General features: G+C 43.1%; 3 protein-coding genes, 2 long non-coding RNA genes and 1 other non-coding gene across 8 annotated transcripts in view; 3 read left to right on the forward strand and 3 right to left on the reverse strand.

The window, feature by feature from the left end:
• Window positions 1–3552, forward strand: part of catip (ciliogenesis associated TTC17 interacting protein) — a 5179-nt gene extending 1627 nt beyond the window's left edge. Inside the window, exons 3-10 of one of the 2 annotated variants that reach the window (XM_021613844.3) lie at window positions 27–212; window positions 359–414; window positions 668–754; window positions 895–1062; window positions 1249–1373; window positions 1679–1755; window positions 2130–2218; window positions 2540–3552. In XM_021613844.3, coding sequence (XP_021469519.2) covers window positions 27–212; window positions 359–414; window positions 668–754; window positions 895–1062; window positions 1249–1373; window positions 1679–1755; window positions 2130–2218; window positions 2540–2728 — 977 coding nt within the window. In that variant the 3' untranslated portion in view covers window positions 2729–3552. The remainder of the gene's footprint in view (window positions 1–26; window positions 213–358; window positions 415–667; window positions 755–894; window positions 1063–1248; window positions 1374–1678; window positions 1756–2129; window positions 2219–2539) is intronic. The other variant, XM_021613845.3, reaches the window with a different exon arrangement.
• Window positions 3553–15694: 12142 nt separating this feature from the next.
• On the reverse strand, window positions 15695–19735 carry LOC110530633 (uncharacterized). The gene is made up of 2 exons (XR_016482640.1): window positions 19574–19735; window positions 15695–16526 (listed from the first exon to the last, which is right to left on the reverse strand). It is a non-coding gene; the product is annotated as an uncharacterized LOC110530633 (long non-coding RNA).
• On the forward strand, window positions 19724–19795 carry trnae-cuc (transfer RNA glutamic acid (anticodon CUC)). Its single transcript has one exon. It is a non-coding gene; the product is annotated as a tRNA-Glu (tRNA).
• Window positions 19796–24444: 4649 nt separating this feature from the next.
• Window positions 24445–31068, forward strand: LOC110530632 (uncharacterized). The gene is made up of 10 exons (XM_021613846.3): window positions 24445–24701; window positions 26799–26878; window positions 26963–27132; window positions 27287–27368; window positions 27440–27545; window positions 27749–28118; window positions 28219–28357; window positions 28568–28679; window positions 29889–29964; window positions 30076–31068. The coding sequence occupies exons 2-10, from the start codon at window positions 26806–26808 to the stop codon at window positions 30163–30165; spliced, it is 1218 nt and encodes a 405-aa protein (XP_021469521.1). The 5' UTR covers window positions 24445–24701; window positions 26799–26805; the 3' UTR covers window positions 30166–31068.
• Window positions 27197–40924, reverse strand: LOC149982133 (uncharacterized). Its single transcript, XR_016482641.1, has 2 exons — window positions 40576–40924; window positions 27197–28124 (listed from the first exon to the last, which is right to left on the reverse strand). It is a non-coding gene; the product is annotated as an uncharacterized LOC149982133 (long non-coding RNA).
• A 5387-nt stretch (window positions 40925–46311) lies between these two features.
• LOC110530635 (SH2 domain-containing protein 1A) lies at window positions 46312–49874 on the reverse strand. Of its 2 annotated transcripts, XM_021613847.3 has the most exons (4): window positions 49522–49874; window positions 48683–48743; window positions 47072–47216; window positions 46312–46992 (listed from the first exon to the last, which is right to left on the reverse strand). In XM_021613847.3, exons 1-4 carry the CDS (start codon window positions 49725–49727, stop codon window positions 46970–46972), a joined length of 435 nt encoding a protein of 144 aa, XP_021469522.1. In that variant the 5' UTR covers window positions 49728–49874; the 3' UTR covers window positions 46312–46969. The 2 variants fall into 2 exon arrangements, with proteins under 2 accessions (XP_021469522.1, XP_090038795.1); XM_090182669.1 differs by lacking the exon at window positions 46312–46992 and having other exon boundaries at window positions 46999–47216; window positions 49522–49795.
• Between the last annotated feature and the right edge of the window lie 21444 nt (window positions 49875–71318).

Raw genomic sequence — 71318 nt, forward strand, 5'->3', positions numbered from 1 at the left:
GTGTGTGTGTGAATGTGTGTGTTTAGGGGCTGCGGAGATGCAGCGGTGTCTGTTTGAAGACTCTCTGGTGACAGTGTCCGAGGGGGGCAGAGAGCTGGGAGAGTTTAAGGTGACTGTGGAGAGGACCATTTGCAGGGAGCAGCCTTGCCTGCTGCTGCATGCACACAGCCATGGAGCTATTGACAACACTCCCTGTGGTACAGCCATCACTGGTAAGACAGGGGGGAGGAAGAGAGGAGGGAGGAGATAGGGAAAGGGAGGCAGGACACAGAGGGGTGGGAAAGTGTGAGATGGGGATGGTGTGAGTGTTGGTCTTTCTCAGTCTGTGATTACTATCTCTGTCTCTATTTCCAATCAGCCTACCTTTCTTTGAACCTGGAGACCCTGGAGCAAAACCACCACGAGTATGTCAAGGTAAAACTGCCTGAAACCGGTCTACACAGGCTAGACCCATCAAGACCATTTTACAAAACCTTATGAGACTAAAATATAAAACTCTACAATATAACATTCCCACCAATTCTCTGCTAACCTAACGTGGCAGGCGTAGGAATCAGCCTGAGCAGAGTTCACACTTCAGTTTTTAATGGAAAACAATACAGTATCCCTGAAAACCAGACGTTAGCATTTTCTGGCGACTCCACATAGGCTAATTCTCTGCTCTCAGCTTCAGGACCACCGATTGGACAGGAAGTGTCACATGGTCCAGCATGATGGACAGCTGGTGGTGAACAAAATCACCACTGTGGGAGAGGTGAGAGAGAAAAGGGGGAGGAGGTGAATGTATGTGTGAGGTAGGAGGGCAGAGTGTGTGTTTTCCATTGTGCTCTTTGAGAAGGATTTCTATCTGATATTTCTAACCTGTTGTGTGTGTGTGTGGGTGGGTGTGTATAGGAGATTAGGAGGCAGACCTTGTCGTACCCTCTGTCCTCTGTGAAGGGGTTAGTGTCCGAGGGCTCTAACCTGCTGCTGCTGAGGGTATTCGCTCTGAGGAAGAACGTCCCGGAAAACATGACCTTCCTCTCCTTCGACCAGGACACACACATATCCACCTCCACATATGTGAGTGTGTCCGTGAATGTGTGTGTGTGAGCCTACTTATACAGTAGAAATGAGTGTCTTCTTTTTGGAAAGTGTGCATGAGTTTGTTTACAGTACTATAACTTTTTTTTTGTGTTCTCATTTTTTTTTGATTCGACCTCGTAATGACCACAGTTTTTGGTTAATGAGTGGTCTATTTGTGGTCAGAAGGAGCTGGGGTGCAGGCAGCAGACGGCGGGAGAGGAGGTGGTGGAGGTGTTTGGGGTGGAGAGGACGGTCAACTCGGTGGAGGACATCCCAGCCATGTGGCACTGCTACTTCCTGTCTGACGGGTAAGATGACATCACTTCCACCAGACCAACGAGATACAGGGCACCACCCCAAAGATGGTGGATAAATGAAAATAGTTCACTCAGGCCATTTACTATTGAAAATAATTGTCAATTCCTGTCTACTTAGGGGAGTGGCTCTCCCATAGACTCCAATGTGATAGCAGCTGGGTCTGGTCTACTTAGTTCATTGACTTCCATTGAAACACAAAAAAAGAGGGAGTGGGTTGTGTCGCTTCCTCTTCCGTCTCTGACCGCCTCTCTCATCACTTTCTACTTGTGTGATGTCATATCCTGCACCTGTTTAGGCATCTGGCTAGCCGAGTGCAGGTGGGCTCTCCTGTGACCATGAGGCTCTTGCTACTCCCGCTCCAAACACACACAGGTACATAAACACCAAAACACACATATGCACACATACCAACACAGTATTAGGAGTGTTCCCCTATTTAAATATAATTATTTTTATATTTAAATTGCAACTTTTTTTTATTTATTGCAACAATAATAACAACAGTACACATCAATACAGGGATATTCCTGTGAATACAATGAAAAATAATAATAATATAAAACCAAGGCGATTAAAAAAATATAAAAAATTCAGGACATCATTTATATGTGACAAGGCAATGAGACATTAACAGACATTCAGATACATGACTTTTAATAATTGCATTTTGTCAAAATTGAATCTTTTGTGCAAGAAATCATTGTTCCCCTATTTACATGTGTTTGTGTATCTGTGTTGTGTCTCAGAGGTGAGGGATGATAAGCCTGTGTTTGAGAAGAGGTCTCTGGTCTGGGAGGAGGACATGCAGATGCATTCCATGTTCCTGGACAGAAAGGTGACATATTAGTATTTTCCTACCCTCTATCCCTCACCCCTACTCTCACCCTAGCCCAGCGTTTCCCAGACTCGGTCCTGGGGACCCCAAGGGGTGCACATTTAGTTTTTTCCCGTAACACTACACAGCTGATTCAAATAATTAACTCAGCACCAGGCTTTGATTATTTGAATCAGCTGTGTAGTGCTAGGGCAAAAACCAAAATATGCACCCCTTGGGGTCACCAGGACTGAGCTAGGGATACACTGCCCAAGCCCCTTATTCTTAAACCACTGACCCCTAAGTTTCCAACATGACCTGACGTGTGTGTGTGTGTTACAGGAGGAGTTGAAGGCGGAGCATGCCTCGTACCTGCGGCAGCACCCGGAGCTCCGCACTATGATGGCTGACTTCCTGCAGTTTTTGTTACTAAGGAAACCGAGCGACGTATTTGTGTTTGCCCGCGAATACTTCTCCCCATTCGCCTCCCTCCAACCCCCGGGGAGCACCTTCAACACCTCCTCACCCTGAGGATGCGTCTCAACAGTATAAATAGCTTCCTCTCCACTGATCTGAGACACATATGGGATAGGTGAAAGCACTGTGATGTAGGCTTGCCGTGCCTACTAGAGATTGGAATTAACTTGTCCAATTATTTTATGTCAGTTCAGATGGAGGAAAGGGAATGAAGAGAAGAAGCCTCTTTTGAGATTCCCTTCTCAGATTCCCAGTTCTCTTTAATAGGTTCTGTCTTTCATCTTTTTTTCATTTTTTTGCCCCTTTTTCTCCCCAATTGGTAGTTACAGTCTTGTCCCATCACTGCAACACCTGTACAGACTCGGGAGAGGCGAATGTCGAGAGCCATGTGTCCTCCGAAACACAACCCCGCAAAGCCGTACTGCTTCTTGACACAATGCCCGCTTAACCTGGAAGCCAGCCGCACCAATGTGTTGGAGGAAACCACGTACACCTGGCGACCGTGTCAACATACATGCGCCCGACCCGCCACAGGAGTCACTAAAGCGTGATGGTGACGCGATTGTGCACATCTTCACGGGTCTCCCGGTCGCAGCCAGGAATCGAACCAGGATCTGTAGTGACACAGCTAGCACTGCAATGCAAAGCCTTAGACCGCTGGGAGGCCCTCCGTCTTTCATCTCTTGAGGGACAACTGAACTATTTATTGGTGGTTTTTGCAATAAGGCAGAGCAGTGGTTATGAAGGAAATAAGATGAGGAAAGAGAGCACTTGTAAATTATTGGGACATAGATAAGGAATTCCAGGAGCTCATTTTCAGCTGTGTGTGTGTTGTCATTTTAAATTTCAATAAAGCGTAATGTTTTATTTAAGCAAAATGTGCGTTGGGTTAATTACATTTACTATAAAAAGGCCCTATATTCTCTGTACCCGGAAGAGAGATGACTTGACAATTTGAGAGTAGTTTTTTCAATGCGTCATGTTACTGTAGAACTAATGAGCGCGCATTATAATGACATACTGATACTCCAATCTTCAAACCGAAAGAAAACAGGACAGCCCGTCCAAGGAGTGCGGTGGCAGCGATATTTCGCCCCCAAAAATATATAGCCTACATACGGTATATTGCGGCAGTTGTGTGAATAGGCTCCGCGGTTTTCTTATTCTTATTAAGTATGTTCTGTCAGTGTCTCATCTACTGACTACGTGGTGGTTAGTACATTTGTAGAAATCGAACCAAGGAGAGTTTTGTCCGCTCTTTTAAAACGTTATTTTATGTCGCTTCTCATGACAACAGTCAACGGCTGTATTACTGTTGAATGACACGTATATTTGATTAAACATGCTGTAAACATTCTTTGCGAATTACGATGTTTGTCACTAAAAGTACAGACAGAGAGGAAGAGGCGAAGCGAGAGGTTTCACTCGACAAGATATGTTCAAAATAATCCCAATGCGTTTTTAGAGGTTTATTTTGGGCCTAAATTTGCCGCCTGCCTTACCGCCTTTGGGACAACGACTCACATTTTTAGTGCGGCAACGAGTATTTCGTCATTATATAAATATCTCACAGACACCGTACTTTCCAAGTCTGCGCTTTCCCGGTGCGGTGTCTGTTGCTTATGTCAACATGAAATGTTGCTGCTTTGTTTCTCTGACAAAGTGGCGGTTGGTGCAGTTTAAGATGAAGGAGGACGATATTTTTTTTTAATGAGCATGGCCTTATTTATATTGCAGCATATTGGATGACAGTCAGTCAAGGATAGGTTTGGGCTACTACATAATACTCAAATGTTCTCCATACCCATCATGAAGTTGCTACAACCTAGCCTATGAATGAAAGTTTACAACCTAGGTCGAAAGAAATGTAAGTAATCAAGGTGACAGACATTGACACATTCAATACCGCTTTGCACAATCTTGCCTGCATCTAGCTGAACTATGGTGTAATCATTAGTCCAACAGCTGCAAACAAGTTTCTGTTGGACAAATTCAGGTATGTTTTCCCCATTTTGTTCCGTTTGCTTCCGTTTAAGAAAAGTTTTTCAACAGAATCGGCGGACTGAATACACCCCTGATCATACACAAACACAGTTCACTTTCATAACAGCCACATATAAACATCATGATCCCTTTGATTGTTGGATAATTCACATTGTAACCGCTACATACATGACATTGTTGTCACCATATAAGCTAAGCTAACTTCAAGTCAACATAGCTACTACAACTAACGCGTTAGTACATCCGCTACAATCATGCAGTACAGTGTACAGTTAATAAGAAGTTTAGCAGTCACACCGGCGGGCCCAGGTGGCAATAAATTAATAAAACCAAAAGCTTACCTTGACTTGGAAGAGTTGCAGTGTTGGATAGCCATAGCTAGCTAGGTAGCATAGCATCCCTCTCTGTTTGAGCCGGGTGTTTGAGTAGACTAAACTAGATATCTGCCTTTACTAACTAAAAGAAAGTAAAAGTAAAAAATATATATAATCTGTGGACTGTGCAGGTTTATCGTCCTGTCATGCAGAAGAGGGTACCCACTTGTCATAGTCCTACAGCCAGTGCTTAATTTGAGACGGAACCTGCCGGAACAGGATCTGGCACCTCTGTTTTGGACTGTTTCGTTCCGGAACCCATTTGCCAGGATCCAGTACCTTTCTTGGCATGACCTTTTTTCTCTCACAGTTTTCTTTTATTAGAATTCTTTACATTGCAATCAGAGTTAATTCAAATAGCCTCCTCTGTAATTATCCAGCCCTCTAAAAGGTTAATGGGAAAACATGCCTGATATTCTACATTAAGAATTGATTAGAGTTGGGCCAGCCCGGGTTTATGGTTTGCGCAACATTGTAGCGCCTATAGACCAATGCATGGCCATTGCTGTGGTGAGAGAGAGAAGTGTGCCTGTATCTCTCACAGAACTAGAATGACATTCACTTTCTATGATCTCGCTCCCTCTCTCTGCTCTGACAGACATGAGTTAATTGAGTCAATTGGAGGTGTACCTGTGGATTTATTTCAAGGCCAACCTTCAAACTCAGTGCCTCTTTAATATCATGGGAAAATAAATAGAAATCAGCCAAGACCTCAGAAAGAAAATTGTAGACCTCGATATGTCTGGTTCATCCTTGGGAGCAATTTCCAAATGCCTGAAGGTACCACGTCCATCTGTACAAACAATAGTACACAAGTGTAAACACCATGGGACCACGCAGCCGTCATACCGCTCAGGAAGGAGACCTGTTCTGTCTCCTAGAGATGAACGTACTTTGGTGCGAAAAGTGCAAATCAATCCCAGAACAACAGCAAAGGACCCTGTGAGGATACTGGAGGAAACAGGTACAAAAGTATCTATATCCACAGTAAAAACGAGTCCCATATCAACATAACCTGAAAGGCCACTCAGCAAGGAAGAAGCCACTGCCATAAAAAAGCCAGACTATGGTTTGCAACTGCACATGGGGACAAAGATCGTACTTTTTGGAGAAATGTCCTCTGGTCTGATGAAATGCTTGGACCTTTAAATTAGGGCTATTTCCTGGGAATTGTCTCGGTATTATGTGCCTGATTTTATGACCATAGACAATTATAAATTGGGTTATTTGTGAGGAGTCTCCATCATTTCAATAGCTTTGGTGGTCCAGTGGTATAATTCTCACCTACCACATGGGAGACCTGTGTTTGTTTCCCAGCCTATACACCAATTTACTCAAATCTGTGTTTCTGATTGTAATTCAACTATTGGTATGTTTTGCCTGGAAAGATACGGTTGTTAGTGTTTGGTTAAGATATAAACAGAATGTTTTAATAGCTTGTTTAGGTTCAATTGAAAGACTAATTCATTCTAAATAATAGCGAGGCGATTTCAATGCAAGACTGTGTCTGTTGCATGAATGATCTGCGGAAAATACATATTGAGAATGGAGTCGTATTTAAATTACTGAATCATAGAAGAAACAGTTACCTAAATCTAATGAATTCTAAATAATAGCGGAGAGGTAATTGCGATAGAGTTGTGCCCACTGAAATGTGTTTTGTTATTCTTATGAATTGACTGATGTATTTTATAAATTTGGTGATTTATATGTTACTTTTAAAGTCTTGGACATTTCATAAGTGTGAAGTTGAAAGAGAAGAGAAAGTTGAGAAGTTTGGTTTTACTATTACGATAGAGGTAAGGCAGAACGTTGTTTGAGTAGGGGTTATATTTTCACCTACTGGAAAGAATAGGTGAGTTAGTCGTGCTCGCTGGGCTATATTTGGCTGTAAGGGATTCAGGTCTGAATAGTTAAAACTTTTACGATTCGTGATAGTTTCTGATTATTGTTTTTTTTTGTTTTATTGTTTAGGTAACACCAGTGAATTTGAGCAGGAAGTTAATGTATTCTAACATTATAATCTGTTTACATTACATAGAACAAAAGCAGATTGACTGAAGGTGCTTTTCCTTAAGGGAACTATACAGTCATCTCTCATAGCAGACCTTGTGGATCTGCTGCCATAAGGTTTGGGTTTTCTGTTTAACAAAAGTACTGAGCATCAGTGTATTGCATACGATTTTTCCAATTCAGGAGCTCAAACTGTTTGAGAATGTAACAGTGAAGATGGCTATGGGGCTTCCTATCAAGCACTTTGTGAGATTGTTTGCAGACAGACTGAATGGGTTTTAATGTTGTAAAGCAGGCTTGGGCAAAATCAGTCAAGTAATATGTTAATTAGGGGAATTTCATAGATTTGAAGTACAGTATTTTATCCAAGGGTAGCGCATGTTCAATTAAGTACATATAACCATTGAGGAAGTTTAAAACTAATGATTGGAGGGAGTACAATAGAATTATCATTATTATTAGGTTTTGTTTGTAGTCAACGTTTGTGTTTCTGAATCGGTGTAGTATAATGAAATGCTGACCAAGTGGTTGTGGGTTTTTTCTGGGAAAAGGAGTGCTTCATTGTCTCTCTTTGGAGTGAGATAGAGGCATATTTCTACCAAATTGAAAAGGCCGGGAAATGTTTTTTTTTTTTTTTTAACCTAGGGGTTGCCCTTGGGTTTGAGGAGATTTCCCTTTTTCCTAGAGCCACGATATCTTAAAGGGGTACACACACACGTGGAATTTTAGAAGTTTTATTTTCTGAGTTTTAATTAAGCACGTGAATTCTTTTGATCAGGGAGTGTTCTGGGAACCTGGGATACAACATGTTGAAAATGTTAGACTTTAAATTTTTTTTTTGTCTAATATAGTAAGAAACACTTCTTTGAAGGGGTGGCATGACTTTTGACCTCTATCATGGCTTTCCTTTTTTTATTTTTTTATTTTACCAGGCAAGTCAGTTAAGAACAAATTCTTATTTTCAATGACGGCCTGGGAACAGTGGGTTAACTGCCTGTTCAGGGGCAGAACGACAGATTTGTACCTTGTCAGCTCGGGGGTTTGAACTCGCAACCTTCCAGTTACTAGTCCAACGCTCTAACCACTAGGCTACCCTGCCGCCCTTTGTGGTCTGATCAGCCTTATGGGAGGGCCATTTGGATAATGAATTTAAGGTCATTTGTGATACTGATTTTAAGGTAATTTGTGTAAGTGATCATTATGATGGAGTTTATAGTTCTTTGACATATTTGTAATTTGAACCAATAAGAAAAGGGCATAGCCTTTGAATAAGGGTAGACTTCCTTAAGTCTCTCTTCCTATGGCCACAAGGGTACAATAATCTTTCTTTGTGGAGGGTTTTAGAGTAGTGATTTCGATCTGATTATGTTGTTTGAAACTTTGTTTTATCTTTTGATCCTTCCTAATCTGATCCTTCCTACTAGGAGGAAGACAACCGTTACAGGGGAAGAGAATTTGGTTTGCTTAGCTTTAGGATATTAATTCATGGAGAGACTGTTAGCTCCATCGGTTTTAAAAATGTGAAAAGTTAGGAGGGGAGGCAGGTATTTTGGTTTTTATTTTAAGTGGATGGTTAGTAAATTCACTAGGAAGAGATATGATGATTGTGTTGAAAGTAGTTACCCTAACTAAAAGGGGAATGAAAGCTTAGTTGGTTTCAGGAACTAAGGTGTTAGACACTGAACCATTGCCCAGAAATGATTCTGCACAACAGGCCGAAAAAGTAGCATTGACTAGAGCCTGCGAAATAAGAAAGGAGAGAAAGGTTACTATTTACATAGACACCACACATGCATTTAAAACCATACAAAGCAGCACAGATAAATCTTAAAGAAGATAAGACACTTGACAGAGAATTGTTACAGGATAGCCAAGAACGAACGCCCCAGGAAGAATTGGACATGTGGAAAATGAAAGGGGCGATCCTACAAGATAATGTCAGACATAAGAATAATTTACTAATCTTAACTAAGTCATTGTTTAGATATGCAGAAATATTGACACATGGGCAAAGCCATGTGCCAACAGGGAGGAAGGATGGTAGAGCAGGTTAGGAAACACTAAGGATGGTAGAGCAGGTTAGGAAACACTTAATGGCCTAGAGAATAACTACTTTTTTAAAAAAATGGTAGAATATCAACTCCATCATTTGGAAAAGGACTTCATTGAACTATTCGGAAGTGAGGGAAAGAAGGTGTGTTTAACAATAATAGATAAGTATATTAAATGGGTAGAAGCGTTCCCAACTTACTTGGCGGACACGATTATGGTAGCTAAAATATTAGGTCAAGATATTATCCCTAGAGTTGGTTTACTAGGATCTATTTCTGTAAATAATGGATGACATTTTAGATAATCAGGTAGAACAAATAGAATGCCAGAGTTAGGGATAAGAACAGGTAGACATAGAAGTTGAAGATATACTAGCAGAACACATGAGAAGACTGTTTGTTAACCAAACCCGTATGTCCAAGATGTTGTGTCCAACAGGTGAATTACAGGAGAAGGTGATTTACTCAGGCTTAGTCATCAGAGGCCAGTTATAGGAGGCTATGAAGTAGGCACAGGAGGAGTTTTGACCAGGATGGGAGTAGCTTTGTCTAGATGGATGCTATTGGCATCCCCAGGGAAGTTCCAGATGAATACAAAGCTATGAATCAAATAGGTGAAGGCTTTACTACTACATTATTTTGGTGGTTGACAATAAATAAAAATGTGGATTGGATTAATGACATCTATTATAATCAACAGAGATTTGTGAATAATACTGGGGATGCAGTAAAGTGGTTCTCTGACCAATTATCCGCCACCTCCCTCATGACCTGGTAAAATAGACTGACTCTCGATATGTTAATTGGCAGAAAAGGGCGGGGTATGTAGAATGATTGGGGTTCATTGCTGTACGTTTATATACGTTTTAATAAAACAGCTCCAGGCGGATCAGTGACCAAGGCCCTGGCAGGTTTGACCACATTAGCTCATGAGTTAGCAGAGAACTCTGGGGTGGATACTTCCCTGACAGGGTGGTTCGATAGCATGTTTGGGAAATGGAAAAATATTGTAAGTACTGTATTTTGGGCTGCTTTCACATGTATGAGTGTGTTGGTGTTGTGTGGATGCTGTTTGGTCCCATGTGTGAGAGGTTTGATCACCAGAACTCTAGAGAGATCGATGACCAACAGATGGTGAGATATAGACCGATTCCGAGCTCCAACCAGTGGGATGACAAATACAGGCCTCCAGGCCTAGGAGATGGCTCCGTTTCTTTTAACCACAAGGAGCCAATGTTAGATGAGACTATCTTCAATGTTTCGACAGACTGTTCCTTTAATGAAGATTGTAATAAAAATCCTAAAAAGAAGGGTTATACTTGGATATAGGCCTAGAGCAGTCGATGATAAGTATCTGATGTAAATACATGTATTGGTTTTGTTTGATTTTATGTAACATTTTTGATTCCATATGACGGTGGATGTATCGGTGTGTATTATTTAGTCATTAAGGGTGGATTGATAAGGGAATTATATGCTTAATGGTAATGACTAAAATATTTCACCCTGAAACCATATAATTGTTTGAAATGTATTAGAATCATAAAACTATAATCTGATGATGTGTGTAGTTTTAGTCAGAATTAGAACAAGGACCTTTTGTTCCTTTTTAATATGGAAGCAGGGTGCAAGTGGGAAACAAATGATAAGAGGAGCTATCGACAGACAAGTTGTACTACTGTGTTCCTTACAGGACATTCTGTCTCCACCCGTGGAGAGGAGAAACAGTTAGGCTTGCAGAAACATTATGAAACATGTTGCAGATTAAGGAAACAATGTATCTGTGTAGTGGAAAAACACTGACTGTCTGAGCAAGGCGTAGCTTAAGATTTGAACTTGTTTGTGTGTGTTATAAAGACTGCATTTTTTAACGTTCTCGTGAATTAACTGTGATAACCTTTTGCATAAGCTGAGTCTTTGCCTAATTATTATTAAACCCATGGTTTTACAAACATCGGGATTGGTCAAAGCTATTGATTGTTAGTTATTATCATTGTGATTGAAAATTCTCATGACAATTACTCTCTCTTTACAGTGGTTCAAGTCTGCTCTGCACATGTCTGAAAGTGACAGAGCCAACAGCCAAGAGAGTATTTCACAGTATGTCACAAAAAAGTTTTACACTTATGAATGTATGTAAAATGCTAATATGTATTTGATCCAGTACAATGGAATAACTAGGACCTGAATTTGAATGCAGCGTGTTCCGATTCCTCCTTCTCTTTCTGTCCAGCAGGGTCAACCAAAAACACTTGGCCTGATGGTTCATGTAGATACTGGGGAAGCAATATAGAAATGTATTGATGCCTTAGATTATTTTACTATTAAATGACCCATATCACAACCCTCATACCTATTCACAAAAATGTACATAAATCAATTTTGGAAAAAGTATTTTACTCACAAAAGACGTAGGAATTTATTTTCCCAGTTAGAAATATCAAATCAAATCAAATGTATTTATATAGCCCTTCGTACATCAGCTGATATCTCAAAGTGCTGTACAGAAACCCAGCCTAAAACCCCAAACAGCAAGCAATGCAGATGTAGAAGCACGATGGCTAGGAAAAACTCCCTAGAAAAGGCAAAACCTAGGAAGAAACCTAGAGAGGAACCAGGCTATGAGGGGTGGCCTCTTCTGGCTGTGCCGTGTGGAGATTATAACAGAACATGGCCAAGATGTTCAAATGTTCATAAATGACCAGCATGGTCAAATAATAATAATCACAGTAGTTGTCGAGGGTGCAGCAAGTCAGCACCTCAGGAGTAAATGTCAGTTGGCTTTTCATAGCCGATCAGTAAGAGTATCTCTACCACTCCTGCTGTCTCTAGAGATTTGAAAACAGCAGGTCTGGGACAGGTAGCACGTCCGGTGAACAGGTCAGGGTTCCATAGCCGCAGGCAGAACAGTTGAAACTGGAGCAGCAGCACGGCCAGTTGGACTGGGAACAGCAAGGAGTCATCATGCCAGGTAGTCCTGAGGCATGGTCCTAGGGCTCAGGTCCTCCAAGAGAGAGAAAGAAAGAGAGAATTAGAGAGAGCATACTTAAATTCACACAGGACACCGGGTAAGACAGGAGAAGTACTCCAGATATAACAAACTGACCCTAGCCCCCCGAGACATAAACTACTGCAGCATAAATACTGGAGGCTGAGATAGGAGGGGTCAGGAGACACTGTGGCCCCATCCGATGATATCCCCGTACAGGGCCAAACAGGAAGGATATAACCCCACCCACTTTACCAAAGCACAGCCCCCACACCACTAGAGGGATATCTTCAACCACCAACTTACCATCCTGAGACAAGGCCGAGTATAGCCCACGAAGATCTCCGCCACGGCACAACCCAAGGGGGGGCGCCAACCCAGACAGGAAGATCACATTAGTGACTCAACCCACTCAAGTGACGCACCCCTCCTAGGGACGGCATGAAAGAGCACCAGTAAGCCAGTGACTCAGCCCCTGTAATAGGGTTAGAGGCAGAGAATCCCAGTGGAAAGAGGGGAACCGGCCAGGCAGAGACAGCAAGGGCGGTTCGTTGCTCCAGAGCCTTTCCGTTCACCTTCACACTCCTGGGCCAGACTACACTCAATCATATGACCCACTGAAGAGATGAGTCTTCAGTAAAGACTTAAAGGTTGAGACCGAGTCTGCGTCTCTCACATGGGTAGGCAGACCATTCCATAAAAATTGAGCTCTATAGGAGAAAACCCTGCCTCCAGCTGTTTGCTTAGAAATTCTAGGGACAATTAGGAGGCCTGCTTCTTGTGACCGTAGCGTACGTGTAGGTATGTACGGCAGGACCAAATCAGAGAGATACGTAGGCAAGCCCATGTTATGCTTTGTAGCTTAGAAGTAAAACCTTGAAATCAGCCCTTGCCTTAACAGGAAGCCAGTGTAGGGAGGCTAGCGCTGGAGTAATATGATCAAATGTTTTGGTTCTAGTCAGGATTCTAGCAGCTGTATTTAGCACTAACTGAAGTTTATTTAGTGCTTTATCCGGGTAGCCAGAAAGTAGACCATTACAGTAGTCTAACCTGGAAGTAACAAAAGCATGGATTAATTTATCTGCATCATTTTTGGACAGAAAGTTTCAGATTTTTGCAATGTTACGTAGATGGAAAAAAGTTGTCCTTGAAACAGTCTTGATATGTTCGTCAAAAGAGAGATCAGGGTCCAGAGTAACGCCGAGGTCATTCACAGTTTTATTTGAGACGACTGTACAACCATCAAGATTAATTGTCAGATTCAACAGAAGATATCTTTGTTTCTTGGGACAAGCATCTCTGTTTTGTCCGAGTTTAAAAGTAGAAAGTTTGCAGCCATCCACTTCCTTATGCCTGAAACACAGGCTTCTAGCGAGGGCAATTTTGGGGCTTCACCATATTTCATTGAAATGTACAGAAATGTACAGTGTGTCATCCGCATAGCAGTGAAAGTTAACATTATGTTTTTGAATGACATCCCCAAGAGGTAAAATATATATTGAAAACAATAGTGGTCCTAAAACGGAACCTTGAGGAACACCGAAATTTACAGTTGATTTGCATTTCGTATACATTGTTTGTCTTCAGGAAGGCAGTGAGTTGCTGCGCAACAGCTTTTTTTTTTTTAATTGAGAGGAATGGAAGATTTGATATAGGCCGATAGGTTTTTATATTTTCTGGGTCAACGTTTGGCTTTTTCAAGGGAGGCTTTATTACTGCCACTTTTAGTGAGTTTGGTACACATCCGGTGGATAGAGAGCCGTTTATTATGTTCAACATAGGAGGGCCAAGCACAGGAAGCAGCTCTTTCAGTAGTTTAGTTGGAATAGGGTCCAGTATGCAGCTTGAAGGTTTAGAGGCCATGATTATTTTCATAATTGTGTCAAGAGATATAGTACTAAAACACTTGAGTGTCTCTCTTGATCCTAGGTCCTGGCAGTGTTGTGTAGACTCAGGACAACTGACCTTTGAAGGAATACGCAGATTTAAAGAGGAGTCCGTAATTTGCTTTCTAATGATCATGATCTTTTCCTCAAAGAAGTTCATGAATTTATTACTGCTAAAGTGAAAGCCATCCTCACTTGGGGAATGTTGCTTTTTACTTAGCTTTGCGACATTATCAAAAATAAATTTCTGATTGTTCTTATTTTCCTCAATTAAGTTGGAAAAATAGGATGATCGAGCAGCAGTGAGGGCTCTTCGATACTGCACGGTACTGTCTTTCCAAGCTAGTCGGAACACTTCCAGTTTGGTGTGGCGCCATTTCCGTTCCAATTTTCTGGAAGCTTGCTTCAAAGCTCGGGTATTTTCTGTATACCAGGGAGCTAGTTTCTTATGAGAAATAGTAGGCCATGCATCAAATAACTATTTTCATCAGAAAAACGAATCCTCGAATGTAATATTGCATTTTGTAAGTTGTCTGCAGGTGGCTTGTTGTGAATGCACTCAAATATCAAGACATTATCAGGTTATGTAAACTGCGTTCTAATACTCAACGTAGAAGGATTTGTCTTAATGTACAGTATATGAAAGTGATGCTATGAAAAGGATTATTTCACGTTATCAAGCTCACTGTGACTGACAAATCACTGCCTATTACTGTGATTAAAAAGAGCATATGAAACATTGTTTTTCATGAGGCCTACCTGTGTGCCTTCCTTTAAGCACCTCTGTTCAAACACCTCTCCTGTCCTTGATCCATCCCACATTTTCAGTGTCCATGTGAAAGATAGTTATTGCGAGGATGGAACATTTGTTGACTTAACATTTTTTTTATTGACAGCCATGTAAAATGAAGGCCTGCAAAGCTTACAGATTTAAATCTAATAGCATGAAATGAAAGTAGACAAACAACAGAGTGTGCGATATGAAGGTATAGACAGTGGACATTCTGAACTTGTTTGAGGTCAGTAGGTCACACTATTGAAAATCTACATTTTGAAAAAATTATGTAAAACCATGTGAGATGAAAATGGACAAACTAAAGGGTGTGCAATATAGAAGGGTAGTCAGTGGACATACTGAACCTTGTTTGGAGTCAGGTCACATGACCAAGGAGCTATTGAAATTCTACATTTTGAAAAATGAATGTAAAATCATGTGGGATGAAAATTGACTTAACTAAAGGGTGTGCAATGTGTGTCTATGCCATCGGGTTAGCTACAACCAGTTTTGAAAGTGTTAGGAGTAATGGTTAAAGAGCTATTGAAATGTGATTTGTCACTATGTTGACGGTTCCTAACTGCTGTTGGTGGACGTAAGGAAAACTACAGGCAAATATCCAACCTGAAACTGTCTTTACCTCGGTGAAAGTATTTTAGAAATTGCAGTAACCGCCAGCGAGCCCACAGAAGATATTAGTCAAATTATGTTCAAAGCAAATCCTATATGCAGTATTTTTATTCCTCTCTCTGTAGACTGTGTCATATCCATTAATTACGAAAAACACAATTTGTTTTACTTTGTCTACATCAATACTATTCCAAACCGAGGAGGTCAGTAAAATATGTGTATATCTTTTCCATTTATATGTTTCACATTTTTTTCAACTTAAACAGGAATATGATATAAAATGCTTCTGCAATCCAACTGTTGGTAAAATATAAACCTTTATTTCTAAATGTATAAAATATTTAAATGTGACAGGAAAGGCAGGTAACATTATGGTAAAACATTCTGTTATAAGTAGATGGGATAACATAAAATCATGGAATAAAGTAAGCTTGAAACTATGGGTTGAGATACCAATAAAATGTTATTCTTGCTATGAAACTCCACTTAATTACATAACATGATGATTCAGTGTTCTATCTTCACATTTCAAATACATTGCTATTTTGGTGAAAGTAAATATAGCCTAGTTGTGTTGATTAAGCTGCAGCAATGTCACTGCACTTTTGGTATATCCCTGGTGATATTCTGTGTCAATAAAGAAAATGGCACATCTTCCCAGCTGCCTTATATACGTTACATGAAACTAAACTATATCAAATATCACATACATGTAAATATAGCAAACTGGTAAATAAAGACACCAACAGTAATGGTGGTTCCTGTCTCATCATTTTAAAAGTGATAAAATTAGACTATCACCATTGGAATGTAGCTAGCGTCATATGATTAGGCCTATTCACAGCCTGTGTGGAAGCTATCATATCACAACCTTCATCTGAAAGTAGAATTAGCATATGGATGGTTGACAGATGAAGGGTTTCATTAACAAATCAAAAGTTCATTATGAAGTATAAGTGGTCTTAGCAGGAAAGATGAGCGTCTTGGTCAGGGTGTTTCTGGAATCTGGTGATTTCTTAACCTTCTCATAGCCAATACGTTTCCCATCGTTATCCTTAACAGGAAGTTTGCCGTCCATCTTTCTCACTTCAGCATTGACCAGGGTGATGATCGCATGGATGTCTTTCCCTCTGAGGAGAACAGAGGACAAACACACACAACATAATATAAGTCAACACAACCATTCCACAGACATTTTTAAGATGGCCCCATTTTCAAAGAGCGCCCCTTGTCATATTACCAAAGACACGCGCGCTCCTACAAACTATTAAAACCTGTAAGCACAACCCCACCTGTGGACGTCGGGCCCTCATACCACCCTCATGGAGTCTGTTTCTGACCGTTTGAGCAGACACATGCACATTTGTGGCCTGCTGGAGGTCATTTTGCAGGGCTCTGGCAGTGCTCCTCCTTGCACAAAGGCGGAGGTAGCGGTCCTGCTGCTGGGTTGTTGCCTTCCTACGGCCTCCTCTACGTCTCCTGATGTACTGGCCTGTCTCCTGGTAGCGCCTCCATGCTCTGGACACTACGCTGACAGACACAGCAAACCTTCTTGCCACATCTCGCATTGATGTGCCATCCTGGATGAGATGCACTACCTGAGCCAGTTGTGTGGGTTGTAGACTCTGTCTCATGCTACCACTAGAGTGAAAGCACCGCCAGCATTCAAAAGTGACCAAAACATCAGCCAGAAAGCATAGGAACTGAGAAGTGGTCTGTGTTCCCCACCTGCAGAACCACTCCTTTATTGGGGGTGTCTTGCTAAATGCCTATAATTTCCACCTGTTGTCTATTCCATTTGCACAACAGCATGTGAAATTTATTGTCAATCAGTGTTGCTTCCTAAGTGGACAGTTTGATTTCACAGAAGTGTGATTGACTTCGTACAACCACGTACAGTAAAAATTGGCTACATCGTAAAAAATCACGAAAACAAAAATGTGCTTTTTGGTCTTCATTTAAAGTTAAGGTTAGGCATAATGTTAGCAGTGTGGTTAGGTTTAAAATCACATTTTAAGAATATACTATTTAGAAATAGGCAGGGTTTAGGACTTTGTGGCTGTGGTAAATAGTGACGACCAGGCACAACTCCGAAATAAAGTTTTTTTTTCTTTCTGTTGCAGTGATGTCACGTGTCCTACTTATATCAGAACACTCTTAACAACCTAATCATTACGAAACATATATTCAGTCAAATAAGCCACACGTAGCAAATAAGCCATACATTTTTTTTGTTAACCAAATTAGACACTCATCGACCTCCATACAAAAGTCCTCGCTTGGTGAGTGAAAAAATAAAAAAAAGCCACCTGCTGGAGAAGACAAGATTTTGGGCCCAGTTATCCTTCTCGCTTTGTCTCTTCCTCTGTCTGCTTCCAACTGGAGTCTATGCAGCCGGCTATACGCTCGTGTCATACCGGTTCGTACATACACTGAACAAAAATATAAACGCAACATGTAAAGTGTTGGTCCCACGTTTCATGAGCTGAATTAAACAATCTCAGAAATGTTCCATATGCACAAAATCTTATTTCTCTCAAATGTTGTGCACACATTTGTTTACGTCCCTGTTTGTGAGCATCTTAGCCTTTGTCAAGATAATCAATCCACTTGACAGGTTTTGCATATCAAATCAAATCAAATTTTATTTGTCACATACACATGGTTAGCAGATGTTAATGTGAGTGTAGCGAAATGCTTGTGCTTCTAGTTCCGACAATGCAGTAATAACCAACGAGTAATTTAACCTAACAATTCCAAAACAACTACCTTATATACACAAGTGTAAAGGGATAAAGAATATGTACATAAAGATATACAGAACGGCATAGGCAAGAAGCTGATTAAACAGCATGATCATTACACAGGTGCCCCTTGTGCTGGGGACAATAAAAGGCCACTCTAGAATGTGCAGATTTGTCATACAATACAATGTCACAGATGTCTCAAGTTTTGAGGTAGAGTGCAATTGTCATGATGACTGCAGGAATATCCACCAGAGCTGTTGCCAGAAAATAAAATGTTAATTTCTCTACCATAAGCCACCTCCAACATCGTTTTAGAGAATTTGGCAGTACGTCCAACAGGGCCTCACAACCGCAGACCACGTGTAACCACGCCACCCCAGGACCTCCACATCCGGCTTCTTCACCTCGTCTGAGGGAAGGGGGGGATGGGGTGCTGAGGAGTATTTCTGTCTGCAATAAAGCCTCTTGTGGGGAACAACTCATTCCCATTGGGTGGGCCTGGCTCCCAAGTGGGTGGGCCTACGCCGTCCCAGGCCCACCAATGGCTGCGCTCCTGCCCAGTCATGTGAAATTCATAGATTAGGGCCTAATTAATTAATTTCAATTGACTGATTTCCTTATATGAACTGTAACTCAGCAAAATCTTTGAAATTGTTGCATATTTTGTTCATATTTTTGTTCAGTATAAAACATCATCCATTCAGGCTGCATGGATGTAGACTTCTGAGGTAGGGGTCTTGTCAAGGTGTCTCGCTGTCTCTGGCTTTTCCGTAGTAGAACTGTCAGATGAAGTTTGAGCTATGCCATTGCATTCCATGGACTCCGTAGTAGGTGGCATAATAGCGCCATCAGCCGGCCAGTTGGGTTAACCTTAGTCGTATGCGCACTTCATAACTGCATGAATAAAACCTGCCCTGTTCCATCGACGTTTAAAAAAATACCAAGAATGGGACAAGTTCCAAAGGCAATGACTAATACAAGTTATATATAGCCTATTTGAGGACGATTGAGATTCTAAGACACTACATTCTAGTCTATGGGACGCCATTTGCAATTATTCAGACTCCCTCCAGGGGATTTTCGCCCCACACTTCATTATGACCTCTCGAATATAATGTCACAAAGAGAAGGCAACACATAGCTAGGTCTGTTTGGTAACAATGTAACAAGCTTTCCTCAAATCCACAGTTCAACAATGAAGACTATCTAGTAAGCTATGTAGCTAACATAACAAAATGAACAATAATAACACGTTTAGATAGCTAACGTTAGTGTAAAACGTACAGTATTAAGTAACGTTAGAGCGTGCAAGCATGGGTAGCAGCCTAGATAGATAACGTTAGCTATTTACGAAAATTGACACAAACAAGGTTTGCGGAAGTCAACAAGTAATCTTTACGGTGACGACGTAATAGCGAAGAACGACTTACTAAAAGCTCGCTGACTGGGTCGATTATACAATTCAGTGGTCGCCGCGCGCTCCTGTCCCCATCGCAAAAGCCAAATATTTTATAGCTCCTTAGAATTTGACATAGAATTGATGAGCAACAAAATACGTACTGTAGATTGCATGTATAGATTCCCTGGTGGTCTAGTGGTTAGGATTCGGCGCTCTCACCGCCGCGGCCCGGGTTCGATTCCCGGTCAGGGAACATATTTTTTTCTATTTTATCCACTAGCCTGCGCACTCAATCAAAAGTACAATATTTGCCTGCATGTAATAATTAAACAACACGTAGGCTTGCATTCCTCAACGTTGGGGGAAGCTGATGGAGGTTTGGTTACACCCCTTTTTTACAAATATTTTTTTCAGTATTTTTCAGCAAGTTATAGCATAGGGTTTACGCTTAGAAAAAAATGGTTAATTGCAGAAGAACAGGGTTCTACCTAGAACCTTCAACATCCTAAGAACTGTTTTTGGAAGAAAGGGTTATTTGATGATTCTTTGGAAAGCAAGAAGGGTTCTTTAGAAGACAAGAGGGCTGCTACATAGAACCATAGAGTTGAAGTCAGAAGTTTACACACACACCTTAGCCAAATAAATTTAAACTCAGTTTTTCACAATTCCTGACATTTAATCCTAGTAACAATTCCCTGCCTTAGGTCAGTTAGGTTCACCACTTTATTTTAAGAACGTGAAATGTCAGAATAGTAGTAGAGAGAATGATTTATTTCAGCTTTAATTTCTTTCATCACATTCCCAGCGGGTCAGAAGTTTACATACACTCAATTAGTACTTGGTAGCATTGCCTTTAAATTGTTTAACTTGGGTCAAATGTTTTGGGTAGCCTTCCACAAGCTTCCCATAATAAGTTGGGTGAATTGTGGGCCATTCCTCCTGACAGAGCTGGTGTAACTGAGTCAGGTTTGTAGGCCTCCTTGCTTGCACACGCTTTTGCAGTTCTGCCCACACATTTTCTATGGGATTGAGGTCAGAGCTTTGTGATGGTCACTCCAATACCATGACTTTGTTGTCCTTAAGCCATTTTGCCACAACTTTGGAAGTATGCTTGGGGTCATTGTCTATTTGGAAGACCCATTTGCGACCAAGCTTCAACTTCCTGACTGATGTCTTGAGATGTTGCTTCAATATATCCACATAATTTTCACTTTCATGATGCCATCTATTTTGTGAAGTACACCAGTCCCTCCTGCAGCAAAGCACCCCCACAACATGATGCTGCCACCCCTGTGCTTCACGGTTGGGATGGTGTTCTTCGGCTTGCAAGCCTCCCCCTTTTCCTCCAAACATAACGATGGTCATTATGACCAAACAGTTCTATTTTTGTTTCATCAGACCAGGGAACATTTCTTCAAAAAGTACGATCTTTGTCCCCATGTGCAGTTGCAAACCATAGTCTGGCTTTTTTTATGGCGGTTTTGGAGCAGTGGCTTCTTCCTTGCTAAGCGGCCTTTCAGGTTATGTCGATATATGACTCGTTTTACTGTGGATATAGATACTTTTGTACCTGTTTCCTCCAGCATCTTCACAGGGTCCTTTGCTGTTGTTCTGGGATTGATTTGCACTTTTCGCACCAAAGTACGTTCATCTCTAGAAGCAGTATGACAGCCTCATAGTCCAATGGTGTTTATTCTTGCATACTATTGTTTGTACAGATGAACATGGTACCTTCAGGCGTTTGGAAATTGCTCCCAAGGATGAACAAGACTTGTGGAGGTCTCAAAAAAAAAATCTGAGCTCTTGGTTGATTTCTTTTGATTTTCCCATGATGTCAAGCAAAGAGGCACTGAGTTTGAAGGTCGGACTTGAAATACATCCACAGGTACACCCCCAATTGACTCAAATTATGTCAATTAGTATATCAGAAGCTTCTAAAGCCATGACATAATTTTTCTGGATTTTTTCAAGTTGTTTAAAGGCACAGTCAACTTAGTATATGTAAACTTTTGACCCACTGGAATTGCGATGAGGTGAATTATAATTGAAATAGTCTGTCTGTAAACAATTGTTGGAAAAATTACTTGTGTCATGCAAAAAGTAGATGTCCTAACCGACTTGCCAAAACTATAGTTTGTTAACAAGAAATATGTGGAGTGGTTGAAAAACAATTTTTAATGACTCCAACCTAAGTGTATGTAAACTTCCGACTTCAACTGTGTATCATACAGTATTTCCCAGCATGCTCTACTGCAGGGGGATTTTTAGAATTGTTTTAATATCTATTTTTGCATGTACATTGATTGGTTGATACATTTTATGCTACACAAAGATAAATAACATGTATTTTTTAAACTAAACCAATCTGTTAGTAAATGCACTAATTACTTATTGGACCCGTTACTGAGTTGGTTGTTCTAGTTTAGATCATTGAGGTAGTCTTTGTAGTTGAACTAAAATAACCATGATAAAATGGTTATTGGTAGAACTCTTCATAGCTGATTCTAGGCACAACCATTCATAGAGGGTCCTTAGGTAAACCATATATAGGAGATAATATTAATTCTAGCATCAAAAAGGGTTCGCCCATGGAGACAAACAAAATTAGTGGGACACTTTCTGCATTTATGTCATCTGTAAACTCTTTCAACATCTATCCAACATATTAGGCCAACACATGATACATTTCTGAACTCCTCAAGATGTTTCCTAATCACACAACAAAAACATTTAATGTTGATATATTACAATCTGCATGACACACCCATTTGTATACAATGAGGCAACAACATATTTTCAATTCGCATTTGGTAGACTGGGACACCATTATTACCGGCTTAATTGTACCCCAATGACAATTAAATTACATTTTGTGTGATTAGGAAACATCTGAGTATTTCAGAAAAATGTATAATGTGTTGGACTAATAAAGTGCATTCGGAAAGTATTCAGACCCTTTGACTTTTTCCACATTCCACATTTTTCCACATTTCCGCCTTATTCTAAAATTGCTTAAATTGTCGTCCCCCCCCCCCCCCCTCATCAATCTACACACAATACCCCATAATGACAAAGCAAAAACAGGTTAATATAAATGTTTGCAAATGTATAAAAATAAAAAAACTGAAATTACATTTACATAAGTATTCAGACCCGTTACTCAGCACTTTGTGGAAGCACCTTTGGCAGCGATTACAGCCTCAAGTCTTCTTGGGTGTGACGCTACATCCTTGGCACACCTGTATTTGGGAGTTTCTCCCATTCCTCTCTGCAGATCCTCTCAAGCTCTGTCAGGTTGGATAATGGGGAGCGTTGCTGCACAGCTATTTCCAGATCTCTCCAGAGATGTTTGATCGGGTTCAAGTCTGGACTCTGGCTGAGCCACTCAAGGACATTCGGACACTTGTCCTGAAGCCACTCCTGCATTGTCTTGGCTGTGTGCTTAGGGTCGTAGCCCTGTTGGAGGTGAACCTTCGCCCCATTCTGAGGTCCTGAGCGCTCTGGAGCAGGTTTTCATCAAGGATCTCTCTGTACTTTGTCCGTTCATCTTTGCCTCGATCCTGACTAGTCTCCCTGTCCCTGCTATTGAAAAACATCCCCACAGCACGATGCTGCCACCACCATGCTTCACCATAGGGTTGGTGCCAGGTTTCCTCCAGACGTGATGCTTGGCATTCAAGCCAAATAGTTCAATCTTGGTTTCATCAGACCAGAGAATCTTGTTTCTCATGGTCTGAGAGTCCTTTAGGTGCCTTTTGGCAAACTCTTGGTCACCTCCCTGACAAAGGCCCTTCTCCCCCGATTTGCTCAGTTTGGCCAGGCGGCCAGCTCTAGGAAGAGTCATGGTGGTTCCAAACCTCTTCCATTTAAGAATTATGGAGGCCAATGCATTCTTTGGGACCTTTAATGCTGCAGACATTTTTTGGTACCCTTCCCCAGATCTGTGACTCGAGACAATCCTGTCTCGGAGTTCTACGGACAATTCCTTCGACCTCATGGCTTGGTTTTTATTCTGACATGCACTGTCAACTGTGGTACCTGATATACACTACTGGTCAAAAGTTTTAGAACACCTACTCATTCAAGGGTTTTTCTTTCTTTGACTATTTTCTACATTGTAGAATGATAGTGAGGACATCAAAACTATGAAATAACACACATGGAATCATGTAGTGACATTTTTTAAATTTAAATCAGATTCTTATGGTGTGGGGGTGTTCTGTCTGTGATTTATGTAAATAAGGTCTTTCTGTTTTAAATTTTTATTACATTTGCAAAAATGTCTAAAAACCTGTTTCGCTTTGTCAAGTGTGGGGTATTATGTGTAGATTGCTGAGAAAAAAGGTTATATTTAATCAGTTGTGGAACAAGGCTGTAACGTAACATGTGGATAAAGGGTCTGAATACTTTCAGAATGCAATGTATATTGGATAGATGTCTGCTGAGGATACAGATGAAAGAAATGCAAAAAGTGTCCCACTTTTTCTGAATTCACTCAAATAAAAGTACTAATAACAGTACTAATAACAGTACTACAAGAAAAAAGGAACAGGATATGGTACTATAAGAACAAGGACTTAGTAGCAATAGTTTAGTACCAATAGTTTAGATTTTCTCCTGTCAGCCTAATAAATAGGCACATCACCCTACTTGTATTGAATTTAAAACAAGCATTGCTATTGATCATATCTGAGATCATATCCACCTGGCTGAATTCCCCTAAGGTCATTTTGCATCGTTCTTCCTCCCTTCCTTGAAGAAGCCATTAGCCACTGACCTGATATAGCTGGATAGGTGAAAGCAAATTGGCTACGTAGGCTACATTATGGATCTTGGTGAAAAAAGTATGAATTCCATAGGTTGAGGGTTGGGTTAAATGCGGAAGACACACTTTGGTTGAATGCATTCAGTTGTGCAACTGACTAGGCATGCCCTTCCCCTTTCCTATCATATCAGAGCAGTTAGTAGGCTTGGCCTTCTTCAAGGAGAGGAAGAAAGGCCCTGAGTGGCTGCTGTAGTTTCCTGTGTGTCAGACTTCCAGTAATGATTAGTGTCACTTTTACCTCCCCATGCCGTCACAGTGTGTGTCAACACGCTTTCTTCTGACACTTAACGGCATCAAGACCAAACCAAGGAGTATATTCAGCGAAACACAAGAGGTATGTTACTTTTATCCTGATATAATGAGACCAAAATGTTGAACCTCTCTCCTACATCTATTAAAATTTAAGACAAACACATTTTTTGTGCTTTGAAGTTTTGACGTGTCCAATGTTAAGGGGCCAATTTAGTATTTGTGTTTCTCAACTATCTTAAACCCATGAGTGTATAATACAGTTACCCCTAGACACTGATCCAAGATCAGTCTGGTAGGTACCCACCTAATGGATATTGTGAGGATTTGATGTTGTTAAGCTGGTCCTAGATGTATACCTCAGAAAACCTCTACAGCAGCTATAAAGCCCAGGGAATGACATGATTCAAAAAACTACTCCAGGCTACATTAGAATGTCTAAAACCTGATGGAAAGTATGTAGAACAAAAAATACTAAATATGTGGCCCTCTGTTGAATGTTGAAGTCCTAATGTGTCTTGAGTTGTTGCCTATCCGTGATGTAGAAGGACAGTTAAAAAAAAATTTTCAATTGCTTTGGTGCAATTTCACAATAATGTGATACATTTTCACAACTCTTGGTACAAAATTCAAAACTCTAAGCACATTTTTAATTGACTAAGTACAACACCCAAAATCATACATTCACCTTTTCTCCAAGATGAATCAGTGTTTTATCTAGAAATATATTTCACATTGCAATACATGTTCATATAAAGTAGTTGCCTTTCACAATGCAACGCTCACATTCATTTGAATATGATTCTTGTCTCATTTGCTAAGTACATTTTACGGTTACTTAATCTCACTGCTCTTAATTGATAATCACTTAACGATTTGTTAAAACTATAGATTTTAAACTGGTTTTCCAACTAAAGATTTTGATAACTACATAATGAAAATGTATGTCTAAAGTAGAAGCATATAAAGTATGATATATACTGTAATGTATTATTATGATTATGACTATTATGAATTTACTTCACAGTAAAAATATATACAAATAATAATCAGATATTGAAAATAATATACTGTATGTAACAAATGTATCCCCTATACAGTAAACCTGCATCCAAGAGGAAGTTGCTGGGAGTCTTTTTGATACAGTACTGTAATAGTGTAGTATGTCCCATTCACATAGCAGACGTTTTTATACAAAGTGACACACATTTTCATATGTGACCCCAGTGGGAATCAAGTTTACAACTCTGGTGTTGCTAGAGCCATGCTCTTATGAACTGAGTCACATACAAGACCACTACAATACATAAGTACAATATAATACTGTAAAATACAATACAAGATTACAATAAAATACTGTCAAAAACAATACATGGTTTCAATACAGGTGAAGATCTTTGTTTGCCATCATCATTAGCATTCCGCCCTCCTCCAAAAGTTTTCCACCAGGTGTGCGAATAATGAGGACATTTAATGCGTGGTCGATGAGAACCTATGGCCAAAAGCTCAAGATAGGCTTAATGCAAACTACTGCCTGCTAAATATTATGTTTATTTAATTTGATTACAGTACACCTATGATGGAATTACATCTGAACAATACATGTATTTTTTTGCATCAATGATTGTGAAAAATGTCTTCAATAATCACACCTTTGCAAGGATGGAAGTGTTATGTTCAGTCAATTGTAATGGGAAGTGCAAGTATATTGTCTAATATGAAAACAGTGTAATGTATTGTCATTTAATGTATTGTAGCATATTGCAATCAAAGGGATATTTTGAAACATGTATCGTGACTTTTTTTGCTATTGGATTAATTGGCTGTTAAAACAAGTACATTGAGAAGATATCATTATGTTGTGCTTTGGTGATTAAATCAATGTTTTCATGGTATTTCACAGTAAACTTATATTTTGGATCAATGTTTGTGTGATGAAAGAGGTCTTCAAAAAAAATGAATGCACAGGAAAAAATGGAATATGAGACTTGCTGCGTTACAAGTGTTACCAGTTTGGGGTTTTGCACTATAAGTTGTGAAAATTCACCTCACACTTGTGAAAATAGCACCAAACCAATAAAAAAACGAACTCTATGACCATATAAGCTCATCAGGTCTAAGTGAAACTGCTGAAGTGGTCATGTTTTTACCATGGTGTTATATCTGTGTGTTTCTCTCCCAGGTTTGCAATGGTGCAATGTCTGGTGTTCACACTCTGGGTCTGTGCTGTGGCACTGCATTCCCATGGAAGTACAGAGAGAGGTGAGTGATGAATGTGTGTTTGCTCAATATCAATCTTCAATGTGTTTACCCAGCCTAACTGAGTTCTGTGTCTGTGTATGACAGTATCTCAAACGACTGAGCCAAGTGTCTCTAGGAGCACAGACCCGACGGCTGAGACAGTTACTTTAGGACCAGTTGAGACCCAAAGCCCTGATACACACACAGACCAGAGCATAGAAGAAGAACAAGAACCACTTCCCTCAGACCCCTGTCAGGATGAGGAGATGGATAAGGTGAGAGCCTTACGATAATCTGAGGCCTGTCTTAAAACAGTTCAGATTTACAGATTCTCTCCTTTTTCTTTCTTTCTTTCTTTCTTTCTTTCTTTCTTTCTTTCTTTCTTTCTTTCTTTCTTTCTTTCTTTCTTTCTTTCTCTCTCTCTCTCAGAGCGTGTACCAGAGGGATTCTCATGGTGTTATGCAGCTGGTTCAGGGAGAGGACTACAAAAACACTTGCAACCTATCAGACAGTAAGACACATGCACAAAGACACACTCACACAGGTGCACACGCATACACACACACTGAATCCTGTCTGTAGCTCCAGGTGAACAGGCCCACTGTCTTATCTACCCTACCAATCAACTCAACTGCTCCTGGAATTTCCATGGTCTCCCTAACGACAGCCAATCCTACGCCTCCGTCTTGTAAGCCCTTCCAACAATATCCAAGAAAATAAAAAGTATTAACAATAGTAATAGTACAATCTTGTCAATTCATAGGTTATTACTGTGTAATTACCATTTTACTGTATAATCTCATTTTAGTACATGACACCAACCCTCAATCAAGGTGTTTGCTTTAAGCGCTGCTGTGTGTGGGTGTGTGTATGTGTATGTTTGAATATCAGTGTGTGTAAGAACACTGAGAGAATCTCCAGTGTGGACTGTGTCACTGAGGCCATAGGAGGCCAAGGAGCCCAGGGAGGGACTGGAAAGGCTGACCGTGTGGTTGGAAATGTGTCTACTGGGTGCCAAGGCAGTGTGGACAACAGCGCCACCTCGGTGATCCTGACTTTCAACGTGTCATGCTCTGACGTGTGGGGCATCTACACCCATAAATACCAGACCAAAGATATTGATGTGCTGGGCCCGCCCCCCGACATCAACCCAGCCTGGGTCAGAGAGGGGGTTCTGCTGGTGCAGTGGGGTCTCCCATCCATCCGGTCAGCTGCTTCCACTACCAGCTGCTTCCACTACCAGCTACAGATCAATGGCCAGGTAATTCTACCAGAAAAAGAGAGAGAGAGACAGTTGTGTGTCTGTGTGTTTAGCAGTGGCCCCATGTGTTAAGAGGCTGTGTGTATACGTGTATTTTAAGGTGAGGGACTTTAAGGATTTACTGACATACAATGAGACCAACTTAGACCCCACACATTCACACGATGTGAAGATGAGGGTGAGGAGGAGTAAAACCTGCAGAGGATCTCAACACTGGAGCAGCTGGAGCAACACCACCAGTGAGTCTGCAGTCATCAATATTGTAATCATATCTGCTTGTCAAACTCAACGTGCTAACTGAAGCAAAAACAATGCCAGTAACATAGAAAATATCAAAATAATAAAATGTGAGAACCACTGAATGCTTTACAGTGCTAAAAAACACATTTCACTGTCTTTTTCCATCTGCTTGTTATGTTTACACCATTGTGTGTGTGTGTGTGTGTCAGAGGTGGCCCCGTTTGAATTTCCCAATCAGCTGAACTCTCTGGTGGTCGTTGGCATCGCTCTGGGAATACCCATGATCCTCCTGTCTCTGCTGCTGCTGATTCGACTCCAAAGGTATTCTGTTGGATTCATGGAATTTTATTCAGACGGAGGGAGAGAGAGAGAAATGGAGAGATGAAGAGAGCAGGAACTGGAGAGAGAGAGAGAAAGGGAGAGACCGAAGGTGAAACATTGAGAAATTGACAGGAGTGAGAAAGATACAGAAATTGAGAGAGAAAGTGAGAGATGGAGAGAGAAGGAAATTGAGGGGAGAGAACAGAGAGAAACACAGATACATTTACAAAAGAGAGAGAGAGAGAAAAAAAAGAGAGAAACAGACAGACCGAGAGAGAGAGAAACAGACAGACCGAGAGAGAGAGAAACAGACAGACCGAGAAAGATAAACAAAGAGAAAAGATTAATAGAATAAGTATTTATGGAATAAGTACTGATGTGTTTAGTTTTAGTCTCTGACCACAGACCACACACATTTTCTCTGTGAAACTGAACTTCCTTCAAACGAAAGGCGGAAAACACCTTTTATTCTTAGAAAACGAGAGAAAGGGGAAAAACATAAATGATTCAGTGAATGCACAGTAACTGGCACAGTACCTCCACCCCCCAAAAATGACACGTTTAAAATACATATTTTCCGGACATTGAAATCAGGTTAATTTTTGGTTCTGAATTAACGTTGAAAATGCTTACTTTCCAGATATTGAAAATATATATATTTTCCAGACTTTGAAAATATGTATCTTCCGGATGTTGAAATCAGGTGCATTTTTGGTTCTGAATGAAAGTTGAAAATATGTCATTTATAGACGTCTATGTTTAGGCAAAATCAAGACTGGTCCAGAACAGACAAAATCTGATTGATTTCAATGTCCGTGGACATTTGTCTCTCCAACAGCACCCTGGAGAGGCATGCTGGGAATGGACAAGCTAAACATTTTGCATCCCTGCCTTTGACAAAGTGGGCACCGCTTATCACAGGGCGGCATCAGCGCTCACTTAAAAAGCCCATATGCCACTGGTTGAGAGAAATTGTCGTTTTCGGGCAGACTTATGTGAGGTTTTAAGTGTTGTTGTTGTGGTTTTAGGTGTGTCTTGGTCAGTTTAGCTCCAAAAAGGCTGCACTCGTCACCCTGCTGCCATAGGCGGCAACCTAATCCTGCCTAATGAGCGGGCCGGCTGTGGCTATGGTATTAGTGGTGTTATTCCCTGGCTGCTGACTGACTGTGGTGTGTGTGTGTGTGTGTGCGACCGTGTCTGTGTTTTCAGGGAACGTCTGTTTCCCCACATCCCTGGTCCCCCACTGAAGATTAAACACCTCTTGGAGAGAGACGACCAGTTTCAGGTGAAAAAAACAAACACACACACAGCAACGAAACATTTGTTATGTTTACTATCATATCATAACCCCTCTCGTGGAGCTAAAACAAAAATGTTCTCCCTTCGGTTTGTACAGTTTGTCCCTCAGGCCCTGCAGTCCAAATTTGTTGAGGAGATCACAGTGGTGGAGGAAGCTAAGGAAACACCTGTGAATTTGGCCAGTTAAACAAGATGGCTTGTTTAAAGCCCAATCATCCTAATCCCCTAGACTGTGTAAGGGACGATTTGTAAGGAGGATCCCCTTAACAGATGCAGTCATTACCATTTGTTAATACCTATCCAATCCTTTCAAGAGTGGATGCTACTTATTGACATGCATTGTTCTTACATGCTTATTAGTGTCTACTCAATGAATTGTTCTAATGTGCTCAGCTTCTACCAGTGTTGTAGATCTCAAGACCGAGACCAGTCCAGTCTTGAGACCACATATTGGTCTTGTCTTGGTGTCAGCTACATTCGTACTTGGTCTTGACTCGGTCTCGGACAGTGAGGACTCGTAATTTCTTCCCTATAGACGAGTGGAGTAAAAACACTCAAACATATAAACTCCTTTCTTGAAACATTATCTTAACAACCTTTATCTATTATAGACATGTTTACGCAGTGGTGAACCTATAGGACTTCAGTGTGACAGGTTAGTACAGTGGTGAACCTATAGGTCTTCAGTGTGTAACAGGTTAGTACAGTGGTGAACCTATAGGTCTTCAGTGTGTGACAGTGGTGAACCTATAGGACTTCAGTGTGTGACAGGTTGGTGATTCTGAAAGGACAGCAACTGTAATACCAGACACTCATGTAGGAGAGTGCACTTTTTGTAAAACACAAAGGGACAGTGGTGTAGTGGAGTATACGCAGGTATTTTTTCAGTGGGCATTGCCTATACTCACTTAATCCTATTGATGCGTATCAAAGTAGTGTAGTGGAGGCAGTGGCGACCCATCATTAAGGGCAGTTCTTCAGTCCCACCTGTTTAGCAGGGGGTGTGCCTGTTTTGCATGTTATTTTGTCATTAATATGTGTCACATATCAGTTTGAAAAAAATGATTGAGTTAATAAAGCTTCATACAAACATGGTATTTATTTTCTTTCTTGAGTGAGGCAGCTCCAAAATGCAGATGTTTCCACTTAGTTCAGTGCTTTCTGTGGTGGTGGGGCAGCCAGCGGAAAATACTGAGCGTAGGAGTTGGTAAAGTTCTCTTGTTGCGCCTTGAAAGTATGACTCAGTGTTCTGTCACTCATGGGGACACTACGTCACGGCAAAATTCAAGCCCCTTGGGTGCTGCCATAGAGTTACATTAGAAGTGCCCATCCAATAAGGCTCAAGGTCATTGGCCACAGATAAAATGATGTCAAATCATGTTATATCTACCATAGCTTTGATTGGATGGATCATGTCAACATCATGCTTTCTAAATCTTAGCTAGGAAGCTAGCAGTCATGATCATGAATCTAGTTAGCAATCTACAGGCAAATCCTTTTCAATCCTTGTCATGGGAAGAGAAATTGTGAAGAGAAATTATAGATAAAATGTATATAGTGCTCATCGGTCAAAGTGCTCATCAGTCATTGGACATAAACATTACACAAGAAGTTGTAAATTCAACGATGAGTGGTTTGGAAGGAATCAGTGGCTAACTGCAAGCATTGCAAAGCAATCACTACCCTGCTATTCAGTGGAGTGGGTTTAAGGGTTGCTTTTCCAAGCTTATTTGGTATTTGGTATTTTATTATGATCCCCATTAGCTGTTGCAAAAGCAGCAGCTACTCTTCCTGGGGTCCACACAAAACATAAAACATAATACAGAATGATATACAGTAAGACAGAACAGCATTAGACAAGAACAGCTCAAGAACAGAACTACATTTTTAAAAAGACACATGTACCCTACATATCAATGCATACACACACTATCTAGGTCAAATAGGGGAGAGGCGTTGTGCCGCGAGGTGTCGCTCTATCTGTTTTTGGAAACCAAGTTTGCTGTTTGAGCCATATTAGATGGAAGGAAGTTCCATGCAAAAAGGGCTCTATATAATGCTGTAAGTTTTCTTGAATTTGTTCTGGATTTGGGGACTATGAAAAGACCCCTGTTGGCATGTCTGGTGGGATAAGTGTGTGTGTCGGAGGTATAAGTTGACTATGCAAACAATTTGGGATTTCAACACATGAATGTTTATTATAAAAAGAAGAAGTGATGCAGTCAGTCTCTCCCCAACTCTTCGCCAAGAGAGACTGGCATGCATAGCATTTATATCAGCCCTCTGATTACAATTAAGAGCAAAACGTGCCGCTCTGTTCTGGGCCAGCTGCATTATAACTAGGTCTTTCCTTGCAGCACTGGACCACACGACTGGACAATAATCAAGGTTAGACAAAACTAGTGCCTGCAGAGTGTGCTGTCAAAAAAGCAGAGCATCTCTTTATTACGGCTAGACCTCTCCCCATCTTTGCAATTAGGTGCTGGCTTAAGGCTTAAAAGGATAAACATTCAACATTGGCCATCTGATAGCCAGGTGTAGCAGTGTGAAATGTAGGGGAAGGGTTGTAGAGAATCAAAGGACCATGAATATAATAAGAAACATTAGGTGCTGGCTTAAGGCCTGTAGCGATGTCAGGTTAGAACAAGAATAAGGTGGGTGTCCAGGTTAAGAGGAGTTTAATGGAAGAAGATATCCACATTCACACACACATTGCACACACATCTGACCACTCATGGTTCAGATAACTGAGAATTAGGTCCAGTGTCATGACTGTCCTGTGAAGCTCCAAATAGATAAGGTTTGCAATTAATGACTTCAACCAGACCCCCTCTCCCCCGCAGAGGGTGAGGAGGAAGGGAACTGGTGGAGGTTAACAACTCATGTCCTGTTGTAAAACAAGGACAAAATATTCAGCTCTCCCTCTCCAATGTTCACCAGATCAATGTATTTTGTTTCAACAGACCTCTTCCAGCTGAAACTCTAACACGCTCTAAAGTTAATTCTGGAACAATATTTCTAACATAGAATGTGTGGAATGCTCAGAGGCGATCTATAGAACACTAATGTAATTTAGTTTGTTATTTTGTGATGTCATTAAAAATGTTGAAATGAAATATGAACAATTATTAACGTGCTTTTGTGAGGGACATGATTTTAGGAACCATACGAGATAATTGTTTTACATAAACGTTGCACAGTGACAAGCTACGCCCCTGAGTGAGGTCCGAGTGCGTGTCAGCCTCACGGAACCATCCTTTTGAACAAACTATATATATATAAAATGATGGGTTAAGAACTAACATATTAGACCAGAGAGCTGTAGAGCTGCAGCTTTACGTTTAAAATCTCAACACGAGGTAGAGACTCGATAAACTCACCTCCCGGAAAATCACTGGTACGGCTGATTAGCTGTCCTAAGTAAAGTATCTTTGAAAGTGAATTTAAGTGGGACCATTCTACTATTCTATTCAAACCATTGTATTACGCTACTCTCAACACCGCACTGGGAACCACCGACACGGCTGGCTAGCCTATCTTCAAAGAAGCATCTTCCAGAGCGAATGGAAGGAGAATAAGCTCTGTAGTTCTGTTCGGGACTACATGACAAGTCACTGGATACCGGACAACTGCAGAGAACAACAGTAGAAGACTTGTTGGAACCATTTTTGGACAATCAGAGCCTTACAAGCATGCCATGAAAAAGCCCAACCCCCTCTCCAAGGTGGCCTGGTTCCAAGAGAGATACACGGCAAGCGGGCGGCAGTTAGTTTGCAAAGTATAGGATTACTGTAATTGAGAGTATTTTCTAAATGTTAATGTCTCTGTCCCTCTCTCGACCTCTCCATGTCTTTTGTAACAAGCAGCAATATTGTTGTCAGTCCGCTAGGGACCTGTTTTAAATGCATGAAGTGTGTATGCATAACGGAAATGTTGGGAGTTAAGAAGCAAGGGCAGGGGGTGAGTTTAATAATACAATAAACATAGAATGATACAAAACGAGAGTAGCGTCTGGACATGAAACACCTAACTAATACTGCCTGGGGAATGAACCAAAGGGAGTGACAGATATAGGGGAGGTAATCAGTGAAGTAATGGAGTCCAGGTGAGTCTCATAATGAGGCACAGGTGTGCGTAACGATGGAGCCAGGTGTGCATAATGATGGTTGTCAGAGCCAGTGATCAGTAATCCGGCGACGTCGAGCGCCGGAGAGGGGGAGCGGGAGTAGACGTGACACTATGTTTATCCAATGTTACCATTTAATTAGCTAGAAAATAAATAATTAGACCAATTTGTGTAGTACTGAATCATAAGTAAGGCTCAGGTTTTTGCAGAAGCAAGGAGGTTACAGCTGTTCAGAATGATGATATGATACGAGGTTATGATTAATAAGTTGACTGTTTATAGATAGGTAAAGATAGGTAAAGAAGGTAAAGACCGTCAGAGTTTAATTCGGGAGATGGTAACTCTTTAAAGGACCGTTCCCGTGGTGCCCCAGATCATAATTAGGTAATTGTTACATGGTTAATTTAATCAGGTAACAATGAAACATATTTAGGTAATTAAATAAATAACCGAATTCAGATTAAAGTCAAGTCACGACACCAGTGAGAGCTGACATGAACTATGGTTCTGAAAGGAAAGAGGAGAAAGAAAAGTTAGGCTATAGCACTGCTATAATATGAATGACATGGCTGTATAAGCTAGCACAGGTAAGTATATAACAGCAAGGGCTATACACTACAGCAGACATAAGGCCTAGTCACATGGCAATAGCAGTGGTGTTCAATACTTACTTAAAAATACTGCTAATGTCATTTTTGGGGGTACTTTACTCCCATACTTTACTATTTATATTTTTCACAACTTTTACTTTTACTCCACTGATTTCCTAAAGAAAATAATGTACTTTTTACTCCATACATTTTCCCTGACATCCAAAAGTACTCGTTCAATGTTTTATGCTTAGCAGGACAGGAACAAGGTCCAATTCCTGCACTTATCAAGAGAACATCCCTGGTCATCCCTACTGGCTCTGATCTGGCAGACTCACTAAAGCAAATGCTTTGTTTGTTGGAGTGTGCCCCTGGCTATCCGTACATCTTAAAAACAAGAAAATGGTGCCGTCTGGTTTTCTTAATATAAGACATTTGAAATGATTTATACTTTTACTTTTGATAAGTATATTTTAGCAATTACATGTATTTTTGATACTTAAGTATATTTAAAACCAAATACTTTTAGACTTTTATTCAAGTATGTTTTTCTGGATGACTTTCACTTTTACTTGAGTCATGTTCTTTAAGGAGTCTTTACTTTTACTCAAATATGACCATTGGGTACTTTTTCCACCACAGGGAAATAGACTAAACAGCCTTTTGGACTTCGACACATCAAACTCAGGAAAATGTCGTCAAATTAACATCAAAGTAATGCGGGAATGTATACATAATATAATTATAATGAGCATACGTGATATATATAGAATAGAAAATAGCCTATCACCATAAATGAGCGATGCTAATAAATGGCTAATCGCTAACAGTCATGCTAAATGGCTTATGCATTCCGATGCAAATACAATCAGTAGTGCTAACGCTGGCGGGAGGGCAGGCTAGCTAACAAGCTCAACACACGGTAATTATACATAATACCCAACAAAACTTGGATTCAATTAATATGACACAGATCTCAAGGCACTTAGGTTCAGATGCCCGCACAATTAAACATCAGACATACAGGGATTCAGTCCACTGGAGGAAAAGTTCAGCAGGAGGGAAAAACTGTAGCAGTGCTCATCAGGATGGGGAAAGCACGTTTTTGACCACACAGCGTGCTGGGGCCATAGACTAACTGAAACTGAAGTTACAGGAATCAAGGCCACTGACAGGCTGAAGTTGATGTGGTAATAAGTATTTGGTGTGACCTTGACTAATAAGACACTAACAAAAGTTGGGGTCCTCTGAATGGGAGATTAAACTGCCAGACTAGATCTAACCAGAAGGGGAGGCTAGAATCAGCTGACTTGAAGCTGGCAGTTTTAACATAATGGTAAGGTGTTGGGACAGCTTTATGTAGGCCATAACAGTTTATGGGCTCCGTTTATCACTGTTATAGTGCAATTAATGTATTGTTTGGTGTTGTGTAGTGGCTTTGTTGACATGCAACAATATTTTTTTGTTTGTTTATACGACATCAAGTATGTAGTACAATAGAGAAATCATGCACAAAGTAGCCTACACAATCGCAAAGCACATGAAATATATTACACAGCCTAGTTTCAGCTGAATACAATCTGCAGGCAGCAAGAGTGTGCAGCTCTCAAATGGTTTTAGCATGGAGCAGCTCACAAAAGAATGACATCGGTAGCCGGTAGGGTAGGAAAGACGATTCAAAGTATGATATCTAACGGTAAATGCTAACTAAGGCAACAATAGGTATGCAAACCAGGTATTTAAAAAGTTTAGTCCGTGTTGGTTAGTAGGCTATTTGTGATGCGCAAAGACTGGCCCGGGTGTACAGAGGCCCACCCATTGGGGAGCCAGGTCCTGACAAGCCCACCCAATCAGATTGATGTGGTTTAAGCATTGTTGTGGACTTATACCATCACATGTTTGTATTTTTTCTATTTATAAAACAAGTGATTTTGAGAGCAAACATCTGCAAAATCTATAGGAAAACTTTTCACACAGGTTGCCTTTCCTTTGAGGGGCTGGCCATTTTGATTTTTTTTGGCAAAATTAAAAAAGTATACCCACTTTTCCAAGCACCACTACACCACTGCATAGGGCAGATGGAAAGACAGAAATCACACACAGCATGAAGTTAAAGCAGTTTCCCAACCGGGGGTAAGCGTACCCCTAGGGGTACAAAATGCATAACAAAAATATTGGGAAAAATATATCTATTTTTAATTATATTTAATAACATTTTAATAGGCAGGAAACATTTACTGAGGTCACTAGTGTGAATTCTGTAGTTATTTTATATTTATAGGCCTACTTTTTGACTTTACTAGCCTCTGCCCACCCGCTCGTCGGCTCAATGTTTGATCCTCTGCTTGCGCCAAGTGCAAGTTTTCCATTGCTTCGCGAACTACAGTGCCTGCTGCTGTTTTCCTCACAGAAACTATGAATGATAAGACAGTAGCTGATGCACTGAAGACTGTACCATTGTCAAATACCATGGTGGGCCGTAGGATCTATGACATGGGCATGGATATTGTTAATCAATTGGTGAAAGAATTATAATAATTGGACAAACCAACTGATGTCAGTAGGGAGGCCCATTTGATTGTGTTTGTTCGATACAGAGACATTTCGGAAATGAATGAGCACATTTTGTTCTGCAAGAAGCTAACGGGGAGAACTAATCCTGTGTTCATGTGTGCATGGATTGTGCTGCATCAATGCCTGGGAGAGTGAAATTATTACTTACCCACATAAAGAAGATAAATCCCACTTTATCATTCACAGAGAGGCATTGGCCAGCAAGATAATGAGTCCTGAGTTACATGATGTTTTGAATGACGCAGTGAAAATGATTAACTTTATCATGTCCAGGCCTTTGAAAGGCTGTGGGTAGACAGTGGTACTGTGCTCCAGCAGCTGCTGCTTCACACCGACATCCGTTTGCTATCCAGAGAGAAAGTAAGTGAAGAAAGGGATTTTCTGTCTGAGCACTCACACCCCCTTGTGGTGAGGAGCACGCCTTGCCTATCGTGCTGATGTGTGCAGCAAACTGAACAACCTGAATCTAACTCTTCAAGGTAAAGACACACACATTCTAAACATGTACGACAAAGTGTGTGGATTTATGAAGGAGATCAAACTCTGGGAGAGGAAATGTGAAGATGGGGAAGAAAGTTGTTTCCAGCAGCTTGACACCTAACGTTTTACAGTGCTCCGATGGTGCAAATAGTAATCAAATCTAATCAAAATCAAATCAAAGTTTATTTGTCACGTGTGCCAAATACAACACCTTATAGTGAAATGCTTACTTACAAGCCCTAACCAACAGAGCATTTTCTAAGTATAAAATAGGTATTAGATAAACAATAGATGAGAGAAAAAAAGAAAAAAAATGAAAATGAAAATAACAGTAGCGAGGCTATATACAGGTGGTACCGGTACAGAGTCAATGTGCGGGGGCACCAGTTAGTCAGGCTAATTGAGGTAATATGTACATGTAAGTATAGTTAAAGTGACTATGCATAGATGATAAGCAGAAAGTAGCAGCAGCGTAAACTAGTGGTTGGCGAAGGGGGGGGGGGGGGGTCTTAGACCATTTTTAGGGCCTTCCTCTGACACCGCCTGGTGTAGAGGTCCTGGATGGCAGGCAGCTTAGCCCCAGTGATGTACTGGACCGTACGCACTACCCTCTGTAGTGCTTTGCGGTCGGAGGCCAAGCAGTTGCCGTACCAGGCAGTGATGCAACCATGCTCTCAATGTTGCAGCTGTAGAACCAGTGCAAATAGTCCGGGTAGCCATTTGATTACCGTAGTCTTATGGCTTGGGGGTAAAAGCTGTTGAGAAGCCTTTTGGTCCTAGACTTGGCGCTCCGGTACCGCTTGCCATGCGATAGCAGAGAGAACTATTTATGACTGGGGTTGCTGGAGTCTGGGGTTGCCGTACGCAATACCCTCTGTAGTGCCTTGCGGTCGGAGGCCAAGCACTTGCCGTACCAGGCAGTGATGCAACCAGTCAGGATGCTCTCACTTTTGCAGCTGAATAAATCCTTTTGAGGATCTGAGGACTCATGCCAAATCTTTTCATTCTCCTGAGAGGGAACAGGTTGTCATCTCCTCTTCACGACTGTCTTGGTGTGTTTGGACCATTCTAGTTTGTTGGTGATGTGGACACCAAGGACACCACTACATCCACATCGACGAGAATGGGGGCGTGCTCGGTCCTCCTTTTCCTGTAGTCCATAATCATCTCCTTTGTCTTGATTAGGTTGAGGGACAGGTTGTTATTCTAGCATCACCGGCCAGGTCTGACCTTCCTAAAGGCTGTCTCATCGTTGTCGGTGATCAGGTCTACCACTGTCGTGTCGTCTGCAAACTTAATGATGGTGTAGTTGTGCCTGGCCATGCAGTCGTGGGTGAACAGGGAGTACAGGAGGGGACTGAGCACGTACCCCTGAGGGGCTCCCATCAGGCAGTTCAGGATGAAGTTGCAGAGGTAGGTGTTTATTCCCACGATCCTTAGCTTAGTGATGAGCTTTGAGGGCACTATGGTGTTGAACGCTGAGCTGTAGTCAATGAATAGCATTCTCACATAGGTGTTCCTTTTGTCCAGGTGGGAAAGGACAGTGTGGAGTGCAATAGAGATTGCATCATCTGTGGATCTGTTTGAGCGGTATGCAAATTGGAGTGGGTCTAGGGTTTCTGGGGTAATGGTGTTAATGTGAGCCATGACCAGCCTTTCAAAGCACTTCATGGCTACGGACATGAGTGCTATGGGTCTGTAGTCATTTAGGTAGGTTACCTTAGTGATCTTGGGCACAGGGACTATGGTGGTCTGCTTGAAGCATGTTGGCATCACAGACTCAATCAGGGACATGTTGAAAATGTCAGTGAAGACACCTGCCAGTTGGTCAGCACATGCCCGGAGCACACGTCCTGGTAATCCATCTGGCCCAGCGGCCTTGTGAATGTTGACCTGTTTAAAGGTCTTACTCACGTCGGCTACAGAGAGCGTGATCACACAGTCGTCCGGAACACCTGATGCTCTCATGCATGCCTCAGTGTTGCTTGCCTCAAAGCGAGCAGAGAAGTGATTTAGCTCGTCTGCTAGGCTAGTGTCACTGGGCAGCTTGCGGCTGTCTTTTATAGTCTGTAATAGTTTGCAAGCCCTGCCACATCCGACGAGTGTCGGAGCCGGTGTAGTACGATTCAATCTTTGTCCTGTATTGGTGTTTTGCCTGTTTGTCGAAGGGCATAGCAGGATTTCTTATACGCTTCCAGGTTAGAGTCCTGAACCTTGAAAGCGGCACCTTTAGCTCAGTGCGGATGTTGCCTATAATCCATGGCTTCTGGTTGGGGTATGTACGTACAGCCACTGTGGGGACGACGTCTTCGATGCACTTATTGATAAAACCAGTGACTAATGGGGGTACTCCTCAATGCCATCGGAAGAATCCCGGAACATATTCCAGTCTGTGCTAGCAAAACAGTCCTGTCGTTTAGCATCTGCTTCATCTGACCACTTTTTTATAGGCCGAGTCACTAGTGCTTCATGCTTTAATTTTTGCTTGTAAGCAGGAATCAGGAGGATAGAATTTCTTATGGATAGGGGAGACGCTAGCGTCTCAAGTGGCCAATTGCCTCGGGAAATGCAGAGCGCCAAATTCAAATAAAACACTATAAAACTCAAACTTTCATTAAATCACACATGCAGGGTACTCAATTAAAGCTACACTCGTTCTGAATCCAGCCAACATGTCAGATTTTAAAAATGCTTTTCGGCAAAAGCATGAGAAGCTATTATCTGATAGCATGCACCCACCTGAACCACCTGAACCAGTTGTAAACAAAACAACTAGCGTAGCAGGCGCTACACAAAACGTTGAAATAAAATATAAAACATGCATTACCTTTGACAAGCTTCTTTGTCGGCACTCCAATATGTCCCATAAATATCACAATTGGTCATTTTTTTCGATTAATTCCGTCCATGTATACCCAAAATGTCCATTTCTAAAGCAGGTTTGATCCGGAAAAAAACAGCTTTCCAAAACACAACGTCACTACAAAACATTTCAAAAGTTGCCTATAAACTTTGCCAAAATATTTCAAACTACATTTGTAATACAACTTTAGGTATTGTTAAACGTTAATAATCGATCAAATTGTAGACGGGGCAATCTGTATTCAATAGAGCAAGTAAACAAAACATGCACCATTTTCCCTCTTGCGTAACTATCAACAGTGTAACGTTGTTCCAGGATGTGCTTCTTCTTCGTTTCACCAATGATTAACTTCAACCCAATTCCAAAGACTGGTGACATCCTGTGGAAGTCGTAGGAACTGTAAAATGGGCGCTATCAAATTTCCCTTGGCAAAGACAACTGAGGGAACGGTCAGAGGAAAAAATAAAAATAAATTCTGAACAGTATTTCCTCTGGGTTTTGCCTGCTACACAAGTTCTGTTATAGTCACAGACATGATTGAACCAGTTTTAGAAACTTCAGAGTGTTTTCTATCCACACCTACTAATCATATGCATATAATATATTCCTGGCATGAGTAGCAGGAAGTTGAAATTGTGCATGCTATTTATCCAAAAGTGGAAATGCTGCCCCCTATCCCCAAGAAGCTTTAGTCCCCGGCCACTAGGTGAGCGGTTTCCTGTTTGCTTATTTCCTTATACAGCTGACTCAGTGCGGTCTTAGTGCCAGCATTAGTCTGTGGTGGTAAATAAACAGCCACAAAATTTTTTTATGAAAACTCTCTTGGCAAATAGTGTGGTCTACAGCGTATCATGAGATACTCTACTTCAGGCGAGAAAAATCTAGAGACATCCTTAGATTTCGTGCACCAGCTGTTGTTCACAAATATACATAGACCCCCCCCCCCCTCCTTGTCTTACCGGAGTGTGCTGTTCTGTCTAGCCGGTGCAGCGTATATCCCGCCAGCTGAATGTTTTCCATGTCGTCATTCAGCCACAATTCGGTGAAACATAAGATGTTAGTTTTTAATGTCGTGATCGTACCTTGTCTAATTTATTGGGAAATGATTGTACGTTGGCAAGTAATATTAAGGGTAAGGGCATATTTCCCACTCGCCATCGGCGGATCCTTATGCGGCACCCCGCCCTGTGTCCTCTATACCTGTGTCTATTTCTCTTGTCAATGACAGAGATTTCGGATTTTGTCGGGTATCTGAAGTACATCCTGTGTGTCCAGCTTGTTGAAGAAAAAACTCTTTGTCTAATTGACCTTCAGGTAGGTCAACATGTTTTAGTGGTACAGTTTCATTTATTTTACTAGGCAAGTCAGCTAAGAACAAATTCTTATTTTCAATGATGACAGATTTGCACCTTGGGGGTTTGAACTTGCAACCTTCCGGTTACTAGTCCAACTCTCTAACCACTAGGCTACCATGCCACCCCAGTACCCAAAGAAGGTTGGGAACCACTGTGTTAAAGGATAAGCAGTCAATTCACTCTGACATAATAAACCAGTAGGTCCCAATCATAAGAATAAAAAAACACAACCATTAAGACTTTCCCAATCGAAATGTACAACTATTACTTCCTATTCATGTTTAGCACACAAAGTAACCTGTGATCTAAAGTTGGAACTGACAGCGTTTGAAGATATGAAACAAACAGACAATCATAATATCAGTCCAAAATATAAAATTCCCAGTTTATGCTACAAAACCAGCTTTATAAGAGGTTTAAAAAAAAGGTTATATTTGACTCAACATTCCATGATGTACACAAAGGCATTGTGGCAGAATAGATGGATGCAGTTCAATGCATGATTAATATTTCTTGATAGTCCCAAAAATATTGCTATCGGGTAGTAAATCACAGCTGGCCTGGTACATTGTTTGTTGCCTCCATTCGGGATGCACTGGTTCAGTTTCAATGACTCAATATTCTGGACAAAAACGGATGAATGTAACTAATGCTGGGAATGTCGATACAATGAAACTAGAAGGTCAATGATTACACGTCAGTCATAACGTGATTAATAGGCTAGCTATATTTAAGTAGTAAGCTAAAAACATGGAGCCTAACATTAGCTAGATAGCTAGCTAGCTGCTAGGAGGATGTCATGTCATGTCATGCCAATGGAGGAGTGGGTGAGTGACTGATGTTTTCCCCTCATATCGTTTTTCAGTGGCTATACACAGCTAGAGATGCAGGTGTCATTTGGTTAGCTAGCAAGAACTTGAACGACTGTTATCCAGTTAACATATCTCTTGCGTTCGCAAATTCACTCTGGTTATCTACTCAGATTTCAGAGCGTGTGCCATAGGGCAGAACAACTGATGAATTTACAAACGCGCAACACCCGCTGAATATGACCGGTGTCAGTAAAGTTATGCAAAAAATGTAATAGGGTGAAGAATGCTCTAGATAACATGTAAACAGCCTAATCAGCTCTGCTACGGCGAGTAAAATGGTCAGAGATACGTGTTCTCTCATTTGCATCTGAAAGTAGCTAGCTAGCAAGCGAGCCTCTAGCACTTAGCCATCCCGGATCCGGGATCGTGAATACAGCCTCAAGCTCATTACCATAACGCAACGTTAACTATTCATGAAAATCGCAAATGAAATGAAATAAATATGCTAGCTCTCAAGCTTAGCCTTTTGTTAACAACACTGTCATCTCAGATTTTCAAAATATGCTTCTCAACCATAGGAAAACAATCATTTGTGTAACAGTAGCTAGCTAGCATAGCATTTAGCGTTAGCATTAGCGTTAGCATTCAGCAGGCAACATTTTCACAAAAACCAGAAAAGCATTCAAATAAAATCATTTACCTTTGAAGAACTTCAGATGTTTTCAATGAGGAGACTCTGTTAGATAGCAAATGTTCAGTTTTTCCTGAAAGATTATTTGTTTAGGAGAAATCGCTCCGTTTGGTGCGTCACGTTTGGCTACCAAAAAAAAATGAAAATCCAGTCATCAAAACGCCAAACTTTTTTCCAAATTAACTCCATAATATCGACTGAAACATGGCAAACGTTGTTTAGAACCAATCCTCAAGGTGTTTTTCACATATCTCTTCAATGATATATCGTGGAAGTGTGCTTTCTCTCCTGAATCCCAGGAGAAAATGCCCGCACCTGAAGATTACGCACCAATTTAGACAAAGGACACCGGGCGGACCCCTGGAAAATGTAGTCTCTTATGGCCAATCTTCCAATGATATGCCTACAAATACGTCACAATGCTGCAGACATCTTGATGAAACGACAGAAAGCGCAGGCTCGTTCCTGGTGCATTCACAGCCATATAAGGAGACAAGGGAAAATAGAGCTTCAGAAATTCTGCTCATTTCCTGTTTGAAGTTTCATCTTGGTTTCGCCTGTAGCATGAGTTATGTGGCACTCACAGATAATATCTTTGTAGTTTTGGAAACGTTAGACTGTTTTCTTTCCAAAGCTGTCAACTATATGCATAGTCGAGCATCTTTTCGTGACAAAATATTTTTTTCCCGTGGCAAAAATATATTTTATCCAATAATGAAATAGCGCCCCCATAGACTCAACAGGCTAGACAACTTTAGCCAGTTAGCTTGGGTGCTTCATTGGGACAAGCATGCATTTTCAGGCAAGTTGCAAAAGGACGAGGAGGCTACAATTTCACATCATTTATCAGTGAGATTTTGATGGCCAACTACCTGAAAAAAGTTTCAGAGGGTTTATTTAATGTTCCTTCGTTACATTTTAGCTCATCTTGCTCTGGCTAGCATTAGATTTTTGAACTTGTTGTTGGTGATGTACACAACTGAGGGCGAGAGAGCCTATCTTTTCATGGTTGTTTGATGAATAGGACTGTAAAGTTCCCACTCTATATTGCTATATAATTTTCACAAATGCCAGTATACGTAATTCCCAAACGTTCTAAGAATTTATGAAAACATGAAAATGACCCTATCTAAGTGGTTGCTTGTCAGATTTTTTTTGTGTGTGTCATATTCTTCTTGGGGTGTACGTGAACAGATTTCAAGTTGCTAAAATGCTGTCAGTTCTGCTTTAAATGCAACAATGTTTCACACACATAAGTTATTTTCAAATAGATTGCTAACAATAGCAAGTGCACTGCAATAAAAAACACAGTTCCACTCACCAGATGATGATCATTTGAAAGTTAACTTCTTGTTGAAAGTTAATCTTGAAAAGGGAGAAGCTAGCAATTAGCAACATCATCCTCTTTGATAACACCTGCTGCAGCTGCCGCTAACTAGCCGACAACAAAAGCTAGCTAGCTAGACCATGGGAAAACTACGGCAGAGGGCAGAAGTTTCCATATGTTTTTCTAAAAATGGTCCCACCCATTAAGTCAAAATGTGATTGGTTGATTCCACTGTCACTCTACCAAATTTTGCCCTAATACAGTTGAATGGCAGAAGCCTTTATCTAGCTTCCAATTGGATCTTTTTTTCTCTTCATTGTTAACCCTTTCCTTTCCCCGAGAAAACTGAAGAGATTAAATCAGAACATAATTGAAAATAATAATATAATGATAATTATTATTATAATCATTATTTTATAAATCCTTAGCCCTTCTCTGAAGACGTAGAAGACCCATTGTCCCCCACTGTGTTTGGGTTAGTAATAATTTGTAGAGTGGTTCTATTTCCCTCAGCTGCATTTATTCACTATTCTGAATGTCTAAAGAATCCATACGTTGTTCTGAAATATGAACACAGAAATACTGGACATTTTTTACTCTTATTATGCTGGTCATTTGACCCTCCAAAAACAATGATGGCCTTCAATTGGACTTGCATTTTTCTGGTCTTGGTCTAGACTTGGTCTCGAACCCCCTCTAGTCTTGGTCTTGACTCGGACTTGATTTTCTCCAGTCCTGGTCTTGAATCGGTCTCTCTTTAGATGGTCTTGAATACAACACTGAATTGTACAATAGAGTAGCCTCCTCTACAGGAGGCTCTGCTGCTGCCTAGCTGTCTGGTCCCCCAGTGGCTGTCCTAATAACAACATGGCAAATGATGTGAACATTAGCCTACAACAAATGATGTGGACACAAAAAAGTGACAGGTGAGGGGAAAGATTAAATATTTTATAGACCCCCTTAACAGTTGAAATGTGGACCTGTAAGGGTTGTTTGGTTGTGACCTGCTTTGGCAATTACATGAATGTAAAGATCAGGGGTTATAACTGTGACAACGGGTCAGCTATGGTACTGGTAGAAGTTGCCCACAGATCTAGGCACAGATCTAGGATCAGTTTACCCTATCCGAATCCATTAGCTTTACCATTTACCAACAATGTAAAGACCTAACTCAGATCTGATCAGTGTCTAGGGGCAAATTCAAACTAGTCAGGGGGCCAAATTCCAAAATGACAGTGACTCCACCTTGTAGACAAAATAACAACAGCAAATTACATGTTAGTAAATCTAAACCATAGTAATTTACTGGAGCAATTGGGGTTGCCTTGCTTTGCTCAAGGGCATATCGACAGATTTTTCACCTAATCGGCTTGAACCAGCCACCTTTTAGTCACTGGCCCAACACTTTTAACCACTCGGCTACCTGCTGACTTATGTGTATGCGAGTACGTGTGTATCTTTGTATACAGTGATATGTATATGATTTTGTATAGTCAAATACAAACAAGGAATGGATTAAGAAAGGAATATGCCTTTAATACCAAAACAAATAAACATTGAAATTGTTTAATGTTTGTATTTGTTTAACATTTATTTAACTAGGCAAGTCAATAAAGACATTATCTCCCAAAAAATCATGTCTATGTTTGCATTTAAGCCTCTGTTTTGGATTTGCCCACTTTTTTAACAGTGTTCCCTAAGTCAATGAAGAGCACATTCTTATTTGCAATGGCAGCCTTTTCACTAATAAAATCTTCATCAGTAACATATCCGTGTAACGTGAGTCATATAATGTACATTATACACAGAGAGAAAGACCATTGCAGATGGCAGTTTTAATGTCCTTGTGTGCACTTATGGCAGAACTGGTCCACATGTATGCATATAAACATGCAAACTCACACACACGCACACACGCACGCACGCACGCATGCACACACGCACACACACACACACACACACACACACACACACACACACACACACACACACACACACACACACGTCAAAGCATCCCTCCATGGGAAACCACATGCCTAGTTGTGGAACAACAGACATAAACAGGTGCACCTTTGTAAACAACAAAGCATTGTCTCCTATAGGTCCAATTGAATACACATGTGCGCACAAACACACAAACACACACACACACACACGTACAAGTCGTCCCACTTCACATTTCCATATAGGCCGTCTCTGTTGAAAAAGATAAAAGCATTACAACTATATTACAAGCACTGTGTGAGTGATGTGTGTGTGTGTGTTGATGTCCTACCACTCCGCAGCCTCTCGTCTCTCAGCTGTGTTTTGTCCAGGGGGTGTGTGAGCGGAGGTATGCTGTCAGCACCGACCCCCTCTCTGCAGCTCTCTATCAGCTTCTCCAGAGTCCCGAAACACTGCAGCATCTGCCCAGGAGATAACTACACACACACACACACACACACACACACACACACACACACACACACACACACACACACACACACACACACACACACACACACACTCTGTTATGTTAGCAGTATTGTGTTGTATTGTAAGCTGCTACTTCATTGTCTACTTATTGATTGTTAATAAAGTGCAGTTATTCTCACATACTGTGCCTTCAGAAAGTATTCACACCCATTTACTTTTTCCACATTTTGTTGTGTTACAGTCTGAATTTAAAATCGATTCAATTTAGATTTTGTGTCAATAAGTATTCAACCTATGTTATGGCAAGCCTAAATAAGTTAAGGACTAAAAATGTACTTAACCAGTCACATAATAAGTTGCATGCACTCACTCTGTGTCCAATAAAAGTGCTTAACATGATTTTTGAATGAATTACCTCATCCCTGTACCACACACACACAATTATCTCTAAGGTCCCTCAGTCAAGAAGTGAATTTCAAATACAGATACAACCACAAAGAACAGGGAGGTTTTCAAATGCCTCGTAAAGAAGGGCACCTATTGGTAGATGGGTCAAAATAAAAAAAATATTGAATACCTTTGAGCATGGTGAAGTTATTATTACACTTCAAATCAAATCTAAGTTTATTTGTCACATGCGCCGAATACAACAGGTGTAGACTTTACAGTGAAATGCTTACTTACAGGCTCTAACCAACAGTACAAAAAAGGTATTAGGTGAACAATAGGTAAGTAAAGAAAAAAAACAACAGCAAAAAGACAGTGAAAAATAACAGTAGCAAGGCTATATACAGTAGCGAGGCTACATACAGGCACCGGTTAGTGGGGCTGATTGAGGTAGTATATACATGTAGATATGGATGGTGTGTCAATACACCCAGTCACTACAAAGATACAGGCGTCCTTCCTAACTCAGTTGTTGGAGAGGAAGGAAACCGCTCAGGGATTTCCCCATGAGGCCAATGGTGACTTCAAAACAGTTACAGATTGTAATTGCTTTAAATGCTGTGAGCCACAACATTGTAGTTATTCCACCTAAATGACAGTGAAAAGAAGGGAGCCTGTGCAGTATACAAATATTCCCAAACATGCATCATGTTTGCAATAAGGCACTAAAGTAAAACTTCAAAAAATGTGGCAAAGAAATAAACGTTATATTCTGAATACAAAGCGTTAAAGCGTTATGTCCTGAGTAGAATCTATTTAATCCCTTTTGAATTCAGGCTGTAGCACAACAAATGTGGAAGTAGTCAAGTGGTAAGCACTGTATTTATTCAGCTCATTACAATGACTACAAGGCCTTGCATGGTGGGCATTACATGGGAGGTATTAGTCACTCCTGTGTGTACATGTGTGAGCAGTGAGTGAGTTACTGCAGTGAGCAGTAATAGTTCAAGTTTTTTTTCATGTGTAATGAATACTTTGGAACTCATATACCCTTGTGTTCTCACGATAATACCGAGCAACTCACCTGAAGTGTCCATCCTTCAGAGGAGTGGTGGATTCTGTAAGTGTGGACGTACGGTGTCTTTCTGAACCAGAGAGAGAAAGGATTTACACTCAGAATCAGGATATCCTTTTTCACAGCCTTATGTTAATATAAACCAAAGGTAAAACAAACTGGCAACATTGAAACACACGTTGAAAAAACGATCCACTCATTCTGAAAGTGCTCTTAGTTCTAATTACATATTTCTACTCATCTCAGTACAAGACACCCTGTTTTGTCTCTAAACTTCTATGAGTACTTTTCAGCAAATTAATAGACCATTTCAATTTTCTGTTCAATTATTCTTAATTTTTTCATGTTACAGCAATTGATAATGGTCCTAACAAACAATCTAGTTGAACTGAAATAATGATATACCTTTGTAGCCGAGTGACAGCCTAAAACTGAAATACAGAAAATGTAGTATTTATATTTAAGAAAATGTGTTTGCTTGCTTGAGCGCTCTAAAAGCTTTGTATAATAGCATATGCCTACTCCATTTCTACATCCATATGATAGGATATTCAATATGACATTAAATAAAACGGTCTTTGAGCAGTCATATAATTTGTAGGCCTGAATCTCAATTAAAATACAATTCAAAGTGGCCAAATTGTGGATTTTGTCATGTCAGAAATTACTACAACCTATTCTATAGTATCTCAAATTTCATGATGAACATGAACAGAAAGCTTACATAAAGCATACATAAAAACAGAATCAAAAATCACATGGGCCTCTGGCAGTTTAAATCGGTAAAATGATTTCAAAAACTCACTCCACAAAAGAGTATAGGCCAGAGAGTGAGTTTATCAACTCACCTCACGCAGAGGCAATACATTCCTTGCAGACTCTCACTGTCCCGCAGGAGAAAGCTCCCCTCTCTACCATGCCTCTCCAGCAACCTTTCCGTTTTCCCCTTACCGATTTTACCGTAGTAGATAGACCGGACCAGCGCGCTCTCACTCTCCGGCTCCATGAGCGTGAAACTTTGGAGATGAGCACCACTGTCACCCTTGCGTGCCATGGAGCCCTGAGAGAGTGCGCAGAAAGACAGACTGTGGGAAAGGGCGTGAGGCAGGAACCGACAGCGTCTTGGTGTTTCACACCTTTTTTTTAAATCGTGTCAAATGCAAAAAAATGGCACCTAATGTTTTTTTCTCAGCTTCAAGTCAAAACAAGGGCCCTTTGTCTGTGTGATTCAGACAGACAACAACATTCTCTGACAGACGGAAGTGTGTGTGAATGTGGTTCTCTCTAATCTTGATATTTTGTCCATTGTCTTACATGGGTGAGAAGTACTAAATTGAAAATTAGGCCTACAGAATTATAATTAATTAGATGTGAGCATGTGACACTTTGTGGTGTTTCCTTATGAAATTGTTTTAGATCTCACTCAAGCAAAACGGTTTAGGATTCAATTGTGCATTAAATATAGGCTAGACAAATCAATAATTCTAGGCTATAGGGTACTTGGTGTTTGCATAAAATATCAATAAATTAAACTATGAGTAAGAGACAGGCTGCATCCCAGCTAGCACATTTGGTTCCTTTGAAGTTGTGGGAACTAAGTTGTTGGTTTTGCATTTTCTGGGAACAAAGTCATACTTTTCCTTACCGGTAAAACTGAACATTTTTAAATTGTTAAATATTTCACCTGTTTTGGGAACATTCCTTTTTAGGTTGCAGTGAGAACGTTTTACTATGGTTCCCTGAAAGTTTTTCTGGTAGGTTTTATTAACTTTCTGAGAAAGGGAAATTATAGGTTATTTGGAGGTTGAATAAGTTCCTTAAAACTTTCACCGAATGTTTCAATAAGACTTTTTATAACACAGCTAGCTTAGGTTAACTGTTCTGACATCCACGCACAAATAGAAATTCATTTGCTTAGGTATTAATCATGCAAACATGTTTATTTTTCATGTTTGCATGGCATCAGTGAGATTCAAACCTATGATCTTCTGTTCTCTATCCATGGAATTAGTCCACTGCATCACCACGATGGAGCTAGCATGCTATTTTTTAAAAATACTAATACTAAGCTGTTCCCTTTAATCTATTCAAAAAGACCCCATTTCGAAAGGAAACCGGCACTCATTAAGATCAGGTGTGGCCAATTAGTAGGCGCGACCAACACGCCTGAACACACTTAACAAGATAGAGGATAGAAAGAGTTTTGTTGACGATGAGAACGGAATGTACAGTGGGACAAAAAAGTATTTAGTCAGCAACCAATTGTGCAAGTTCTCCCACTTAAAAAGATGAGAGAAGTGTAGTTGAAGTGTACCTGTAATTTTCATCATAGGTACACTTCAACTATGACAGACAAAATGAGAAAAAAAAATCCAGAAATTCACATTGTAGGTATTTTAATAAATTTATTTGCAAATAATGGTGGAAAATGAGTATTTGGTCACCGACAACCAAGCAAGATTTCTGTCTCTCACAGACCTGTAACTTCTTCTTTAAGAGGCTCCTCTGTCCTCCACTCGTTACCTGTATTAATGGCACATGTTTGAACTTGTTATCAGTATAAAAGACACCTGTCCACAACCTCAAACAGTCACACTCCAAACTCCACTATGGCCAAGACCAAAGAGCTGTCAAAGGACACCAGAAACAAAATTGTAGACCTGCACCAGGCTGGGAAGACTGAATCTGCAATAGGTAAGCAGCCTAGTTTGAAGAAATCAACTGTGGGAGCAATTATTAGGAAATGGAAGACATACAAGACCACTGATAATCTCCCTCGATCTGGGGCTCCACGCAAGATCTCACCCTGTGGGGTCAAAATGATCACAAGAATGGTGAGCAAAAATCCCAGAACCACACAGGGGGACCTAGTGAATGACCTGCAGAGAGCTGGGACCAAAGTAACAAAGCCTAACATCAGTAACACACTACGCCGCCAGGGACTCAAATCCTGCAGTGCCAGACGTGTCCCCCTGCTTAAGCCAGTACATGTCCAGGCCCGTCTGAAGTTTGCTAGAGAGCATTTGGATGATCCAGAAGAAGATTGGGAGAATGTCATATGGTCAGATGAAACCAAAATATAACTTTTTGGTAAAAACTCAACTCGTGGTGTTTGGAGGACAAAGAATGCTGAGTTGCATCCAAAGAACACCATACCTACTGTGAAGCATGGGGATGGAAACATCATGCTTTGGGGCTGTTTTTCTGCAAAGGGACCAGGCTGACTGATCCGTGTAAAGGAAAGAATGAATGGGGCCATGTATCGTGAGATTTTGAGTGAAAACCTCCTTCCATCAGCAAGGGCATTGAAGATGAAACGTGGCTGGGTCTTTCAGCATGACAATGATCCCAAACACACCGCCCGGGCAACGAAGGAGTGGCTACGTAAGAAGCATTTCAAGGTCCTGGAGTGGCCTAGCCATTCTCCAGATCACAACCCCATAGAAAATCTTTGGAGGGAGTTGAAAGTCTGTGTTGCCCAGCAACAGCCCCAAAACATCACTGCTCTAGAGGAGATCTGCATGGAGGAATGGGCCAAAATACCAGCAACAGTGTGTGAAAACCTTGTGAAGACTTACAGAAAACGTTTGACCTCTGTCATTGCCAACAAAGGGTATATAACAAAGTATTGAGATAAACTTTTGTTATTGACCAAATACTTATTTTCCACCATAATTTGCAAATAAATTAATTAAAAATCCTACAATGTGATTTTCTGGATTTTTTTTATTCTCATTTTGTCTGTCATAGTTGAAGTTTACCTATGATGGAAATTACAGGCCTCTCTCATCTTTTTAAGTGGGAGAACTTGCACAATTGGTGGCTGACTAAATACTTTTTTGCCCTACTGTATATGTTTTTCAATAACATTCATGGAACGTTCTTTGAACGTTAGTAATGTTTTCTTGATGTTCTGTGAACATGACTTTAAATTAAACAATGAGAAAACCTGCAGAAAATGTTACGCTGAAGTAATGAAATTCGCACAGAAGAACGATGTTTCTTAAAATTCTCTGAACATTCTGGGAACATGATTAAATAGAACCATGAGGAAACCTGGTAGAAAATTAATGGTGACGTTTTTATATTCCCAAAGGAGAATGTTGTTTCTGAATCATTCTCTGAACTATTTCAGAACATTCCCAATGTCAAACCAGTTGGAAAGCATTCCTAGAACATTACCAAAATTCAAATGTAACCGTGTTTTAACTTTTAGGAAACATTCTGTTAAAGTAATGAAATAGCAAGAAAATAACGTTATTTTGTCAAGTTCCTTAAATGTGCAGAGAATGTTCTAAAGCCAAGCAACTATCCTGCACCATTCCGAGAAAGTTGTGGGAAAGTTGTATGCAAAATAACCACAGGACAACCAACGGCTCACCAAGCTCTAAGAAACATTTGGTTCTCAGAACGTTATGTGCTAGCTGGGATCGTTTTCGTCACCTGGCAGCTTCAATCATTTTGAGGGAGGATGTCAACAAAGTAGGCTAAAGTAAACTACAGTGCTGTGAAAAAGTGTTTTCCCCCTTCCTGAATTCTTTTGTTTTCTTCACATTTGCCACACTTAAATGTTTCAGATCATCAAACACATTTTAATATTACACAAAGATAATCCAAGTAAACACAAAATGCAGTTTTTAAGTGATCATTTTATTTATTAATTAAGGGGAAAAAGCTTTTATTTTTTTAATTTTTTTTTCTATCTTCATTGCCCTATGTGACAAAGTAATTGCCCCCCCTTGTTAAATCATGAATTTACTGTGGTTAATCACATTTTTTAGAAAGCTGAGTTCAATTTCACTCGCCACACCCAGGCCGGATTACTGACAGACTTGTTGAATCAAGAAATCACTTAAATAGAACCTGTCTGACAAAGTGAGAAGGCCAAAATATCTCAAAAAGTAAGACATCATACAGCGATCCAAAGAAATTCAGGAACAGATGAGAAACAAAGTAATTGACATATATCAGTCATGTCAAGGGTTACAAAGCCATTTATAAAGCTTTGGGACTCCAGTGAACCACGGTGAGAGCCATTATCCACAAATGGAGAAAATTTGGAACAGTGGTGAACCTTCCCAGGATTGGCCGGCCTCCCAAAATTACCACAAGAGCGCAGCGACGACTCATCCAAGAGGTCACAAAAGAACCCACAATAACATCTAAAGAACTGAAGGCCTCACCTGCCTCAGTTAAGGTCAGTGTTCATGACTCAACCATAAGAAAGAGACTGGGCAAAAATGGTTCCAAGGCAAAAACCACTGCTGACCAAAAAAAACATCTTGATGATCCCCAAGACTTTTGGGAAAATATTCTGTGGACTGACGAGACAAAAGTTGAACTTTTTGGAAGGTGTGCGTCCCGTTACATCTGGCGTAAAAGTAACGCAGCATTTCAGAAAAAGATCATACCAACAGTAAAATATTGTGGTAGTAGTGTGATGGTCTGGGGCTGCTGGGGCTGCTTTGCTGCTTCAGGACCTGGACGACTTGCTGTGATTGATGGAACCATGAATTCTGCTCTCTACCAAAAAATCGTAAAGGAGAATGTCCGGCCATCAGTTCGTGACCTCAAGCTGAAGCGCACTTGGGTTCTGCAGCAGGACAATGATCTAAAACACACCAGCAAGTCCACCTCTGAATGGCGTAAAAAATAAATAAATTAAGGTTTTGGAGTGGCCTAGTCAAAGTCCGGACTTGAATCCGATTGAGATGCTGTGGCATGAACTTAAAAAGACGGTTCATGCTCGAAAACCCTCCAATGTGGCTGAATTAAAACAATTCTGCAAAGAAGAGTGGGAGAAAATTCCTCCACAGCAATGTGAAAGACTCATTGCCAGTTATCACAAACGCTTGATTGCAGTTGGTTATTAGGTTTAGGGGGCAATTACTTGTTCCCATAGGGCCTTGAAGGTTCCGATAGCTTTTCCCCCTTCATAAATAAAATCATCTCTTAAAAACTGCATTTTGTGTTTACTTTGGTTATCTTTGTGTAATATTAAAATGTGTTTGATCTGAAACATTAAGGTGTGACAAATGTGAAAAAAAATGAAATCAGGAAGGGGGCAAATACTTTTTCACAGCACTGTATATACTGTATTCTAAACAAAACAATGTCCTTGTTCATAACTTCTGTGCAGGGACATTCACATTGACATTCTCATTTAAATATGCAGTATTATATTTTAACTTCAATATAAAACTATTTCAGTTTGCTATTGCAAATTCTTGTTTATACTTTTTTAGTAAACCCATTAAAGTTTTTTTTCCTTCAACACACACACACACACACACACACACACACACACACACACACACACACACACACACACACACACACACACACACACACACACACACACACACACACACACACACACAACTTCATGGTGGGCCTGACAGCTGAGCCAATTGCTCAGTGCACAATGCGTGGGAGGGAGCAGCGGCCGACCGACCAAAGAGCGATAGATAGGTGGTTTTGGAATGAGAAACAGATCCACTGCCATCAGTTCATCAGGTGATATGTGAAAGAGACAGGCCTACCGCAGATCAAGCGTCTGTTTGGGGGTTGGGGATGTGTCAAATTTAGAGGTCTTTAGAGCCGAAAGTGGCTGTCTGGTAGGAGACATATCTAGGCCTGCTACACAAATCAGACTTGACTGGCTATTTATAAGGGAAGAGTAGTTTCCTTTTAGCAATATAAGATTCATGATATTATTTGACTTAATTCTCTCTCAACCTTTGTGTGTGAAAATATAACTATGCTACGATGGTCATCTTGAACCTCCCTTCCCTCCCCATTTACCCCCAGATATACTGTATATCCACTTCACCCAATACACACACACACTAATCTCTCACTACTCTCACCCCTCCCCCTCTTTCACTCTCTCTCTCTCTCTCTCTCTCTCTGTCGTCTGTGACTACACTAATGAATGATCAAAGAGATGCTACCAAATCAAATCAAATGTATTTATAAAGCCCTTCTTACATCAGCTGATATCTCAAAGTGCTGTACAGAAACCCAGCCTAAAACCCCAAACAGCAAGCAATGTAGGTGAAGAAGCACGGTGGCTAGAAAACACTCCCGAGAAAGGCCAAAACCTAGGAAGAAACCTAGAGAGGAACCAGGCTATGAGGGGTGGTCAGTCCTCTTCTGGCTGTGCCAGGTGGAGATTATAACAGAACATGGCCAAGATGTTCAAATGTTCATAAATGACTAGCATGGTCAAATAATCATAATTATAGTTGTTGTCGAGGGTGCAACAAGTCAGCCCCTCAGGAGTAAATGTCAGTTGGCTTTTCATAGCCGACCATTGAGAGTATCTCTACCGCTCCTGTTGTCTCTAGAGAGTTGAAAACAGCAGGTCTGGGACAGGTAGCACGTCCGTTGAACGGGTCAGGGTTCCATAGCTGCAGGCAGAACAGTTGAAACTGGAGCAGCAGCACGGCTAGTTGGACTGGGAACAGCAAGGAGTCATCATGCCAGGTAGTCCTGAGGCATGGTCCTAGGGCTCAGGTTCTCCGAGAACAAAGATAGAAAGAGAGAAAGAGAGAATTAGAGAGAGCATACTTAAATTCACACAGGACACCGGATAAGACAGGAGAAATACTGCAGATATAACAGACTGACCCTAGCCCCTCAACACATAAACTACTGCAGCATAAATACTGGAGGCAGAGACAGGAGGGGTCAGGAGACACTGTGGCCCCATCCGATGATACCCCCGGACAGGGCCAAACAGGCAGGATATAACCCCACCCACTTTGCCAAAGCACAGCCCCCACACCACTAGAGGGATATCTTCAACCACCAACTTACCATCCCGAGACAAGGCTGAGTATAGCCCACAAAGATCTCTGCCACGGCACAACCCAAGGGGGAGCGCCAACCCAGACAGGAATACCACGTCAGCGACTCAACCCACTCAAGTGACGCACCCCCTCTTAGGGACGGCATGGAAGAGCACCAGTAAGCCAGTGACTCAGCCCCTGTAATAGGGTTAGAGGCAGAGAATCCCAGTGGAGAGAGGGGAACCGGCAGAGACAGCAAGGGCGGTTCGTTGCTCCAGAGCCTTTCCGTTCACCTTCACACTCCTGGGCCAGACTACACTCAATCATATGACCTACTAAATAGATGAGTCTTCAGTAAAGACTTAAAGGTTGAGAACGAGTCTGCGTCTCTCACATGGGTAGGCAGACCATTCCATAAACATTGAGCTCTATAGGAGAAAGCCCTGCCTCCAGCTGTTTGCTTAGAAATTATAAGGGACAATTAGGAGGCCTGCTCTTGTGACAGTAGCATACGTGTAGGTATGTACGGCAGGACCAAATCGGAAAGATAGGCAGGAGCAAGCCCATGTAATGCTTTGTAGGTTAGCAGTAAAACCTTGAAATCAGCCCTTGCCTTAACAGCAAGCCAGTGTAGGGAGGCTAGCACTGGAGTAATATTATCACATTTTGGGGTTCTAGTCAGGATTCTAGCAGCCGTATTTAGCACTAACTGAAGATTATTTAGTGCTTTATCCGGGTAGCCAGAAAGTAAAGCATTGCAGTAGTCTAACCGAGAAGTAACAAAAGCATGGATACATTTTTCTGCATCATTTTTGGACAGAAAGTTTCTGATTTTTACAATGTTACGTAGATGGAAAAAAGCTCTCCTTGAAACAGTCTTGATATGTTCGTCAAAAGAGAGATCAGGGTCCAGAGTAACGCAGAGGTCATTCACAGTTTTATTTGAGACGACTGTACAACCATTAAGATTAATTGTCAGATTCAACAGAAGATATCTTTGTTTCTTGGGACCTAGAACAAGCATCTCTGTTTTGTCCGAGTTTAAAAGTAGAAAGTTTGCAGCCATCCACTTCCTTATGTCTGAAACACAGGCTTCTAGCGAGGGCAATTTTGGAGCTTCACCATGTTTCATTGAAATGTACAGCTGTGTGTCATCCGCATAGCAGTGAAAGTTAACATTATATTTCCAAATGACATCACCAAGAGGTAAAATATATAGTGAAAACAATAGTAGTCCTAAAACGGAACCTTGAGGAACACCAACATTTACATTTGATTTGTCAGAGGACACTCATATCTTTCCGACAGATAAGATCTAAACCAGGCCAGAACTTGTCCGTGTAGACCAATTTGGGTTTCCAATCTCTCCAAAAGAATGTGGTGATCGATGGTATCGATGGTATCAGAAGCAGCACTAAGGTCTAGGAGCACGAGGACAGATGCAGAGCCTCGGTCTGACACCATTAAAATGTAATTTACCACCTTCACAAGTGCAATCTCAGTGCTATGATGGGGTCTAAAACCATACTGAAGCATTTTGTATACATTGTTTGTCTTCAGGAAGGTAGTGAGTTGCTGCACAACAGCTTTTTCTAACATCTTTGAGAGGAATGGGAGATTTGATATAGGCCGATAGTTTTTTACATTTTCTGGGTTAAGGTTTGGCTTTTTCAAGAGAGGCTTTATTACTGCCACTGTTAGTGAGTTTGGTACACTTCCGGTGGATAGAGAGACGTTTATTTTGTTCAACATAGGAGGGCCAAGCACAGGAAGCAGCTCTTTCAGTAGTTTAGTTGGAATAGGGTCCAGTATGCAGCTTGAAGGTTTAGAGGTCCTGATTATTTTCATCATTGTGTCAAGAGATATAGTTCTAAAACACTTGAGTCTCACCCTTGATCCTAGGTTCTGGCAGAGTTGTGCAGACTCAGGACAACTGAGCTTTGAAGGAATACGCAGATTTAAAGAGGAGTCCGTAATTTGCTTTCTAATGATCATGATCTTTTCCTCAAAGAAGTTCATGAATTTATCACTGCTGAAGTGAAAGCCATCGTCTCTTGGGTAATGCTGCTTTTTAGTTAGCTTTGCGACAGTATCAAAAATACATTTTGGGTTGTTCTTATTTTCCTCAATTAAGTTGGAATAATAGGATGATAGAGCAGCAGTGAGGGCTCCTTGATACTGCACGGTACTGTCTTTCCAAGCTAGTCGGAAGACTTCCAGTTTGGTGTGGCGCCATTTCCGTTCCAATTTTCTGGAAGCTTGCTTCAGAGCTCGGGTATTTTCTGTATACCAGGGAGCTAGTTTCTTATGACAAATGTTTTTGGTTTTTAGGGGTGCGACTGCATTTAGGGTATTGCGCAAGGTCAAACGGAGTTCCTCAGCCAGGTGGTTAACTGATTTTTGTACTCTGACGTACTTGGGTAGGAGGAGGGAGTCTGGAAGGGCATCTAGAAATCTTTGGGTTGTCCGAGAATTTATAGTATGACTTTTGATGAACCTTCTTTGGGGCCTGAGAAGATTATTTGTTGCGATTGCAAACATAATAAAATGGTGGTCCGATAGTCCAGGATTATGAGTAAAACATTAAGATCCCCAACATTTATTCCACGGGACAAAACTAGGTCCAGAGTATGACTGTGGCAGTGACTAGGTCCGGAGACATTTTGGACAGAACCCAGTGAGTCGATGATGGCTCCAAAAGTATTTTGGAGTGGGACTGTGTACTTTTCCGTGTGAATATTAAATTCAGCACACAGCACTACAAGTAGCACCAAAGAAACCATCTCAGGGAAACTCATCTGAGTGCTTGTCATCCTCACCAGGGTCTTGACCTTACTGCAGTTTGGCGTCGTAACCATTTTCAGTGGGCAAATTCTCACCTTCCATGGCCACTGGCATGCTGGAGAAGTGTGCTCTTCATGAATGAATCCCAGGTTTCAGCGGTACCGGGCAGATGGCAGATGTTGTCGTGTGGGCAAGCGGTTTTTGGGATGTTTGGGATGCTCTGAATCGACATGTACGATAGCGTGTTCCAGTTTCCGCCAATATCCAGCAGCTTCTCACAGCCATTGAAGAGGAGTGGGACGACATTCCACAGGCCAAATGGGGTCGCACTGCATGAGGCAAATGGTGGTCACACCAGATGCTGATTGGTTTTATGATCCACACCCCTACTTTTTTTTATGGTATCTGTGACCAACAGATGCATATCTGTATTCCTAGTTGTGAAATCCATAGACCAAGGCCTAATAAATGTATTTCAATTGATTGATTTCCTTATATGAACTGTAACCCAGTAAAATCGTTGAAATTGTTGCATGTATATTTTTGTTCAGTGTGTATAGCTGCATCCATATTCTCAAAGCTAACAAAATACCCACATAACCTATACAGTATACATCCATACAACCACAAGGCATATAAACAAGGCCCTTGGGGACATTATACTATACAATCAAATGCAAAATGTCTGAAATGAGATGACAAAAACAAGGACACACACGGGCCTTGGCTAAAACAATGAACGCTAACTAAACGTAATCACAAGAGATGGCTGGAACTTATCACTTGGATTGTGTACTCTTCTCTAGTTACTTCCTTTTCCTCAGAGCTGGAGATCGTCCAGCATGCTCTTAGGTGAACTTTAAGGATCCGTCCAATGGGCCAGAGGACGCTCGGAAGCTGGGGGTCCTCCAACATAGCCACCATGTCTTCTTTGAGGTTGGCAGGGAAGGCATGCCACTTCAGGCGGGCTTGCAGGCTGGGTAAGTAGTGCCTGATGTAGCTGGACCAGAAGTGATCCGTCAGGATCTGGCAGTGTCTCCATCGACGTCTGCTGACGAGCTCAGTCTCGAGGTACACCACTTGTGGCAGGGATCCGTCTGGCTGCCCCATCAACAGGAAGTTAGGGGTCACAGGGTCCAGGTCAGCAATACTGCAGGACAGGTAGCCCAAGGGATTTCAATAAGGACTGTCACAACTTCTACCGAGGGTAACTCCTCTCCCTGCTCGGGCGGCGCTCGGCGCTCGGCGTCACCGGTCTACTAGCCACTACCGATCCCTTTTTCTTTTTCTGGTTGTTTTGTCTGTGTTCCTTTTCACACCTGGTTTTTAATTGCTTTGATTTCTGTGGGTATATAGGGCAGCTGTTACCTGCCGTAATTCGTACAGGATTAGACTTGTGTGTATTGCGTTCGATGGTATTTGATGTTTGTTGTTTTTTCGCTATTACGCACGTGTATGTAAAGTGTCGGAACTGTGTTAGTTCCTCCGTGTGTTTGCACGATTATTCGAGAGCGTAGTTTTGGGATTTTTGTTCTGTGCCGTTTGCATTGCTGGACTATATTATTAAACACGCTCCTCAGACATCCCTGCTCTCCTGCGCCTGACTCCTACACCTCTCACCAAGACGCATGTTATCACAGAATCCTGCACCAATATAATTATGGAGTCAGCAGGAGCGGACGCACTTCCAGGGTCCGTGGAGGAGCGAGTTCAACACCACACGGCAGTGTTACACCGACTGGGGACCGCCATGGATCAGGTGATGGCGACGATGGAGAGATGGGAGAGAGGTGGCCTTCCCACACCGTTATCAGCTACACCCCAACCAGTACCACTACCCTCTCCTTCATTGCCTGAGCACAGTGGAATTCGACTCGCCCTCCCGAGGGAGTATGATGGGACGGCGGCCGGGTGCCAGGGCTTCTTACTCCAGATGGACCTATACCTGGCGACCGTTCGTCCGGCTCCTTCGGGGGGTGAGAGCGTGAACGCCCTCGTCTCCTGCCTCGCAGGTAAAGCCCTGGAGTGGGCCAACGCGGTGTGGAACGATCCTGACTCGGCGAGGGACCACTACCCAGAGTTCACCCGCCGCTTTCGGGCCGTGTTTGATCACCCACCTGAGGGTCGAGCGGCGGGTGAACGGCTGTTCCATCTGAGGCAGGAGAGGAGGAGTGCTCAGGACTTTGCTCTAGAGTTCCGGACCTTGGCCGCTGGCGCGGGATGGAACGACAGGGCCTTGATCGATCACTATAGGTGTAGTTTGCGTGAGGACGTCCGTAGGGAGCTGGCCTGTAGAGACACCACCCTGTCCTTGGACCAATTGATCGACATGTCCATTCGGTTGGACAACTTGCTGGCGACCCGCGGACGTCCAGATCGGGCTCTGTCAGTTCCATCTCCCAGCTCCACCACTCCAACACCCATGGAGCTAGGAGGTGCTTCAGCGAGGGCGACCGGAGGAGGGGGCCTTTCCTGTGCCAGCTGTGGTCGCAGAGGGCACACTGCTGACCGGTGCTGGGGGGGTCCCCCCGGGAGTCGAGACGCCAGGCCGAGCACTGCTCGGACACCTCAGGTGAGTCGGCACCAGGCTCACCCAGAGCCCCCTGTTGGTCACGTGTATGTATGGATTGTTTTTCCTAAATTTTCCCCTCTTTCCCGGCATAAGGCGCTAGTAGATTCAGGCGCGGCGGGGAATTTTATTGACCGCGGTTTAGCGAACAGGTTAGGGATTCCCCTTGTTCAGCTGGATAAACCCTTCCCAGTGCACGCCTTAGATAGCCGACCATTAGGGTCAGGGCAAGTCAGGGAGGCCACGGCTCCACTGGATATGGTTACGCAGGAGGGTCATGAGGAGAGAATTAGTCTCTTCCTCATTGATTCTCCTGCGTTTCCGGTGGTGTTGGGGATCCCCTGGTTGGCCCGTCACAACCCCAGGATTTCGTGGCAACAGAGGGCTCTACAGGGGTGGTCGGAGGAGTGCTCAGGCAGGTGTGTAGGAGTTTCCATCGGTGCTACAACGGTGGAGAGTCCAGACCAAGTCTCCACCGTGCACATTCCCTCAAAATATGCCGATTTGGCTATCGCCTTCTGTAAAAAGAAGGCGACCCAATTACCACCTCATCGACGAGGGGATTGTGCGATAAATCTCCTGGTAGGCGCTGCACTTCCCAGGAGTCACGTGTATCCCCTGTCACAGGAGGAGACGGTGGCTATGGAGACATACATATCGGAATCTCTGGGGCAGGGGTTCATTCAGCCCTCCATCTCACCTGCCTCCTCGAGTTTCTTTTTTGTGAAGAAGGAGGGTGGTCTGCGTCCCTGCATTGACTATAGAGGTCTAAATTCCATCACGGTGGGGTATAGTTACCCGCTACCTCTCATTGCCACGGCGATTGAGTCATTTCACGGAGCACGGTTTTTCACAAAACTGGATCTCAGGAGTGCACATAACTTGGTGCGTATCCGGAAGGGAGATGAGTGGAAGACGGCGTTTAGTACCACATCCGGCCATTATGAGTACCTCGTCATGCCGTACGGGTTGAAGAATGCTCCAGCAGTCTTCCAATCTTTTGTGGATGAGATTCTCAGGGATCTGCACGGTCAGGGTGTGGTGGTTTACATCGATGATATTCTGGTCTATTCCGCTACACGGGCCGCGCATGTGTCTCTGGTGCGCAGGGTACTTGGGAGACTGTTGGAGCATGACCTGTACGTCAAGGCTGAGAAATGCTCGTTCTTCCAACAGGCCGTCTCCTTCCTTGGATATCGCATTTCCACATCGGGGTTGGTGATGGAGGATGACCGCATTGCAGCCGTGAGTAATTGGCCGACTCCAACCACGGTAAAGGAGGTGCAGCGGTTCTTAGGGTTTGCCAACTACTACCGGAGGTTTATCCGGGGTTTTGGGCAGGTGGCTGCGCCCATTACGTCACTGCTGAAGGGGGGGCCGACGCGTCTGGGGTGGTCGGCTGAGGCGGACAGGGCTTTTGGTCGCCTGAAGGCTCTTTTTACCTCGGCTCCCGTGCTGGCGCATCCGGACCCCTCTTTGGCATTTATAGTGGAGGTGGACGCATCCAAGGCTGGGGTTGGAGCCGTGCTCTCCCAGCGCTCGGGTGCGCCACCGAAGCTCCGCCCCTGTGCTTTCTTTTCTCAGAAGCTCAGCCCGGCGGAGCGAAACTATGACGTGGGGGATCGGGAGCTGCTAGATGTTGTCAGAGCCCTGAAGGTGTGGGGACATTGGCTTGAAGGGGCCCAGCACCCTTTCCTCATCTGGACTGACCACCGTAATCTAGAGTACATTCGGGCAGCGAGGAGACTGAACCCTCGTCAGGCAAGGTGGGCCATGTTTTTCACCCGGTTTAGGTTTACCATCTCCTATAGACCAGGCTCCCAGAACACTAAGGCAGACGCACTGTCCCGACTATATGATACGGAGGAGCGGGCCATTGATCCTGCGCCCATCCTCCCGGCTTCTTGTCTAGTGGCACCTGTAAGGTGGGAGGTGGACGCAGACATTGAGCGAGCATCGCGTGTTGAGCCCACTCCACCACAATGTCCAGCGGGACGGGTGTATGTTCCGCTGGAGGTTAGTGGGAAGTACTGGTGGACCACTTTAGCCAAGGACGTGAGGGTTTATGTGTCCTCCTGCTCAGTGTGTGCTCAGTGCAAGGTTCCTAGGCACCTGCCCAGAGGGAAGTTACAACCCCTTCCCGTTCCACAGCGGCCTTGGTCACACCTGTCGGTTGACTTCTTGACCGATCTGCCACCGTCACAGGGCAACACCACAATCCTGGTCGTTGTGGATCGGTTTTCTAAGTCCTGTCGTCTCCTCCCTTTGCCCGGTCTCCCTACGGCCCTACAGACGGCGGAGGCCCTGTTTACTCACGTCTTCCGGCACTACGGGGTGCCTGAGGATATTGTTTCTGATCGGGGTCCCCAGTTCACGTCCAGGGTGTGGAAGGCTTTCATGGAACGTTTGGGGGTCTCGGTCAGCCTGACCTCTGGGTTTCACCCCGAGAGTAATGGGCAGGTGGAAAGAGTGAACCAGGATGTGGGTAGGTTTCTGCGGTCGTATTGCCAGGACCGGCCAGGGGAGTGGGCGAAGTACATCCCCTGGGCGGAGATGGCCCAGAACTCACTCCCCCACTCCTCTACGAACCTGTCACCCTTCCAATGTGTGTTGGGCTATCAGCCGGTCCTGGTACCATGGCATCAGAGCCAGACCGAGGCTCCTGCGGTGGACGATTGGGTGAAACGCTCAAGGGAAACCTGGGAGGCCGCCCATGGGTACCTTAAACGGGCCGAAGCACGGCAGAAGGCCAGTGCCGACCGCCATCGCAGCGAGGCCCCGGTGTACACACCAGGGGACCGGGTCTGGCTCTCGACCAGAAACCTGCCCCTCCACCTGCCCTGCCGGAAGCTGGGTCCGCGGTTTGTGGGGCCATTCAAAGTCCTGAGGAGAATAAACGAGGTGTGTTATAGGTTACAGCTCCCCCCGTATTACCGTATTAACCCCTCGTTTCATGTGTCTCTCCTCAGGCCGGTGGTGGCTGGTCCGCTTCAAGAAGATGAGGTGCGGGAGGTCCCTCCTCCCCCCCTGGACATCGGGGGGGCGCCGGCGTATGCAGTTCGGTCCATACTGGACTCGAGGCGTCGGGTGGGGGGTCTTCAGTACCTCGTGGACTGGGAGGGGTACGGTCCGGAGGAGAGATGCTGGGTGCCGGTGGAGGACGTACTGGATCCTCCTATGCTAAGGGAGTTTCACCGCCTCCATCCGGATCGCCCTGCGCCTCGTCCTCCGGGTCGTCCTCGAGGCCGGCGTCGTCGCACGGTCAGGGGGGGGTATTGTCACGACTTCTACCGAGGGTAACTCCTCTCCCTGCTCGGGCGGCGCTCGGCGCTCGGCGTCACCGGTCTACTAGCCACTACCGATCCCTTTTTATTTTTCTGGTTGTTTTGTCTGTGTTCCTTTTCACACCTGGTTTTGAATTGCTTTGATTTCTGTGGGTATATAGGGCAGCTGTTACCTGACGTAATTCGTGCAGGATTAGACTTGTGTGTATTGCGTTCGATGGTATTTGATGTTTGTTGTTTTTTCACTATTACGCACGTGTATGTAAAGTGTCGGAACTGTGTTAGTTCCTCCGTGTGTTTGCACGATTATTCGAGAGCGCAGTTTGGGGATTTTTGTTCTGTGCCGTTTGCATTGCTGGACTATATTATTAAACACGCTCCTCAGACATCCCTGCTCTCCTGCGCCTGACTCCTACACCTCTCACCAAGACGCATTGTCACGTTCTGACCTTTATTTGTATTTATTTAGTATGGTCAGGGCGTGAGTTGGGTGGGCAGTCTATGTTTGTTTTTCTATGTTTTGGGGCAGTTCTATGTTTTCGGCCTAGTATGGTTCTCAATCAGAGGCAGGTGTCATTAGTTGTCTCTGATTGAGAATCATACTTAGGTAGCCTGGGTTGCACTGTTTGTTTGTGGGTGATTGTCTATGTTAGTGGCTTGTTTCAGCACAGGTCTCATTTTGTAGCGTCACGGTCGAATTTGGGTTATTGTTTTTGTTACTCTCTTGTATAGTGTTCAGTCTTTCTTTATTAAATATTTTACCATGGACACTTACCACGCCGCATATTGGTCCTCTGATCCATCTCGCCTCTCCTCTTCAGACGAAGAGGAGGACGACCGTGACAGAATCACCCACCAACCAAGGACCAAGCGGCGTGGTAGAAAACAGCGACGACAGCAGCAGCAGCAGCAGCAACAACAGCGGCCGGTATCACAGGACTCCTGGACATGGGAGGAGATACTGAACGGAGAGGGACCCTGGGCACAGGCTGGGGAATATCGCCGCCCCAAAGCAGAGCTGGAGGCAGCGAAAGCTGAGCGGCGGCGATATGAGGAGGCAGCACGGCAGTGCGACAGGTACGAGAGACAGCCCCAAAAATTTTTTTGGGGGGGGGCACACGAGGGGTGGAGCTAAGCCAGGTAGCAGACCTGCGCTCACTCCTCGTGCTTATTATAAGCAGCGTGATACTGGGCAGGCACCGTGTTATGCGGTTAAGCGCACGGTGTCACCAGTACGTGTCCATAGCCCGGTGCGCTATAGGACAGCCCCCCGAGAGTGTCATGCGAGTGCGGGCATCGAGCCAGGGCGTATGGTGCCTGCTCAGCGGGTCTGGTCGCCGGTACGCAGTTTTGGTCCAGGGTATCCTGCGCCGGCTCTGCGTGCTTTGTCTCCGGGGCGCTGGGAGGGTGCAGTGCGTCCTCTGCCTGCGCTCCGCTCGTGCCGGGCGAATGTGGGAGTGGAGCCTAAGGGAGAGGTGCGTGTAGTAAGCACTAGATCTCCCGTGCTTACCCACAGCCCGGTTCAACCTGTGCCTGCACTCTGGAGGGTCCGGGCTAGAGTGGTTATCCAGCCTGGGGAAGTGGTGCCAAGGTTGCGCACCAGAGCTCCAGTGCTCCCCCACAGCCCGGTCCTTCAGGTGCCTCCTCCTAACCCCAAGCCTCCTGAAGGTCTCCCCAGCCTGGTGGTTCCTGTGGCAGCCCCACGCATCAGGATGTCTCTCTGTCTCCTCCCTGCAGGTGGTCCTGTCTGTCCGGCGCCGCTGCCGGAGTCTCCCGCCTGTCCGGCGCCGCTGCCGGAGTCTCCCGCCTGTCCGGCGCCGCTGCCGGAGTCTCCCGCCTGTCCGGCGCCGCTGCCGGAGTCTCCCGCCTGTCCGGCGCCTCTGCCGGAGCCTCTGCCGGAGCCTCCCGCCTGTCCGGCGCCTCTGCCGGAGCCTCCCGCCTGTCCGGCGCCTCTGCCGGAGCCTCCCGCCTGTCCGGCGCCTCTGCCGGAGCCTCCCGCCTGTCCGGCGCCTCTGCCGGAGCCTCCCGCCTGTCCGGCGCCTCTGCCGGAGCCTCCCGCCTGTCCGGCGCCGCTGCCGGAGCCTCCCGCCTGTCCGGCGCCTCTGCCGGAGCCTCCCGCCTGTCCGGCGCCGCTGCCGGAGCCTCCCGCCTGTCCGGCGCCGCTGCCGGAGCCTCCCGCCTGTCCGGCGCCGCTGCCGGAGCCTCCCGCCTGTCCGGCGCCGCTGCCGGAGCCTCCCGCCTGCCCGGCGCCGCTGCCGGAGCCCCCCGCCTGCCCGGCGCCGCTGCCGGAGCCCCCCGCCTGCCCGGCGCCGCTGCCGGAGCCCCCCGCCTGCCCGGCGCCGCTGCCGGAGCCCCCCGCCTGCCCGGCGCCGCTGCCGGAGCCCCTCTGCCCAGAGCCGCTGCCGGAGCCCCTCTGCCCAGAGCCGCTGCCGCCCCTCTGTCCCGAGCAGCTGCCCCTCTGTCCCGAGCAGCTGCCTCTCTGTCCCGAGCAGCTGTCCCTCTGTCCCGAGCTGCCCCTCTGTCCAGTGGGGTCATTGAGAGGGGTGGTCATGCTGAGAAAGCCACGGAGGCGGACAATAAGGCGGACTAAGACAATGATGAGGTGGGGTCCGCGTCCCGCGCCAGAGCCGCCACCGCGGACAGACGCCCACCCAGACCCTCCCCTATAGGTCAAGGTTTTGCGGCCGGAGTCCGCACCTTTGGGGTTACTGTCACGTTCTGACCTTTATTTCTGTTTTGTATTTATTTAGTATGGTCAGGGCGTGAGTTGGGTGGGCAGTCTATGTTTGTTTTTCTATGTTTTGGGGCAGTTCTATGTTTTCGGCCTAGTATGGTTCTCAATCAGAGGCAGGTGTCATTAGTTGTCTCTGATTGAGAATCATACTTAGGTAGCCTGGGTTGCACTGTTTGTTTGTGGGTGATTGTCTATGTTAGTGGCTTGTTTCAGCACAGGTCTCATTTTGTAGCGTCACGGTCGAATTTGGGTTATTGTTTTTGTTACTCTCTTGTATAGTGTTCAGTCTTTCTTTATTAAAGATTTTACCATGGACACTTACCACGCCGCATATTGGTCCTCTGATCCATCTCGCCTCTCCTCTTCAGACGAAGAGGAGGACGACCGTGACACGCATGTTATCACAAGGACAGTCCTGAGCACTTCTTCGGTCACTGACTGGGCACCCACGGTAGTGTAGAGGGCAGTCTTAACGGAGCGAATATCTCTCTCCCAAACTCCTCCAAAGTACAGTGCTGCAAGGGGGGTGAAGAGGAAGAAAACGTTCTGTTATGCAAGCTGCTCTTGCAGTTTGGGAGACAAGTCCGCGAAGACCTCACGCAGCACCTTCTCTCCTCCCCGGAAGTTTGTTCCCTGTTCGGATAACAGCTCAACGGGCATCCCTCAGTGGGCGCTGAATCTTTTAACTTCTTCAGGCAAGGGGGCAGTATTTTCACGTCCGGATGAAAAGCGTGCCCAAAGTAAACTGCCTGCTACTTAGGCCCAGAAGCTAGGATATGCATATAATTGGTAGATTTAGATAGAAAACAATCTAAAGTTTCTAAAATTGTTTGAATAATGTCTGTGAGTATAACAGAACTGATATGGCAGGCGAAAACCTGAGAAAAATAGATTTCTGTGGCACTTGCTTTTAGTTCCTATCGCTTCCACTGCATGTCAACAGTCTTTAGAAATTGGTTGATGTTTTTAGTTTGTGTAATGAAGAAGTAGGGCTGTTCAGAACGAGGGTCGAGTCTAGTGTACTGCTTGTTAGGGGCGCGCGACCTGAAAGCTCGCTCCACTTTGTTTTTATCTGCTATTGAATGCAGTTTATCCCGTCTTAAATTGTATCGATTATTTGCGTAAAAAAATACCTAAAGTTGTATTAGGAAAGTTGTTTGAAATGTTTGGAACAAGTTTACAGGTAACTTATTAGATATTTTGTAGTCATGTTGCGCGAGTTGGAACCTATGTTTTTCTGGATCAAACGAGACAAATAATTTTGGAGATATAACGACAGAATATATCGAACAAAATGACCGTTGGTGATATTTATGGGACATATTGGAGTGCCAACAAAAGAAGATCTTCAAAGGCAAGGTATGAATTATATCGTTATTTCTGCGTTTTGTGTCGCGTCTGGCGGGTTGAAATATGAATGTCATGTGTTTGTTTGGTGGGGTGCTATCCTCAGATAATCGCATGGTTTGCTTTTGCCGTAAAGCCTTTTTGGCTGGATTAACAACAAGTGTAGCTTTAATTTGGTGTATTGCATGTGTGATTTCATGAAAGTTTAATATTTATAGTAATTTAATTTGAATTCGGTGCTCTGCCATATCACCGGATGTTGTCGAGGGGTTCCGGAACGTCTAGCCGTTACAATTAATGGCCATCAGAAAATAATCTGCATCGATGTTGGTCAGGAGGTCCAAGTGCACAGCCCTCATGGTGAGACACTTGAAAATGATCCCAATCTCTTCTCGACACACCCCCCCAGTTTGACCTGGAAGGGCCCAAATTTGTCCATTTCCGTGGAGTAGAAAGCTAGCTTTGAAAAGGCACAGTCACGGCTGGCAGGTCAGCCATCTCGGGGACAGCAGGTCTGGATTTCCATTGACGGCTCAACATAGTCTACCACCAACTCGGCTGAGCTCTCCGAACTCATCAAGCTCCAGAGACAATGTAAATGGGCGACTGCTTCCAGCTTTCAGGAGATGCAGCTTATTTGGGAAACTCTCTTGCTGCCCTGTGTAGTGCTTGCATAGTGACACCTCCTCAGGATGTCCGTTTGGCTTAGCTGGTCACTCATCTGGACTTTGAAGGAAGAAAAGTGGTCCATGGCTCCATCTGTTAGGCATCTTGTGATGCACGGAGGTCTGTAAAGTTCTTGAATCTCAGCCACCCTGGTGCCTATGAAAACTTTGAAGCTAGCAAGATTCTGACTGCAGCCTCATCAGCAGGGCTGTAGAATCTGTCCACAGGGTGGTCTGGTTGCTCCCAATGTAAGCTCTTTCTCTAGCAGCTTGGCAAGCTGGGCTCCAATGACGGCTGCAAAGAGCTCTAGTCTTGGCATGTAATCTAGCCACTTAGGAGCAACTCTAGAACTGGCCATGAGGAACGGCAGGTACGTCTTGACTATCTTCTGTTATCAGTATGCAACGGAACTGTAGGCCTTCTCTGAAGAGTCGCAGAATACATGGGCCTTTCTGGTGACACTCGATTGGTCGACATCTGCAGGTACCTAGCACTTAGACAGGGTGAAGTGTGGCAGGATCTGGTGCAAGCCTGGAGTAGATCTTGAGGGAGAAGAGGGTTCAAATCAAATCAAACTTTATTTGTCATATATGTCGAATGCAACATGTGTAGACCTTACCGTGAAATGCTTACTTGCAAGAATGTACACCTTGCTTGTTTGATGGTTCGTCGGAGGGCATAGTGGAATGCCTTATAAGTGTCCGGATTAGTATCCCGCTCCTTGAAAGCAGCAGCTCGAGCCTTTACCTCGATGCGGATGTTGCCTGTAATCCATGGCTTCTTTCTGGTTGGGATATGTACGTACGGTCACTGTGGGGACAACATCGTTGATGTACTTGTTGATGAAGCCGATGATTGAGGTGGTATACTCCTCAATGCCATTGGATGAATCCTGGAACATTTTCCAGTCTTTACTAGCAAAACAGTCCTGTAGCGTAGCATCCGCGCCATCTGACCACTTCCGTACTGAGTGAGTCACTGGTACTTCCTGCTTTAGTTTTTGCTTGTAAGCAGGAATCAGAAGGACAGAATTATGGTCAGATTTGCCAAATGAAGGGCGGTGGAGAGCTTTGTATGCATATTTGTGTGTGGAGTAAAGGTGGTCTAGAGTTTTTTTCCTCTGGTTGCACATGCTGGAAGAAATTAGGTCAAACGGATTTAAGTTTGCCTGCATTAAAGTCCCCATCCACTAGGAGCGCCGCTTTTGCCTCAGCCTGTCCTTATGCCATTTGCTTGATGACTGGCCATCATGAGGTGGACTGGAAGGACCGACTTGAGCCGTACAGCATGACCAGATGGTGGTTGAGTCGACTTTATTGGGATGTAGCTGGCTGCAGTCGCTTCAAGGGGAGGCTGGAGATCACTGACCATTTCCAAAAACCTCCAAAAAACTCCTTCAAGCTTGACGGATTCTCACTGTACTACTAGTTGAGACATACTCAGATTTTCATTCTCTTTGCGGATCTCT

Source organism: Oncorhynchus mykiss, chromosome 8, assembly GCF_057628025.1.
Source record: "Oncorhynchus mykiss isolate SJ-2025 chromosome 8, ASM5762802v1, whole genome shotgun sequence".
Lineage (NCBI taxonomy): Eukaryota > Metazoa > Chordata > Actinopteri > Salmoniformes > Salmonidae > Oncorhynchus > Oncorhynchus mykiss.

What these genes read in the sequence shown, in the direction of transcription:
- LOC110530632 (XM_021613846.3), top strand. Translation starts at nt 26,806, where the DNA reads ATGGTGCAATGTCTGGTGTTCACACTCTGGGTCTGTGCTGTGGCACTG. An exon ending in CAATCCTACGCCTCCGTCTT is followed by an intron (nt 27,546 to 27,748) that starts GTAAGCCCTTCC and finishes TTTGAATATCAG; the next exon opens with TGTGTGTAAGAACACTGAGA. An exon ending in AGAGAGACGACCAGTTTCAG is followed by an intron (nt 29,965 to 30,075) that starts GTGAAAAAAACA and finishes CGGTTTGTACAG; the next exon opens with TTTGTCCCTCAGGCCCTGCA.
- LOC110530635 (XM_090182669.1), bottom strand. Translation starts at nt 49,727, where the DNA reads ATGGCACGCAAGGGTGACAGTGGTGCTCATCTCCAAAGTTTCACGCTC. An exon ending in ATGTATTGCCTCTGCGTGAG is followed by an intron (nt 48,744 to 49,521) that starts GTGAGTTGATAA and finishes TCTCTGGTTCAG; the next exon opens with AAAGACACCGTACGTCCACA. An exon ending in CTGAAGGATGGACACTTCAG is followed by an intron (nt 47,217 to 48,682) that starts GTGAGTTGCTCG and finishes GTGTGTGTGTAG; the next exon opens with TTATCTCCTGGGCAGATGCT.